General features: G+C 33.4%; 2 protein-coding genes across 2 annotated transcripts in view; both read left to right on the top strand.

The window, feature by feature from the left end:
* Positions 1–520: 520 nt before the first annotated feature.
* LOC143047147 (uncharacterized) lies at positions 521–16,202 on the top strand. Its single transcript, XM_076220100.1, has 3 exons — positions 521–558; positions 3,219–4,107; positions 12,648–16,202. The coding sequence occupies exons 2-3, from the start codon at positions 3,245–3,247 to the stop codon at positions 14,068–14,070; spliced, it is 2,286 nt and encodes a 761-aa protein (XP_076076215.1). The 5' UTR covers positions 521–558; positions 3,219–3,244; the 3' UTR covers positions 14,071–16,202.
* Positions 16,203–50,338: 34,136 nt separating this feature from the next.
* LOC143047148 (recQ-mediated genome instability protein 1-like) overlaps positions 50,339–72,089 on the top strand; it is a 26,746-nt gene continuing 4,995 nt past the window's right edge. Inside the window, exons 1-11 of the mRNA XM_076220102.1 lie at positions 50,339–50,419; positions 52,110–52,227; positions 54,923–55,069; positions 59,266–59,370; positions 61,507–61,626; positions 64,502–64,635; positions 65,074–65,231; positions 65,759–65,796; positions 67,440–68,106; positions 68,856–68,941; positions 71,003–71,116. Of these exons, the coding sequence (XP_076076217.1) occupies positions 52,120–52,227; positions 54,923–55,069; positions 59,266–59,370; positions 61,507–61,626; positions 64,502–64,635; positions 65,074–65,231; positions 65,759–65,796; positions 67,440–68,106; positions 68,856–68,941; positions 71,003–71,116 (1,677 nt within the window). The 5' untranslated portion in view covers positions 50,339–50,419; positions 52,110–52,119. The remainder of the gene's footprint in view (positions 50,420–52,109; positions 52,228–54,922; positions 55,070–59,265; positions 59,371–61,506; positions 61,627–64,501; positions 64,636–65,073; positions 65,232–65,758; positions 65,797–67,439; positions 68,107–68,855; positions 68,942–71,002; positions 71,117–72,089) is intronic.

The raw sequence follows: 72,089 nt of genomic DNA on the forward strand, positions 1-72,089 counted from the left end.
ACTAATATCAAGTGCTGTTGGAAATGTACAAAATGCGAGGATAATGAGATAATGTTGGACGAGGAAACTTGTAAAACATGCAGTAAAGGCTGGTGGCCTAACGAAGATCTGTCGGGTCAGTAGATACTTAAGGCGTTTAGAGTCAAAAGTAAAAACTTGTTAAACATGCAGTAAAGTCTGGTGGCCTAACGAAGATATGTCGGATTAGTAGATCATTAAGGCGTTTAGAGTCAAAAGTAAAAACTTGTTAAAACATGCAGCAAAGGCTCGTGGCCTAACGAAGATCTGTCGGGTCAGTAGATACTTAAGGCGTATAGAGTCAAAAGTAAAAACTTTAAAAACATACAGTAAAGGCTGGTGGCCTAACGAAGATCTGTCGGGTCAGTAGATACTTAATGCGTATAGAGTCAAAAGTTAATATTTGTTAAAACATGCAGTAAAGGCTGGTGGCCTAACGAAGATCTGTCGGGTCAGTAGATACTTGAGGCGTATAGAATCAAACGTAAAATCTTGTTAAAACATGCAGTAAAGGCTGGTGGCCTAACGAAGATCTGTCGGGTCAGTAGATCTTTATTAAGGCGTATAGAGTAAAAAGTCATTTTGTGTATATTGCCGAATGAATAATTCATTATTTATTTGCTTACTCAACTGTTAATGTCGTGGTGTGGTTTACTGTATTTCAAGCTTTTTAACAAACCTATCAATTTGCACATTTTAAAATTTGGTATTTCGTGTAATAAATTTACCGTTTTACTTTTACAAATCTAATACAATCTTAAATTTTGTGTGACTATACTTGTTCAATTATTCTTTTAACATTTTCAACGATTATGCTAAGTTAGAGATCGAAATAAGCATAAAATACTAATAAAAACCCAATTAACACCAACTAAGACGCAACGCCAGGTTAAGGAATATCCTTGTATCTGGTAAATATTTCAAAAAAATTAACAATGTTTGTGAATTTATTTCTGAATGTAAGTAGAATAAAAGACCTAAGTGTGGAATAATTCCCCGGTCTTATTATTATTTTTTTGGGGTTTTTAGTTTTTTCTAATACATATAAAATTATTATATTAACTTAATTGTTAAAACCTCTCTTTGGTTTTAGCTGAATCTTAGGACTTCTGTTTTGGGTTTCATATTTAGTTCGATTGATTGCAACAATAGTTCATTTGAATTAAAATATTTGATTTTTCTGATAGATTGAATATACAAGTATGTTCATTGATGCAGTATAATCTATCTCATAGTAACTCCAGAGAATTGAACTTATTAACATGCCACACATCTTCCCGTCATTATTTACTCTCATTTTGACATTGAATAACAAACACGTTGTTATCATTTTAAACTCCAAAGAAATAATAAAATCAACATTGAATGTCCAAAGTGAATGATTAGTATACATTCTTCACGATTAACAAATTGAAAAGAAAAGATTAAACCCTTAAATGTGAAAATAAGGAAATGCTATATATTTGCCAATGAGACAACTATCCATCAAAGACAAAAGAACAAAGATATCATAAACTGCTTGTCATCGTGCGGTCTTCAATAATGAGAATATGAATGCAACAATATATTGAAAGTTTTAAAAGGCATTTAAATAAAAAACATACAGCTTGCAATGACCGCATTTTCCCTGAGCTAGAGGTATATGCTATGATATTTTTTTCATTTCTTCTTGAGTGTGTGTGCTTATCGACATGATATTATTATTATTTCATTGATCTTAAACATCGTTTTGAATTTAGCTTTTCATAAACTACTAGTATTCTGATATAACCGATGAGTTTTATGAAGACGTAACACGCATCTGACTTACGACCGGCATCTGTGTGGAGTTTTTGAATGCCGATTTTATACTTTATTTTCTCTTAGGATATCTAACAAATATATTAATGTTGTTTGCAAAAATGTCTGCATACATTGAGATATATCAAGTAAATTATAAACATAGACACATTTTAAGCATATGATATGTACATCTGACTAACCCTCTCATTCAAAGACCCGTCTTGTCCATTATGGTCTGCCTTCGGAATCTTGCTGAGTCTTGTTGCTAGTGTTATTTTCCCGGTTTGGTTACTTGAGTTCCCCTTTAATACCACCGTTTAGTAGTCACCTGGTATATTGTGTTCATGAGTGTCATTAATCTGCTAAAACTCAGAATGTGGTCAAACATAACAGAACCGTCTGGTATCACAGACCTATACTATAAACGGGATTGCCACCATGTGCATTCATTACCTGGTAATCGCATTCCTTCTCATACCAAGTTAAAAAGCGATTACAAGCCTCTGTGATTTACTTCTCTCAACCCTTTCTACTACAAATTTTCCAAAAATACTATTTATACCTTGAACAATCAAATCTGTAAGGTCTGGTATAATGTATCTACTACTTATTTTCGATTTCTTTCAGTCTTGAAAGACATTATTTGTCCATTGTGTGGACTGCTGTTTACATTTGTTCTCATTTCTGAAAACCTGGAATATACTCCATTTGTTTTTTTTTATCATGAAATAAGACAACAAAACATAAAGTAATTGCAATTGCAAATTTTTATTATCAATAAGGTTATGTGTATGTAAATTAATACATGTGTTAAGAAAATGTCTCCATTATATAAGTTACAGTTATCTGGTTTTTTTTATAATACCAGTTTGCTTCTACGTATCATTTTTTTAACAAATAACAAATACAGTAGCATGTGTTTAATCATTTTCAGGTCGATAACATTTTAAATTAAGGAGGGATATGCAAAAAATAGTCTAAAGCCCTTAAAATCATATGGTATTGTCTGTATTGTCATATAACATAATTAGTTTGTGCCAAAAAGACCCATGACATAGCAAATAAATAATGAACACAGGGAAAAAATAATAAGACTTCTATGAAATATTTAATAATAAACGATCGATAACGGTATTGCATCACTAATATTGCGCACAAGGCAACTATTTAACGACGAAAAAAAATTTAAATAAGGCTTGACACTTCCATTTCTACTTCTATTTCTGTTTTACTAATTTAAAGATTTTTATAGTTAATTTAGATTAGATAGATATGATTCATTTTACATAATGTAAATATCTGTTATCCGAAATATTTATACATGTAGATCCAAATTGCACCAAAACATGGCGATGGTTTCACAATACAGTGACCATCCTGTTTATTTTGATTTTTTATTCTGAATTTTTAATTTTCAGCTTGTCGAAAGTTACCAATTGAGAACATGAGCTGGGCGGACAGCGAAGCTATGATTGCTTTGATAGTGGCCTCATTTGGAATCTTTGTCACATTATGGATAAGTGTTATATTTATGAGACATCACAATACTCCAGTTGTCAAAGCATCCACCAGAGAGCTCATGTACATTATTATGATCGGCATTCTTGTTGCATATTCCTGTAACTTTGTTCTTGTTGCCAAGCCTACTATTGTTACCTGTTATTTTACAAGAATATTGCCAGGATTATCATTTTCTATGATTTATGGAGCGCTTGTGACAAAAACAAACAGGATCGCTAGAATTTTAGAAGGTACGAAAAAAATTATCACCAAAAAACCACGCTTTATGAGTGCATCCTCTCAAGTTATTATTTCGTGTATCTTAGTAGGTGTCGAGTGCGCCGTTATAACTGTCATGTTAATTATAGAACCAGCAGACTGCACACTAGATTATCCAACTACTCGTCGTGTTAGACTCATCTGTAACACAACAACTCTTGGTATTGTAGTACCCCTTGGATTCGATCTTTTGCTAATATTTATGTGTACATTATATGCTGTTAAAACGAGAAATCTTCCTGAAAACTTTAATGAGGCTAAATTTATTGGATTTACCATGTATACGACTTGTGTGATTTGGTTAGGATTTTTTGCCATCTATTTCGGAAGTGACCCAAAAGTTTTTACATTATCTATAGCTATCAGTTTAAGTGCATCTGTTTCACTTGTATTACTTTTCTTTCCTAAAGTGTATGTTATTGTTTGGGCACCAGAGAAGAACACACGTAGTGCTTTTACTACATCAAAAGACGTTCGTTGTCATTTTGGATCCGTGTCCTACAACTCGGTTGATAAAACAGAAGGAGCGTAAGTAAAACGACTTTATATAAAAACATAAGTTGAAGATAGAAAACAACTATATTATTGTACATGTTTAACTACAATACACCATTTCTGCATACTACCATTGATACAACAAATGTAAAAGTATTACATATGGGCAATTTATTAAAACGTTTGTCTATCACAGTCTGAAATTGTGGTTTAACAGATTTTTAACAAAATATGGATAAAAGTAAAATATTGTTCATCGTTACTGTATGCATAACCGTTGTGCAGCGTTACTGTATATATTGCCGGTGTTCAGTGTTACTGTATATATTACCGGTGTTCAGCGTTACTGTATATATTACCGGTGTTCAGCGTTACTGTATATATTACCGGTGTGCAGCGTTACTGTATATATTACCGGTGTGCAGCGTTACTGTATATATTACCGGTGTGCAGCGTTACTGTATATATTGCCGGTGTTCAGCGTTACTGTATATATTACCGGTGTTCAGCGTTACTGTATATATTACCGGTGTTCAGCGTTACTGTATGTATTTCCATTGTTCATCGTCTCTGTTTACATTTTTACGAGAATTTCTCGTTGCATTGAAGACCTGTTGGTGACCTTCTGCTGTTGTCTGCTCTATGGTCGGGTTGTTGTCTCTTTGGCACATTCCCCATTTCCATTCTCAATTTTATTGTCTTTTTTCAGCGTAACTGTATACATAATTGTTGTTCAACTTCTCTTGATATGTATACATATATATATATACTAGCGGCAATTAATGAAATTATGCATACAGTTTAAATCCTAGGCAATAGGCTTACACTTAGGCAATCAGTTATTGCCTGCTATTTCCATGCATTAAACTTATTTGCTTAAATCGGATGATGATTATTCAACCTATTGCCAAACATCATTTCAGACAATATGCTAAACTAGTAAATTTTGTTTCATACTAAAAATACATGCACATTCGTTAAAATATTCTATTAAAACTCATATTTCAAAAATTGATATACATTTATTTAAAAGATCTTTAATTTGTTTGTATTCAAAGCAGGACTTATTCGTTTTTATCTTTTGGTATTGCAAAAGTAGTTGTTTTAAACTAGTAGATGTGTCTCATAGAAAAAGAGGGGAATTGATAATCTATCTGAAAGTTATTTCAAGAAAAGGGTCATAAATAGACTATAAAAATACATCTTTGCCAGTCACATTATCTTATCATCAGTTTTGTTGAATTTATTAATTTTCTTAAATGCCCATTAAGTTTTTTTTCAATTCTTAATTTGGATTATTATTATTTAAGTGATAAAAAAATTCTTGAAACTTTGCGGAATATAAATTTGAATACGTGAAAGCAAATAGCATATACCCAAGGCAAAAGAAGAGTGATCATTTGGCAAATATTAAACTTCTGTGCCAGAAAAGAAGGCTAGACTATTACAACTAAAAATAGTTTGACATTTTTACCATTATAGTTTTGAAAGACTGGTTATTATAGATACTTAAGTAATCAAGAATGACGAGGAAGATTCTAAAGTTGATGTTTTTTTCTAAAGGAAGTGTATGGTATTTTGGTTAAACACATAACACAAATATTTTATAGTGGCCTATAATCATTGTAGATCGTATAATAAAGAAAACAATTAATAACGACTTTGCAAACCATTCTATGATTCCATTCTACTATTTCTTCCTTTTTGTAACATGTTAAAAAGCGCAGTAGTCAAGCCTATTTTAATCTCAAGAGTAATATAAAGAGGATGGGTTGATTTAATGGATTTTGAATCAAAGTGCGAAGGAGACTGTTTTGTTTTATGGTGAACTAAGATCACACACAAAATTTTATGTTGCTAGAGCTCTTACATCAAAAATACTTTTCAAATGTGGCTTCTAATATAATTGTTGTTTTCACAATTTGTGGTATACAAAAAAAAAGCATTTTTATGTTGCATTTGGTTATATCCGAATTTGTACAGAATGCGTTTTCACTTTGGAGACATTTCATTTTATTTACTCTCATTTTCATTTAAGGCATAAACATTCAGGATTTAAGTTTAAATCCTATGATTTAAGACTTATGCTTAACATAATTTTCCCAATTGGCTTACTGCCTAGGCCCTAGCTTATTGCCTAGGCCCTAGCTTATTGCCTAGGATTTAAGCTTGCCTGATTTGACTTATTGCCGCTTACATATACGTTGTTTAGCGTTCCTGTATACATTGCCGTTGTTCAGCGCTCCTGTATACATTGCCGTTGTTCAGTGTTACTATATACATTGCCGTTGTTCAGTGTTTCTGTATATATTGCCGTTGTTCAACGTTACTGTATATATTTTGTTGGAAACCATTTATTAAGGTATTAAAAATTGTACATGTATTTGTAAAGCTTTGCAGATACTCTGTCAGAAGGACATAATTATATTTTGTTAAAAATCCTCTAAAATTGCCATTTTAAAGTATTTACAATTGTTTTCATTTTGGAAATACGGTATAATGTCCTTTTCACCACATAGAACACTAATGAGGCTGTTTCCTAAGAATGATTTGAATCGATCTGGACACTCAGAGAATAATCATAAGTCTCCTATCCTTTATATTGCTTTGATATGCGTTTGTTTAACTAGGTCTATTTGTATGCTTATTTTATATCCATCCTCGCATGGTAGTAAATCATTATTGATCAAGATAATCGCATACTAAAAATGACAGTTTCGTTTATAAAGAGAAATGGTTGTATCTCCGCTAATATCAAATAAAGGCAAAAAGTTCATGAGCTAAATAAGCTAGAAACAATATAAATTGTCTAAGGAACTAATTTACTATAACTACTTTATTGACAAACTATAGACTTTGTATATTGTCGGAGATATTGTAACCTGAAACTTTGTGGTGCTGTATAAATTGTGTAGGTATGGTTTGTTTTGTCGATGACTTGGTAATTGTGATATGAAAATCATAGATCATTTATATTGTATTTCATTTTGTATAATATCTTTTCGTGTTTCCCAACATGTGGCCTTTACTGCAAAACTATCAGATAGTGCATCTATTTCCTTTAAATTGTTTAGTCAGTCGCTTCTAGAGTATGATAGTTCTACGTCAATGCAAAACTTTACGACACTATTCGTATTACGACACTCAGCGACTGTTGTGAGTTTCCATTTTTATTACAAAGCTATTAGAGCGGGTTACTAGTATTACGACACCAAGCAATTGCAGTGGGTTCTGTAGTATTATGACAACCAGCGATTGTATTCGATTCTAGTATTTCGACACCCAGCGATTCGCGTAGGTTCAATTTTTCATTACGACGCCTAGCGATAAGTGCGGAATCCTTGTATTACGATACCCAACAATTGGAATGGGTTCCTAGTATTATGAAACCCAAGAAATGAAGTGGGTTCCTAGTATTACGAAACCCAACAATTGCAGTGGGTTCCTATGATTACGAAAACCAGCGATTGGATAGGGTTCTAGTATTTTGACACTCAGCGATTCGCGTGGGTTTAATTTTTCATTATTACGCGAAATGCGTGGGTAACGCAACACATCAATTTAAGTAGGTTCCTAGTATAACAAAAACCAATGATTGTAGTGGTTTCCTAGTTTTACGACACCCAGCGATTGGTGTGGGTTCCTAGTAATACATCATTCAACAATTGGAGTGGGTTCCTAGCACTTCACCACTAGCGATTTGCGTGGGTTCCTAGTAAAACGGCACCAAATTGAAGTGAGTTCTTAGTATTATGTCACCCAGCGATTGACGTGGGTTCCTAGTATTATGCCACCCAGCAATTGACGTGGGTTCCTAGTATTACGACTCCCAGTGATTTGGTGTGGGTTTCTAGTATAACGACACCCGACGATTGAAATGAATTTCTTATATTATAACACCCAGCGATTGACGTTGGTTCGTAGTATTAAGACACTCAACGATTGAAGTGGGTTCCATGTATTACGACACCAAGCGATTGGCGTGGGTTCTTAGTATTACGACAAACAACGATTAGTGTGGGTTCCTAGTATAACGACAACCAACGATTAGTGTGAGTTCCTAGTATAACGACAACCAACGATTAGTGGGGTTGCCTATTATTACAACACCCAGCGATCGGTGTGTGTTCTTAGTATAATGAAACCCAACGATTAGCGTGGGTTCCTAGTATTACGACATCAAGGATTAGTGTGGGTTCCAAGTGTTACGAAAACCAACGATTCGAGTGAGTTCATATTAATACGACACCCAGCGATTGGTGTGGGTTTCTAGTGTTATTATACTCAGGGATTAGTGTAAATTCTTAATATAACAACAACCAATGATTAATGTGGATTTTTTGTATAACGACAACTAACGATTAATACTGGTTCCTATTATTACGACAGCCAACGATAAGCATTGGTTCCTATTGTTACGACACCAAACGTTTGGAGTGGGTTCCTATTATTACGACACCCAACGATAAGTATTGGGTCCTATTATTACGAAAACAGACGATTAGTATGGGTTCCTATTATTACGACACCCAACGATAAGTATTGGTTCCTTTTATTATGACACCCAACGATAAGTATTGGTTCCTATTATTACGAAAACAGACGATTAGTATGGGTTCCTATTATTACGACACCCAACGATAAGTATTGGTTCCTATTATTACGGCACCAAACGATTATTGTGGGTTCCTATTTTTACGACACCCTACGATAAGTATTGGTTCCTTTTATTACGACACCCAACGATAAGTATTGGTTCCTATTATTACGACACCCAACGATAATTATTGGTTCCTATTATTACGACGCCAAACGATAAGTATTGGTTCCTACTATTACGGCACCCAACGATAAGTATTGGTTCCTATTATTACGGCAGCACACGATAAGTTTTGGTTTCTATTAATACGACACCCAACGATAAGTATTAGTTCCTATTATTACGACACCAAACAATTAGTGTGGGTTCCTATTATTACGACACCCAACGATAAGTATTGGTTCATTTTATTACGACACCCAACGATAAGTATTGGTTTCTATTATGTCGACATCCAACGATAAGTATTGGTTCCTATCATTACGACACCCAACGATAAGTATTGGTTCCTATTATTACGACACCCAACGATAAGTATTGGTTCCTATTATTACGACACCCAACGATAAGTATTGGTTCCTTTTATTACGACACCCAACGATAAGTATTGGTTCCTATTATTACGACACCCAACGATAAGTATTGGTTCCTATTATTTCGACACCCAACGATAAGTATTGGTTTCTATTATTACGACACCAAACGATAAGTGTGGGTTAATTTTATTTCGATACCAAACGATAATTATTGGTTCCTATTATTACGACACCCAACGATAAGTATTGGTTCCTATTATTACGATACCCAACGATAAGTATTGGTTCCTTTTATTACGACACCCAACGATAAGTATTGGTTCCTTTTATTACGACATCCAACGATAAGTATTGGTTCCTATCATTACGACACCTAACGATAAGTATTGGTTCCTATTATTACGACACCCAACGATAAGCATTGGTTCCTATTATTACGACACCCAACGATAAGTATTGGTTCCTTTTATTACGACACCCAACGATAAGTATTGGTTCCTATTATTACGACACCCAACGATAAGTATTGGTTCCTATTATTTCGACACCCAACGATAAGTATTGGTTTCTATTATTACGACACCAAACGATAAGTGTGGGTTAATTTTATTTCGATACCAAACGATAATTATTGGTTCCTATTATTACGACACCCAACGATAAGTATTGGTTCCTATTATTACGATACCCAACGATAAGTATTGGTTCATATTATTACGACACCCAACGATAAGTATTGGTGCATATTATTACGACACCAAACGTTTAGTGTGGGTTCCTTTTATTACGACATTCAGCATTTGAAGTGGGAAGTTTTATGTTGTTTTGATACAACATATATTCTATGATAAGTTTATTTACTTTGAACTCAAGCTCTACAGCTAGCAAATCGTGTTAAACTTTATATGTTGTACCTACTCTTCACTTAGATATTATAACTTGCACACAAAAAAAAATTCAACTTCTTATTTGAAAAGAAACTTTCTTACACTTTTTTCGTTATTATTAGTGGAAACTAAAAATAGTAAACCACGTTTTTTCAGGTTTGATGCTGTTTTGGAAATAACAATTTTTACTCTTGTGCATGAGAAGTGACTTTTATTTCTGAACTTTCATTTATATATTAAGTGAATGAAAAAAGGAAGTATTTTTTTGGAGAAAAGATTTTCGAAATAACGATTTTTACTCTTGTTCATTAGAAGTGACTTTTATTTTTGAACTGTCATTAATATTTCAAGTGAATGAAAAAAAGAATTAATTTTTTTCACAATCAAAATATGGAACATAACCCTATTTGATTACTTATTAACAATTGACAATTGTCAATTTGATACGCATAAGACGACGATAAACTGGTCATGAGCTTTTAACGTAAAATAAATCCTCATGAAATATTTTTTTCTTCCCAGCAAGTCAAGAGAACATCGGACGCCCACTAAAACATCTGGCGAATGTCCTCGTAGAACCATGCCAGTTCGTTTAGTACTAGATGTAAAGTATTTTAGATATATACGGTTAGCCACTATTAGTATTTAAAATCCCAAAGTATCTTGTTGTCTTTAAGGTGACCACAAGTGTTCAATATATTGTACATTTAAGATATAGATTTCATGATAAGTTGATTAATATGATCTTTGAAAATCTGATTTACCAACTTTTACTGGTATAATCTAGAAAAATGCATTTGAATAGAGGACACTTAATTCCTTTTAAGAAATTTCGTGAATGCTATTTTGGTATACTTCAACCCAAATGTAGTTTATCAAAACAATTAGCCTGTCACAACACTAATTAAGGAAAACCAATGGAAAAAGGAAAGTCTATTAAATGTTGGAATTCATTGATTCTATCTATTAAAGAAGCAAAGCTGTCTTAGATACTGACAGCTTGAAATGTGAACAAACTGACAAGTCATAAATCAACGATTTAACGACTAGTGAATGTCTCGTTAAATATTGACTACTTCTGTTGTTTCTGACGTAAGATAAAATTCACGATCATCATCGATTCAAATTAAATACCAAAGCGCAAAATTTCTGTTACTGAGTAGACACTTAAAATGAAATTAAATGTAATACATGATCGGAAGTCAATGTAACAAAAAATAACAGTCTGATATAAAAAGAACTGTAAAAAAATAAAAACAAAGTTAAATTGTATTGCAGAATGTCCACGTGTCCCCATGATATCACCAAATATATCATTGCTTTATTTTTGAAATGACACTTTTGAATTATTTCTGGTCTACTAACCAATTATATAGCAATATAAATCAAACAGTTAAGAGGATAAAAAGAAGGTAGGGCAAATTTGTCCTGGTATTATTTCAATCCATGTAATGATATGTATGTTTGGTTATATATGTTGATGCATTGTTGATTTACTGTTACAGGCTAATTTGTTTTTTTATGTTTTGACACGGCGTTCGTCTGCTCATTTTGTAATTTAGATACAAAAAACAAACTCCAATTATTTATTTTTTAATATGTTATATTTGCAATATTGTACCAAAAATTGTCTCCGACATCAATACCTTACATATTAAATAACCTTAAAATATATAATTTGCAGTTATGGATATGATTAAAATCATTCAGATATCTTTGAAATGTAGCATAATATGTGGTCTTGTTATAATTTTGAAATTGCGAATGAATACCCTACTGAAGTTAGAATTCAGGAAATGATTACTGCTTTTTACACAAAATGTCAATATTTTTTTTTCTTTTTACTAAGGGTATGCATAGCTTTTTAAAAGCTAATGTGTTGGCATATTTAATATTATTTTAATTTGTTAATGCTTTCCTCAATCAAACACATCCAAATGCATGCCGTATATAACCTTCTCATTGGATTGTGTATAGATATAGGAAGATGTGGTATGAGGGCCAATGAGACAACTCTCCATTCAAGTAACAATTTTTAAAAGTGAAGCATTATAGGTCAAGATACGGCCTTTTACACGGAGCCTTGGCTCACATCGAACAGCAAGCTATAACAGGCTCCAAAAAATACTAGTGTAAAACCATTCCATCGGGAAAAACGGCAAACGAGAAACACTTATGAACCACACAAACAGACGACAACCACTGAACATTAGCTGGATCAGCCTCATTTAGTTTGTCTTCAAACAATTCATGAAGCAATGCCTGCAATCAACTGTGAGAGCCAATGTTCTTGTCATAGAAACTAGTTTTAAAATGTCAGATATTTGAAACAATATTTGTTTTACATAAATTGCACCATCATCAGTTTACATGAATCAACACCGAAAAAACTATTTGAAACAAATGTTGTCGTCAATGAGTATGTGAATCAAATATTGCTGAATATCAGAAACACAGCTTGCTGAAAATAAATACATAAAACAAAAAGTTAAAGTAGGTGTATGTTTCATAAAATTGAAATATTTATTTGTAATTGTATATATTTTACAGAGACAAAAAATTGTTTGATAAAACTGGAAACACGGTATTCAGGAAAAGGTCTATTTTTGGAAAGCTGAAGCCCCATCCACATGAACGAGAACAGACTGCAACTCTTCCACCAAATTTTAAACTTAGTCGTCATGATTCGACACATGTATACGTAACAAATGAAAAAAAGAAATTTCCATGGAGTCGAAACGAAAATTCAAAGTCCGAAGACGATGATGGTAGACTTAGTACAATCAGTTCAAAAGACGGCTCTCGTCAGAGTAGTGAAAAACGTAAAAATGGAATTAGTGGAAATCATCGTCAAGATTCCGAATCTCAAACTGATCAAGATCTTTTCCATGCTTATGTTTCTTCTGATGGGATACGTCATCGAAAGTTATCTAATCAACAGTTAGAAAATCTAAGACATGGCAGACATGACTCTGAAAGTTCTATTAACAGCGATGAGATATTTTTATCACATCCTCCTTCTAGTGCACAAGAAAGACGACAAATGTGCAGTAAGACTTCTCAAAGTGACGATACAAGTCCACTCCTTACCAACGAAGAAGAAAGTTGTAAACTAATGTATAACGATTGTCCAAACAATTATCAGTCAGCAAATAACAAGGGGAAACATTCTAATGGAGAACATTTACTTTTATATGCACCACCGGAAGTCTCTAGTAATGAAAAGACAGAACTGTATCTACATCATATGAACAAAGTAAAAGATGCCAATCAAGGGTTTTTCCTTGATCAGAAGAAAAAGAAGTCGCAATCAACTAAAGAACATTTGCCGGTAAATTACAATTCAGGAAAACAAGAAACAGATGAGTGTGTCTCATTTTTGCTTCAACCAACGTCTAGTGCATTATATGCAAGACGAATAAAAGACACTGATACAAAGCTAAGAGACCACCAACACACCAATTCAAACAATGTCATGTCCGGGGCATATCAACCGGATGTGAGTTCACACGACTCTTTTAGTCCTTGTACTTCAAAAATAATCAAAACCAACCAACGACAGTCTCCTAAATCACATACATACCAGAACAACGAATCCATTGCAGAAAATGAAAATTTTCAAATCGCACAACATTCATCTTTAATGCACGGTAGCAGTTCGTCGCCTGTATATTATTCAAATGAGTTAGCAAGTTCTTTGGGTTTTGAATCGCAGTCGCTGACTCCTTCTGAAAGCCAGTCTTCAACTTTAAAAAGACATAATATTGACAATGGTACAGACACATCGAAAGAAGGACATTTACTAAGTGATTGTGAAGACAGTTATAACGTGCAAGCGTTTTTAGGGAAAGATAGAACTCCGTCTGAAACAAAGAGTGATACAGACAATGCTTCTATGTTATCTTTCAAAACATACATGAAAAAACGCGGCATAGAACTCGACATATCATCAATCAAATCCAGTCAAGTATGAACCTAATTTGTTAATTACGTCATTCATTATTTTATCTTATATTCTTAAAGCTATGTTTTTTTCTCTCGTAACATTGTAGGTATATGAAAGCATAATTTTTATTTTTTCCGTCTATAACGACTTTTTAGTATTCTTAATTTTCTTTGACCTTTTTTTACAGGTTGGACTGGGGCGTAGATATTTGTTGAAATAGTTTTCACACTTATTAAACTCCGAATCCAAAATTTAGAAGAAAAAAAACATACATTACTAACAAATACTAGAGGCTTCTGACTTGGGACAGGCTATAAAATACGACTGGGTTAAACAAGTTTTATGAGATTTCAAGCCTCCCCCGTCACCTCTAACTAATGTAGAATAAACAAATACACCACGATACGCACTGCAAAACTCAATTAAAACGGAATCCGAGTCTGATGTTAAAATGGGCAAAAGAAGAAAATAAAAAAAATGAGAATGATACGTAATTGTCGTCTGTAAATCATGTACATTTTAAACCATAATACATAAACTGTGAGATTTGGTAATCCAAATCAACCAGTATCAGATGGAAAACACAATATGAATAATAAAGGCAACAATAGTATATCGCTGTTCGAAATTCATAAGAAAAAAAGCAACTCCGGGTTACAAACTGAGGGAACACATCATTCAAAATTAGGCTAAAACAGTTTGAAATTTGATTTTTTTTAATTACATTTTGTAATGAACTTTATACATTAATAAGTAATAACGAAGACACTGTTTAAACAAAACAATAATGTTTATATAATGAAAACGTACATACATGATAATAGAGAGGCATATGATCACATATAAGACAACATTCCTAAATGTGTTACACTAAATTTATTATCTTAAAAGCGTATAACTTAGCCATTCTTCTTTAGTCAATATGCAAAATTAGTAATTTACAAACTAAAATAGAACTTGAAAGATCGTGATGGTCCTGCTTTGTTCGTAAAAAGAATGGCAAAAATAGAAAATACATATATTATTTTAGGAAGAGATAAATTGTACTTCGAAAAATTCTCTCTGATTCAAGTAAAAAAAAATCCGTTAAACTAACATTATCAAGATGCGTAATTTCGTGAGTGACAACATTTTTGTTACGTTTATAAGGACGTCTTTTTCAACAAACAGTCGGCAGTGTGGTCCTCTCCTTTCCGATGTATAAATGATGTGCTCTCACGAAAGAATTCAAAGATAGATGAATATGTTGAACGCCTCTATACATATCCCAACAAACTTCAGAAAGAAGATATAATAATCACAGTCGAGTTTGGCAGCCTCATATCCTGACTAACATCTCGAAATTGACAATGAGGGTTAGTAGAAAACAAAACTTTATCACAAAAGAGATGATTCTAGCTTCACAATTGTGAACTCTCCATTTCTATGTAGCAACATTCTAGCAGCGCCTGCATACGGACCATAAATCTCCGAGGTGACACATTATTCCAGGGCTTGCATTTCTTTTTATGATTTCCTTGATAGAGGGTCGCTGCTCACAAGGAAGCTATCAAACCAAGAGTTCCAAGATTTAAGGTTTAAATCACCCCTACGAGTTGGTTTGTACCTACATGAGCAACACAACGAGTACCACATGTGGAGTAGGATCTGATTATCCTCCTGGGGTAACTGACATCATCCCCTGGTTTTGGTAAGGTCAGTGTTGCTTGGTCTTTTAATTACTATGTTGTGTTTGTATACTGTTGTATGTCTTTTGGTCTGTTTCATTCTTACCATGGCGTTGTCAGTTGTTTTTCGACTGAGGTATCGTTCGCCTCTCTTTTGACCAACGAAACACTTAGTATTTACGAAACACATGTTGATAGAATAATCAAGAGGTCTGAAAAAGGATATATATCGCATAAGAATTATAGAAAATGTTGTACTCACAATACACTGCGGATCGCAAAAATTTATCAATGCCTTAACGCAAATAATAATATCACTCAAGTATAGTTTGTCAGGTCCTTTCAGTGAAGACGCACATAATTTTAACATGAACATTAACTCACATTTCCATTCAATGAAATAAAAGCTTCTTGCATAAAAAATATAGAATTTAATTTTTTAATGATTTATATATTACATCAAAAATTTCTATTTGAAGATTGATATATGTTCCGAGGTAAAATCATTATACTAAGTAATATAGTGATACAAATATTAGAGTTTTTCTATGTATCAAACTCATTTTTTTTCTTCTTTACAAAATACTAGAATACATATTCGTACGGTATGAAAAGTTTCATCTTGCGATATTTTCTCAAAAGTACCTCGGACTTAGTCATATTACGGTTGACTTAACATTAATGTAATTCTTATTCCATTTAAACATGTTATGCTGATATATACCCCAACCACTTTATTTCATTTTGTTTATGTTGTTTTTTTTTTTTGGGGGGGGGGGGACATCCTGGAAAAATAATTAACATACTTTGACCGATTTTATTGATAAGAGAATTTAGAAGAGGGTCCTTTATTTATTTATTCTTTAATTTTGTACAGTATTTGTTCTCTATTCTTCATTTATTTTGCCCTTTTTCTATGTTATTCATATATCAACCCCAGATTATTCTCTAATGTTTAACTTTTTGCCCGTAATGATGTCTCTATTCTGTAAAGCCAATCCATACCTTTTTATAATCAGTTGTTGGAAAGTCTTTATTTATCCAGAATCCTACATGAAACATATTAGATGTTTTTATTATTATAATAGACATTCTAATGAAGAGAAATGTGGTTCCTTTAGATTTTAATTTTGTCTCTATTGCGTGCTGGTGTTTTTTGTAATGAAAAAATGCACTATAGGTTGCACTTTGTAAATACAGCTGTTTCTCAAACAACGCCTCTTTTGGGGGGATTTAGAATATTCATAGAAAATTAAATTTGTTTACATACTGGTTCCCAGTTATGATCTCTGTCTTCCATCTCATAGAAACATAACTTGGGAATGTTACCAGTAAACATACATGTTCAATTTGTTTATATTGAAATCTGTGGTAACCTTTTATTCGAGGTAGGGGTAGTTAAGAAAATGAGTGTTAGTTTAAACTGTGAGAAGTTCAGGGTACATAAACGTTGAAAATATGCCGCACAGCCCTATATTTTGACCTTTGAAAAAAATTGTTGTGCATATGAACTTTCAATTCTAGGATAAGATTTTATTCAAAAATTCATAGTAAAAGTGGTACAGTTTTAGCCGTAAAAGGAGTTCCTATGGGAAATTGCATTGTCAATATTTACAGAAATGCAACCTATATTCTCTTTGTGTCTTTTAAACTTGATAGCATTAAAATTTAAATAAATAACCTATGTAATATAACAAGGTAAGTTCTATTACATTGTTTAAAGAGATTTTTTGAGCCATCAACGTAAAATATTAAGTCTTGTTAAAAGCGATTTCTGATCTCTGAAACCATATTCTTATACTTGAAACCAAAGAATTCTGTCAAAACATAAAACCACATAATCAACTTGATTAAACAAATGGGAAATATTCTAAAGAAAGATTGCATTGTAATCTAATTTTAATACGCATTGTGAGAAAGTTAACTGTCATTTTGAATCGAATTGTTTTTGGTTTTGAGTTTAAAATGTTTTATAAAAGATAAAAGATAATTACCTGCCAATCCGATTTCATGCATGAAGTCACGGAAATTAAAAAATAATTCACATCTTGTTTCTTTTATATTGCTGTATGCTGTTCCATTTATTGAAATCTATTCTCTTTAAATACCGAAGTAGTCAATCAAGCAAATGGATGGAATCAATGCATTGATGTGTTAAAACTATTATCAGTATCAAACACTGCAAAAAACAAATTCCGCATAAACCAAAATTCATTTATGCAAATAATCCTCCCCTTAATCTTGGCCAGTGGAGAAACAACATGAATTTTTTTTAGTTGAAACCTCGACTATCGATGATAGAAAGCACTAACAAAAACTAAAACACTTAGTACAGATGTAAATGTAACTGAGTCAATTATTGAAATGCTGTCATTGAAGAAGGGATTCGAATCTTAATGAGTAAAAGAACAAAAGTTTGTTAGCTCAAATGTTCTAACATTGTTGGTCTATTCTTATTTCAGACGAAGTATATAAATCAATTATAGTGTAAGCCTTGAATAACCATATGTTATCTGATGGAGAACATCTCTTTTATTTGTCACACATATTTTGACGTTTATACCCCCCCCCCAAAAAAAAAACAACAACAACAAGCAAACCATTCATTTGCGTTCTCATTTCGATATCACACACTTCAATCAATTGTTAAAAGAATTCAAAATAAATATAGTTGTTTTTTTTTTTCATTTTCTGATGAATAATATATAACTAAGAAGATGTGGTACGATTGCCAATGCAGATAGCAAATGATGTAGATGTAAGTAGCTGCAAGTCACTATACGACCTTCGACAATAAGCAAAAGATTGACAGTCTGGTCTGGTCACGCATTGTTCTAAAGATCAAATAACGATTAACCTGATCTTTCACGATCAACTGTGATTAAAAATTAACATAAATCTTCTTTTCAAATATTAAGCTGAAAATATTCAAGTAAGCAGCGATTCAATTTTAATGAACAGTCTGATTTATTAGATTTCGGTTCAAATTATCATGCTATATTGAAATGTAACCATTATAAATCAAACACTTTTTATTTATAAATTTATTATTCACATAGGGTTATATCTCGAAACTGATGTTTTCTAAAAATATTCTGCATTTTACTTTTATCGATAGTATTATTGATGCAGTTACTGAGCGATGTTGACAGACATGCTTCTTTTTCTGATTATTTCCACCTTTTGATAATCAAAAAGATTTATCACAGATTTTGAAGTAAATGTGAATGACAGCCGATCCCTATGGATCAAATCATCCTCTTACAGTCATAATACCTCACCCTCTTCTAAGCATAACACCTCACCTCTTACAATCACAACAGCTCATTCTCTTACAATCAATACAATCACAACACCTCATCCTTTTACAATTACAACACCTCACCCTCTTACAATCACAACACCTCATCCTGTTACAATCACAATACCTCATCCTCTTACAATTACAACACCTCACCCTCTTACAATCACAACACCTCGTCCTCTTACAATCACAACACCTCATACTCTAACAATCACAACACCTCATCCTCTTACAATCACAACACCTCATCCTTTTACAATCATAACACCTTATCGTCTTACAAACACAACAGCTCATCCTCTTACAATCATTACAATCACAACACCTCATCCTGTTACAATCACAACACATCATCCTGTTACAATCACAACACCTTATCCTGTTCCAATCACAACACCTCATCCTGTTACAATCACAACACCTCATCCGCTTACAATTACAACACCTCACCTTCTTACAATTACAACACCTCATCCTCTTTCAATCACAACACCTCATCCTCTTACAATCGCAACACCTTATCATTTGCAATCACAACACCTCATCCTCTTACAATCACAACACCTCATCCGCTTACAATCACAACACCTCACCCTCTTACAATTACAACACCTTATCCTCTTTCAATCACAACACCTCATCCTCTTACAATCACAACACCTTATCCTTTACAATCACAACACCTCATCCTGTTACAAACACAACACATCACCCTCTTATAATCACAACACCTCATCCTCTTACAATCACAACACCTCATACTCTTACAATCACAACACCGCATCCTGTAACAATCAAAACACCGTATCCTGTTACAATAACAACACCTCATCCTCTTACAATCACAACACCTCATCCTCTTACAATCATAACACCGCATCCTCTTACAATCATAACACCTCATCCTCTTACAATCACAACACCTCATCCTCTTACAATTACAACACCGCATCATCCTACAATCACAACACCTCATCCTCTTACAATCACAACACTACATTCTCTTACAATCACAACATCCTTGTCATTTTAGAATCGCCGTCTCCATATGTTCTCATTCCAGGCATAGATTACCTTATCAGAATTTGGCACAACATTTTGGAATTTTTGGTCCTCAATACTCTTCAACTTTGTACTTGTTTAGCTTTATAACTATTTAGATTTGAGTGTCACTGCTGAGTCTTGTGTAGACGAACCGCGCGTCTGGCGTATTAAATTGTAAGCCTGGTACCTTTGATAACTATTACAATATTACTGAAAAATAACCACACACTTAGAAAATTGAAGATGTCAGAAAAATTCAACTTGCATGGTGTTAGTTATATGGGAATAGTTTGACAACCTATGATATGCAAAAGGATCAGAACAAGCCAAAGCAAACAGAAATCAAGTACAAGTTTCAAAGTTGAAAGTAAACCTGATATTTTTCGCAAGCGTTCTAATATTTCAATTACAGAAAACGTATACATACTTGACCCTTGGTAAACATCTTTTATTGGTCAATTCGGCGCATTCTGTGCAGTTATTTTCAATCACTTGAAAGACATAGGCAACAATGTATCAGACGATGTTATTGTTTGAAACGACAAAACTTGCATCATGCCTATCCCAGTCCCTATTATCATTGGTTACGATTTGTGTTGTGTAGATATATATTTTCCTTCTATTGTACAATACAATACAAGGGGAACAAAAATATATTATACACCTATTTGTTTTCAAACCTTCGGAAGAAACTTTAACAAAAATGATTTTAAAATGTTATTTTTCTTAAACACAAAATGCATTTAACCTTTTTTTCTATCTATCTGAAGCTAACCTTTAATCTTTTTCTTCTGCACCAGATTGTCTGTGCTCGTAGTGTAACTTTCTATTTATTAAAACAACCCATGTTATCAATTGGTTAAGATGAACCTTAAATGCAATTTAATGATAAAAATGAAATGTGATTCCTGATATTGTCCTTTGTTTTTCTTTCTTTTCTCTTGTAAGCTTTTAAAAAAGAGGGGCGAAAGATACAAGAGAATATTTTTTCATGTCCTATAATAGAATAGTAATAGCATTGATTTTATGCATATCAGCCCTGCGTTGGTTTATTCACTCCAGTGTTATGTTGTAACGTTGTTTTCCTCTGACAGTTTATGTGTTTCCCATTCAGAGTATTTGCTTCTAATGTTTTTCTCTCGTTCTGTCTGAGATATATCCATGTGTAACTCTCATTTTCTTTTCAACAATTACTGTTTTCTGGTGCCTACTTTTCATAAATGTTTGTATCCTTTCCGTATCTGGCAATTTTACATTGATGGAACGTGTTTGCTCTATCAATGGTCGGTGGTTTTCTCCGGGCACTCCGGCTTTCTCCACCTATAAAAACTGACCGCTACGTAATAACCTAAAGTCGGTGCTTAAAAGTGGCGTCAAAACACAAAAAATCAAAAAATCAAATCTACACCGTGTATGATAATATTGCCTCCCTCATTACACTATCTCTGATTTTAAATACTTTACTACTTGAAGATTTCTCATATTGTCACAAAGTTATTTAGAATTTGTCTCTATCTTCAGGACTAACCTTCAATAGATATAGGAAGATGTGGTCTGAGTGCCAATAAGACAACTCTCCATCCAAATAACAATTTATAAAAGTAAACCATTATAGGTCAAGGTACGGCCTACAACACGGAGCCTTGGCTCACACTGAACAGCAAGTTATAAAGGGCCCCCAAAATTACTAATGTAAAACCATTCAAACGGGAAAACCAACGGTCTAATCTATATTAAAACGAGAAACGAGAAACACGTATGAACTACATAAACAGACGACAACTACTGTACATCAGATTCCTGACTTAGGACAGGTGCAAACATTTGCAGCGGGATTAAACGTTTTAATGGTACTAAACCTTCTCCCTTTTCTGAAACAATTGTATAACACACTATAGAAAACATAGAAATACACACTATAGAATATCAATTAGAAGGCTTAACTCAATCAAAAAACGCAAATTCACACACAATGAACGAATAAATTTGATCTTCGATACCTGAATGCAAATCATAAGTTTACTCAAAAAGTGATTTATTTGGTTCTTATACTATTTAAAAATGTCGCTAAACTACTTTTATACACTAATATTCGTTAAAAACCTATTTACTTCTCTTTTCCTTACTCTCCCGCAGCTTACTTAAAAAGTGTCCGCCAAACAGGTACTGGAACATATGCTTTTACACACTAATGCTCATTAAATCATAACGATTTCTCTAATTCTAATCCTCCTGCAGCTTTCTTAAAACGTGTCCGCCAAACAGGTACTGGAACATATGCTTTTACACACTAATGCTCATTAAATCATAACGATTTCTCTAATTCTTACCCTCCTGCAGCTTTCTTAAAACGTGTCCACCAAACAGGTACTGTATCATATGCTTATATTTCAAAGTAAAACAATCACCTTATCAATATCCTTGTCACTGTTTCGGTTCGTACAAATCCTCGGCTTTAAAATTTACAATTTATAAAAGTAGCCTATTAAACATATTTTTAAAGGTTCAAAAGAAATACTTTCTAAATTTCTAAAATATTGAAGATTTCGCTTAAAAAAATGAAAAATATAGAAAAGGGTTTCCTTATCGAACACCAATCAGACATCAGATTACAATTTTTTAACCATCCGTTACAATGCATTTCTTTCTAAAAGTCTTATTGAATTTAAAAAAAACTACACCGGTTTAAACATCAAATAAATTGTATTGCATTGCTTATGTTGTTTTTCTAATAAGTTCTGCTTGAACCAGCACAACCCATCGCTGCTTTCTCTTTTGAGAATCTCAAAAAATGCCATTGTTAGAAGTAGGATCTTGAATAAAATGAATAAAAACTGAAGCTAAATTCAAACCTACTTTCACCTTAGCTAATTCATTACTTTCATTTTCAACAATAAATTTGTTTCCCACATTTTTCCATTTATATGCAACTTATACGACCACTGAAATGGTTACTTATTCAAAGAAACAAAAATTAAGAAGATGTGGTAAATTTTTCAATGAGACAAATCTACACCAGGGACCCATTGATTTATAAATTTCAACTATTTGTCACCGTTCTGCCTTCAACATTAAGCAAAACCCATAATGCATAAAATCAGCTTAAAAATACCCAAAAATGACAAATATAAAACAATTCATTTAAAGGCAACAGTAGTATACCGCTGTTCGAAAGTCATAAATCGATATACCTGACTTTCATGAAATTAATAGTTATCAAAGGTACCAAAATGATAATTTAATATGCCAGACGCGCGCTTTGCCTACATATAACTCATCAATGACCCTCAGATCAAAATAGTTATAAAGCCAAACAAGTACAAAGAAGATATGTACTATTTTCCTATACCTTCTTTTGTCAGCAGGTCCTAGTTCTGACTGGTTCTATACCTTCTGCTAGTCCAGTTAAGCGCATACTAAAAGAATTTACACACAAACCTTGTTGGGAAATTAGCACAGACATCCATGCACGCTCCGTGTAAATCTTTCTAATATTTTGGAGACAAATTCAAATAAATGAAAACTAAATGAAGAGAAAAATTAAAGAAGAAAAAACACTCCTTCTTTATTGATTTTGTGTTTTGTTAACATAAACAATAATCAGGCCCTTTTTTTAAAAGATTGCGTGGCTCTAAAAAGAACAGTTTTCAATGTTCAATTTTCTTTGTTCTGTAACAATCTGTCTAGGTATAATCACTTTCTTCGGCAGTGTCAACAGCTGGGCCTGCCTCATACACTGCAGTGTAGACCGTGTTTCTCCTCGTTTCCGTCAAAGCGGTGTTACACATATGTACCTATTTACAAAACATTGAAAATATTATCTTATTTTAAAGCTGATGTTTATCATTTAAAAAATCTATTTCACGGCTTCCCCTTTTTTCTAAAAGCATTAGCAAAACACAAAACAATGGAAAAAAACAAAAGCAAAACACACAAAAAAATATTTCCATACATAATACGAAACAAAACAAGCTACTTCTTTCAGAGCTTAGCATACGATGTAAAGGATTTGAAATTCTTATATAGTACACAATTTGCTAAGTTTCTTCAGAGAAGGTATTGAAAAAATTAGAATCGTTTACAAAAAACGTATTTACGTATTGTATACGTTTCAGTAGGCCCGAGAACACAGTTATTTCGTAGTGCATTTCTTTTATACCATTAATTCAAATTTAAAAAATTGCACCTGCTCTTTCTCAAAAAGATTTTTACAGTGTAGTTTACTACCAGTGAGACAAATAATATCAAAATTATAGAAACTTCTACCAGCTCTAACTCAAAATATTGACAATTCTGTGTTAAGGGGTGTAAAATTCAGTTTGACAGCTTCAGACGTGATAAAATTTGACCTTTTTGAACTGGACCAAATCACTACTTAACATAAAGATTCAGCACCCAAATTTTTTTAACATGTAATTACATCCCCCTTCTTAATATTTCATGCATTTGATATCAAGAAATAAATTGGGAAAGTGTATTCAATAAAACATGCAAGTTATACACTGTTTACACTAGGGAGTATATTCGTCAACTAAAGGACGATAACTGTGTCCAGTAAGGTTTTTTTTTACCTTTTCCGTATTTTTTTAATTTGTGATCTGCAAAGATTACAATTAGAAGTACCAAAAAATGTTAAACAACGACTCAATCATAAAATGAGTCTTTATCGTGGGTTTTTTTTTTTTTGATATCGAACACAAAGTTTGCAAAACTTTAAATATGTTCGTATTACCTTTTTCAGCGAATAAATAATTATATATAAGTTTCCAAAGCAATATTTTTAAGCTAACCTAACATTCATTGATATCTATATCCGTTTCAATCCAATAGAGTCACGTCTCAGTCATTACAGCTGAACGGACGTGCTGGGCCAGCTCTCCTTTACCCGCTATCTTCGATGAGGGTTTACAGTTAGATGATCAACGACTTACTACTTAAGATGACAGAAACCAATCCAAGCCGTACAGATAGACGTAGTAGTTGGCGTAATCGCGTTAACATGCACTCCAAAACCATTGTATCATGGGGAGTGTTATGCTGATTAACGTCCGAGGGCTGTATCCTAGGTATTTGGTGATACGACCTTCATTTCACTGCCTCACGGCTTTGGTCCTGATAACGCTTCCTGTCATCTTTAGAACTACGTCCACGATTCATCTACCAGTACTCCATCATCGAGGTTAGCGGGCTGCCAAGCTGACCAAACTGGCCCTGAAAGCAGCCGTTGTGAAGTAAAGAAAAACAACAAAATAGTCAACAAAAGAAAAATCAACTCACCAAAACCAAGATGGCGGCCTACATATGGCGTCCTCCACTACTTGCTCCTGACCCACGGCATCAAAATATGTTAAAGCTCACCAAACGCCTTCGGGCACCGAGCCGACCGTGCGAGGGCTGAAAATCCAGTCAAGGTCGTTAAACACTTCCATATATATATTAATCTAACCTGCAGTTTATTTAAATCAGACTGCTTCTGTTGGGAATGTACCTCCCGACGGTACTGAGTGAAACTCGTACGTACATTGAGTCGACGGGAAAAGTGGCATATTTAATCTTATATGCCACATTTCCTGTAATATGTCTTCTACAAGGACCCGCAGTCCTTCACCTTTCATTTGATACCTTTATAACTAAAAGATATTCTACATGGTTCTATATTTACACCTATCCGTAGGAACTATTTTGTTTTAAATATGTACTACTTTCTTATACGTTCTTTTGTCAGTAGGTCCGAATTCTGAGTGTTCTATACCTTCTGCTAGTCCAGTTAAGCGCATGCTTAAGGAATTTACACACAAATCTTATACTATATACCAATAATATTTAGTTTGGCTTTTATACATTGATTAACAAAATCAATATTGATACCAATTAAAACGATATAAAAAAAATTATACTGTGATGAATTGATAGGCTTTAGAGTAGTTTATCCCGGTCGTATTTAAGTTTACTGGCTCAGTTAACAACATCTCCGTTAAAAATATGATAAGCTATCCCGTTTGAAAGTAAGTTAGTTTGGTACAGGTACAGGTACAGCCATACATCCAAACCTATTATCTGTTGTTGGGTATCCTTTTCTAAACATGCTTTCTTTTCGTTGTGACGAATGCCTTAGACCCTGTTCACACTAACATTTTTTTTTATCGATCTAATTTGAATCGATCTAAATAAAACCAGTTAGCGTTCACATTATCTTTATCATATCGATCTCTATCGGTCTAATATGAACCACTGCGTTCACACTACAATTAAAAACGCAATTGATCTAACCTTTTTGCCCGTAAAACTGTAAACACTGTGTATAAATAGAACTGATTTATCAAATTCATGTGCTGATACACTGATACACACACTTGGAAAAAAAAATTGGAAAAAGTTATAGTTTCTCTTGAATCACAATTTAAAGTTTTGATACTGGTGTTATTGCAGTTTTCTTTAATTTTGAAAAAAAATAACTGTAGCAACGAAGTTACAACACGACGCCGGTTCCTGCAAAGAAAAAAATCAACATAAGAAAAGAAGACACAGATTTCGCAAATCTATGCTATGGCGAAGACAACATGCTTACAGTTTGTTTTAAAGGTCTTTTAACAGAGAAATATGGGTTAAATAACGAACCTCTGAGATAGTTTTGCCGCTATTCATGCGCATACGTTATTTTCGATTCAATCGTACTAGTTTAAACCGATGTCTGCGTTCACATCTAAAGTAAGATCGGTTTACCTTAGATCGATTCAAACTAAACTACCTCTTTTGGTGTTTTAGTTTAGACCGATTGAAGATCGCTTCAATGCGTTCACATTAGCCCTTAAACCGATCTAAAGTGAACCGGTCTAGTTTAAATCGATAAAAATGTCCTAGTGTGAACGGGGTCTAGATGAAGATACGGAATCAGCCGAGTTGAGACGAATGCCTTAGATGAAGGTACGGAATCGGCCGAGTTGTGACGAATGTGTCAGTGCTAACCTCGGGTGAATCCGCTTCTCTCCTTCTATACTTAGATGAAGGTACGGAATCGACCGAGTTGTGGCGAATGGATTTCATCTGAAACAAGAATATTATTCATCTGAAACAAGAATATTATTCATCTGAAACAAGAATATTGTTCATCGCGTCGCATTCTAATTCTGTAATGATCCCATCAACAATATCATCATAGATTTGCAGTATGCAAATCTTCTTCTGTTTCATTTTAATTCATAAAATATTCGTTAAACGTATCAATATAGATAGACAGGGATTCTTTATAAGTGGTAGACACTTCCAATATATTTCAAATAATATTGCTGTCAGGTTAAATTAATTTAAAAAAAATTATAGGCATTATTGCATTGTTAATGTTAACTGAACGGGTTGAACTACAATTTATCACGCAACTTAAAATAAAAATATTACAAGACATTTAAAACTTGATTAATGTTTTATTCTGATAATATCACTATTTTGTCAAACTTTAAAGAAAATAAAAGTAAATATTTAATCTACTGTTCAAATGAAAAGTAATTTCTTCAAAACAAATACTATTGGCATGCCTTTGTATGGCTGCCTCGAAACATGTAAGTATGTATGCAGTATCTGTTATTCCGCGGGGTCTTCAGGTGGTGTTAGTTTCTTTGTGTTTTGTCATGCGGTGATCCACCAATTAAAGGATCAGCTTACATATTATTTATTTAAGAAGTACTAGGGAATAGTTACTGTTAAACAGTCATAATAAATCTTTATGTATTAAAGGATTATTCTCTGTGAGACATTTAATACATATATTGTTTCTTGTTCCTTGACAAATTACTCATTGTTACGTTCACCTCATAATGAAGGATCACTACTTTCAATTGTAAATATTCTCCAATTTCATTCTAGCTCTCTGGGAGATCAACCCCGTTAGACTGTGATACGGAGATATCACCTATGAACCCCCTCGAACAGTCCAGGAGATATTTACACTAAAGCAGATAATATTCCAAGGTATAAATATTGACCAACGCATTTTATTTTTCATTTTAACGAAAGAAATTATCAGGCAACATAGAACTTCGAAGATGGCAAATTTAATGGTTGTCCTTAATGTTCCACCTAAGGGGAAATCTCTGGATATAGAATACGCAGAAAAATGCAACAAAGGAGCAAATAATCGGATGAAATCTCATTTAACAGACATTGAAAAAATGCAGCAGAGAAAAGAGTTACAATTGCGAAAGGAAAAACAAAATTTAAAACAAGAACTGGCAGACATCCGTAAAAGAAATCCTTTGGTAAAAGAACTAAAAACTCCGGAATTTCTTAAACAAGAGAAATCGAGAATCCGACAAACTGCAGGATATGTGAGACGGATCGACTATAGATCTGACGGTAATTCTTCAGATGAATGTATTAGTGAACTTTCTTTTGACGGCAGTGAAGATTCTTCTGACGCAGAAACGAAATACAGACGAAGGAAAGTTGCAACACTTGAGGAGAGATGTCGAGAAAAGACTATGTCTAATTTACACAGAAGATACTCTGCTCAACTTAAAACAAATATCAAAAGTTGAAACTGGAAAACAAGAGATTTATGGGTGCTTTGAAATTGCGGTACTACTGTGTCTTATATTCTGTGATAGTTTTATAGGATTGACAACAGAAAAGTTACGAATCAAGTGAGAAAATCAGCCGTTTGGATGTTCTGTTTCAGTGGGGAAAAACATTCATTTGCATGAATTTGAGAATTCATAGATCACTGACATTTACGAGTAAGAAATGGTGCTTTTTGTGCAATTGCTATTTTGTGTAAAGTTATAAAATCACAATTAACTTTTAAAATTGTCTTTTATTATTTATCGAATATGCAAAGATTAAAGCTAAAAAGTCATATAAAACCTTTTAAGTTTTATTATTTATCTTGTCATCTCCGATTGTGACATCACTGTCGGATATGTTCCTTAGGTCGTAACTACAATCCCCTTCCCTTTTTACGAATGTGAATACCGAATTAGACTATTAACTGACTTTGTAACAACAAAAGCAACACGACGGGTGCCACATTTTGAGCAGGATCTGCTTCCCCTTCCGTAGCACCTGAAATCATCCCTAGTTTTTGGTGGGGTCCGTGTTGTTTACCCCTATTTGTGCCATTTTGTTCATGCATCATTGTCAATATAATGGAATTTATGCGACTGTCGTACAAGTGATAGGTTTAGCGCTATAAAACCAGGTTCAATCCACCATTTTCTACATTTGAAAATTCCTGTACCAAGTCAAGAATATGATAGTTGTTGTCCATTCTTTTGATGCGTTTTATTATTTGATTTTGCCATTTGATTAGGGACTTTCCGTTTTGAATTTTCCTCGGAGTTCAGTATTTTTGCTTTCTACTTATCACATGTGTTTAAATTGCAATTAGCCACAAGTAAAGCAGGAACTGCTTACCCTTTCGGAACATCTATGTTCATCCATATTTAATTTTTTAAGGGCTCGCGAACAAATTTTGCTTTATTTGTTCAGTGTTTTAGTTTGCCGTATTTTATTTTTCAATGTTTTTTGTTTCCCATACCAATAACATTCTTGTTATATTGTTCAGGTTTAATTTCAAGTTATAGAAATAGACAGGATGCATATATATTTGCCGACATGTGTATTTTGTAATTTCTTAAGATTAGAAAAGAAGCATGCATCAATCTGCTACATATGTGTGTGTGATTTATAAATGGCTTTTACATGCATGAGTTTAAACATTAGCAACTTGCACGACAGGTGTCACTAGAAGAGCAGGAACAGTTACATGTACGACCCTTCCGAATTACCTGGTGAGAAAGATATGGTGTATCAAATTGTGATCTAATATCACTTCTCATTTTATGGGTTTTTTGATGGGCATCAAATTTGAAGACACGATTGCCAATAAGACATTTCCTCACCAGAGGCCAAATGACATCGAAGTTTACAACTATAGATCACCATATGGCCTTAAAAAATGACTATGCGATAAAGGCTTTGCTCATTGTAGAAGGCCTTACGGTGACCTATATATATGGTTGTTAATTTCTGTGTCATTTAGTCTCTTGTGGAGAGTTGTCTTATTGGCAATCATACCACATCTTCTTTTTTAAATAAACTCATACCGCATAGTAAGTTATATGAGGCCCCAAAATGACAAAAACAAAACAATTCGAACTAGAAAAATAACGGCTTGATTTATGTATAAACAATATACGAAAAACAATCATTGAATAACAGGCTCCTGACTTTAGGGTTCAACATATTTTAAGGCGATAAACCTCTTCATAACTTAGGACAATAGTGTTACAACACAACCGTGACAAGAACAAACAATGCAAAACGAAAAGAAATGTGAGAAACAGCAATAAACGAACACTTAATCACAGTCTCCTGATTTAAGACATGCCCATATGGAATATGGCGGGGTTAAACCCTCCCCTTACCTGAAAATGTGGTGTAATAGTACAGCAAAAGAACAAACTATGTTGAAAATCAGTTGAAAAACTCATCAGACCAATACAAAGCAAATACAGTCCTTAATAAAAACACAAACAAGGGTAGGTCTGCGAGTAGTCGCAATTACTGAAAGCCAGTTCAAAGTCAATAACAACTAATAACAAATCATGTGTCTAAGAGTAAGAGTCCAGTTTTCTGAATATCTTTTTTTCTGCGTAGTGGTTGTGATTCGTCTTTTAATTTACTATGCTGTTTTCTGGGGTCTTTTTTTCGTTGACTTATGGTTTTGATTATCTCTTTGTTATATTGTCCCTCCTTTTCATTCAATTCCAGCGAAACCTGTTTAGTACAACTTTGATGTGACTTAAAATATGCTGTCTGTCTGTCTGTCTGTTTGGCTGTCTGTCTGTCTGGCTGGCTGGTTGGCTGGCTGGCTGGCTGGCTGGCTGGCTGGCATACACTATTAAGTTGACAGTATTTCACTATCACAGGGATCAAAGGTCAAAGTCAAAATCAGAGTGATCTGACTTAAATATTTGACACAATATCTGAGAAAAAATCAAAAACAATTCAGCAAACATCTTCAATCACTTGTTAATAATTAAGTATTTGCTTGTGTTAGATAATCAGTTGAATGAATGAATGATCTTTATTCTCATAAACCAAATACATAGTTACAGAGAAGATATTACAATGATATATATTACATATATAAGATATAGCATGTGTGAAATACAAATAAATATGATAAATATTTACACAAATGAAAAATAAACATATAGTTGTATTAACCAGGAGGATAGACTTTCACAGAAATAGATTTAATAAATCTACAAAGTTTCTCAAGCTCAACAATATTTTGGGTTGAACATACTTGTTTGAATTTGATAACATTTATATTTATATTACAATATTGTGGTAAGTATTTGCATCTTTCATCTTTGAAATAATTACATGACATGATATAATGGTATTCATCACCAATGTCAGCTGAGGCGCAAAGGTGACACAATCTTTCAGATCTTGGGATGTTGCGCCACCTTCCCGTCTAAATGGGCAAACGGTTGTTCCCACATCTAAATTTACATAAGGTTATTAATAAATTAAATGGTAGTACTGATAAATAGTGTTCAAATTTAAAAACATTTTTGTACAATCTATAACACAGCCCCTTAGGCGAATTGTTCATTTCTGTTGACCATTCATGAATGAACTGATCTCTTAATCATGTTAATCTTTGCTGAACACTCAATACAACCCAACGTTTCTCAAATAAGTTGTGACTTTGCCATATATTTGACATTCCACAGTCATCAAAAATTTTCTTTATATATATTATCCATTTACTATCATAACCATAGTTATTGAGATTTACATATAACAGCTTATATAATAAACATTCCCTTCTTGTAAACGACACCAGACATTAATCATACGTGACTTGACGGTAACTGAAATCGGGTATCTTCCCAATTCCCCATAGACCATAAAATTGGGGGTTGAATTTTTAAACCTCAATATATGTTTACAAAAACGCAAATGAACTCTCTCAAGAATATCTAAATTTTCAAATCCCCATATCTCACACCCATAAGTTAGTATAGGAACAATAGCCTTATCAAACATGTCGAGTTGGCACTCGATCGACAAGTTATTTAATCTGGATTTTTTTATTACAGCATACATTGCTTTAATCGCCTGGTCACGTAGATATTTTCTGGTGGAAAGAAATGAGCCACTTCTAGAAAAAATAATACCAAGATATTTATAGCTACTGACTATCTCAATTTCATTTCCATCTATATTAAATAACAAGTTTCTAGGTATTCTACCTTTTGAAAATATCATAATTTTCGTTTTATTTATATTTATTTTCAATTTCCATTGTTTACAATATTCTGAAAATTTGTCCAACATACATTGTAAATCATGTATCATCAGCATACAATAACAGAAAAAATTTAAAATATACAAAAAGTTCATTTTCAATATCTTTTGTTATAAACTGAATTCCTTCAAAATCAGAATTTTCTAAAAATTCTTGTAAATCATTTAGATACAAGGAGAAAAGTAAAGGAGAAAGGTTTTCCCCTTGTCTAACTCCTGTTTCACAAGCAAAGATATCAGAAACTTCTGAATTATGAACAATTCTAGATTTGACATCATCATACATATTTTTAAGAATTCTTAGAAATTTTCCGTTCACATGGTTTAATATCAGTTTAAAAAATAATGAGTTTCGATGAATAAAATCAAAAGCTTTTTCGAAGTCGACAAATACACAAAATAATTTCTTCTTTTTCACCAGTAATAATTCAAATAAAGCATATAATGAAAAAACATGATCCGTTGGGGAATAACCTTGCCGGAAACCTGCTTGGTTTTCATTTAAGATGTTATAATTTTCAACAAAATCCCCAAGTCTGTCGTTAAGAATTGATGTGAAAACTTTCCCTAGACATGACAAAAGTGTAATCGGCCTATAATTTTTTGCGTCTAATTTACTCCTCTTGTTTTTGAAAATAGGTATTACATTTCCAATAAGCCAAGCCTCGGGCAGGATTCCCGTATCAAATACAATATTAAATAAATGTACATAAATATCAACCATACAATCAAGAGAAGAGGCAATATATTCATTAATAACTTGGTCTTCTATAACAGGGGATATAATTTTTTGTGATTTGCTAGCTTCTTTCTGTTTTTATAATGAAAAATAAAATTATCACAATCTATTTCGTCTACATCATCTAGTTTCGTTTCTGTTAAACAAACAATGTCATATTCATCTAATAATGACTTAAATTCCGGATACAGAAGTTTCGTTTTAATACCACATACATTTAATGAAAGGATTTCAATAGTTTTATTGTGAACATCAATATCTTTATTTACAGGTAATGAACACGAGTGAAGGTCGATAGTTTGTTTACACTGGTCATTTCTAACGGTACTGTTTAATCATCCACGGTATACCTAGTGCGGGCCTTTTCGGGGTCCTCTACGGGGTTGTGAATTTTTCGGCTGGTTGAATTCTTTTGGTCGAGCACCTTGGTCTTTTTGTGGATGGCGTGAATGCGTCTGTCTATCGTCTGTATCCATAACGTGTGTGTTGATTTTCGGTAAAAACTCATTCCCGTCAATGAATAGTAGAGAGCTTTTTTCTTTTGTCGGCGTGCCTCTTGAAAGTGGGGCCACAGAGCCTTCCTGCGCTCGTTTATCTCCTTTGGGAACTGTTCGTTTATGCCGTATTTCGTATCTTTAAGTTCACGAGCGGCTTTTCGTACTAGTTCTCTCTGTTTGTAATTCACAAATCTACACACTATAGGTTTAGTAATAAACTTAATTGACCCGTCAGGATGTTTTTCGGTGTACTCCTTTCCAAAACGATGAGCCCTATGAAACTCTGGTAAGGTTGACATTTTCAATTCAGTTGTCATAAAATTTTGAATGATTTTTTCAGTGTCATCTGACAGTTCATTTTTGTCGTGCATTGGGATACCTGTAAAAACCAAATTTTCCCGCATCGCCCTAGTTTGTAGATCTAGTTGTTTTTCGTTGAGGTCGTCGAAATCTTTTTGTAGTTTAGCAATAGTTTCGCTTGCTTCATCGTTTTCAGAGCGTATCGCAGTCAGGTTTTTTTTTACTTCTCGGACATCCTTTTTGTTATTTTCAAATTCTGTATTAATAAAGTTCAAACCTTTTTCAACCTCGTCGACTCGGTTATTGATACTCTCGACACTTTTGACCATACTGTTCACCGTTTTATCAAATTTATTTAGTTTTTCGGTTAGTTTGTCAATATTTGATATTTTCTCACATATCATGTCTACTTTTTGGGTTAGCATATCAAGTTTCCCTCCGTTATCTACAACAGTTGGATTCATAGTCGAGTGCATCATTGGCTGCATGTAAGTATTGTGAGGGGTACCAGTAAAAAAGCCTAGGGTTGATGATGTTGGTGAGGCTTGTAAGAAGTTTTGATTCTGTATGTTAGGGAATTGCTGATATTGTCTATTTTGTTCAACCATTGGAAATTCGTAAACAGGAGTACTTGGTATCGACATGTTTGAAACAGATTTAATTTGATTGTCAGTAGATTTAAGACTCTTACTTTTGTTTTTGTTTACACTTTTGGTTACACTAATTACTATCAGTGTGAGTACTGTTCGATTTCCGTTTATTTGAATTCTCACCACTTGTGTTCTGCCCATTTGATTTCTGCCTTTTCCTTTTTGGTTTATCACTTTTCTTTGGATTCATAAAGACTGTCTATTAAATTTCCACTGGAATGAACTTAAAAGTTTTTGTCAAAACCACACATAAACACATCATAATCCATTTTGAAATTCAAATTTTTAAGAGCGAAAAAATAGTCAACATTTTATTTCACACATGCGCATATAGTTCACCCTATATAACTCTGCTATCATTATATTTGTCCACATCCAATTATCCAAACATGATTGATAATATACGAATGAAGATATGTGTTTCAAGTGGTTACCAAAAACCATTGACAACTGGATTTACCTTAAGCTAAGTTACAATAAATGACACTTCTGTAGATCCATCTCTTCGAAATCTTGCTTTCCTATCCTATGTTTGTTATGGTCAAAGTCTTTTATTGGAACTAGAGAACTCCGTAATTCACAATTATAATGAATCAGGTCAAATTGAACGTTTGCCAAGTTTTCGTCATACATAGCTATATTTACTAAATTGTGTTTATTTATAAAATTTATGTATGATTCAGGGTAGATCCTGATCGAATCACATATGATCTCTGAGACATATATTTCATTAGTGGTCGAAGCTGATTCCTGTTATTGTTGACAACTATGATGATCAAAATACATGACTCGTTATCTAGAAACATTATCAATCCGAGATTATAACGAACTGGGAATCGAGACACGGATTAGTAATCCGAGATCAAGGATCATGGATCCTGGAACACGGATTAGGAATCCGAAATAACGGACATTTTATTCTCATGTGTCCCTTTATAGCTTCCGTAATGAGCAAACGGCGAACTTTTAAACTTTCAATAGATGAACGGTTTTTAAAGAAACTGGTTTTATCTTATGTAAGGTTAATTAAAACTTGTTTGTATGACATTCAGTTCAAGAGTACAGTTACAACATATCTGCGAAATAAATTTAAACAAACATGATGTTCAGATATTCAAAAAACCCGAAAACATTGAATTGTTGTCTTTTAGGTTTTTCTTTTTAACTCTAAAAGTACTCTGATTTATCTGAACATCGGTTTATTACAACCTGTCTCCATTTACAATATTAGAACATTAGATTGAACTGAAAGTAAAAGGGTGTATTATATTATAGGGTTATTGCATGAATATTGGGGAATATTGTCCCGAGTAGAATTCTATATTGCACGAGCTTGCGAGTGCAATATATGTTCTACGAGGGACAATATTCCCCAATATTCATGCAATAACCCTTTTATTGTATAGCAATATAATATTTGAAAGTAAAAATTGGTTTAAGGTGGTACCTAACACTACAGGGAGATAACTCTGTAAAATCAGTAGAACGTTTTAATGACGTTGTGTTGTTAAGGGAATATCAAGCTTCTTAATGATCAAAATAAGTTTTTGTCAAACTGCTATAGTTGGCACGGTAGTATTTGCATTCCAGAATTTAGGTTGCTCTTTTGTGTACCCTACTTAGGTAAATGTATCTAAACAGTGTAATTGGACAAAAAACACAGTATCAACTGAACATACTTTCCCAAACTGAGGGATGAATCAGGTGTAGAAAAATATGAAATAATTTTACATACAGATGAAAATGAATTTTTGAGAATTTTTTTTAATTTTGTATTCACTGCACCATAAAAGACCTAAAAGTACTAGTGGCCTTAGGTTTTTGAAAATAGCAAAAAAGGTAAACGGTCATGATACATATTTAAATTCATTTCTGAATAGTAAAATGAAAGTACTTCAGTTAACTGTGAATGTAGAATTTTTTGCAGTGTTAGAAAGTGGTGAAAATTCTAAAAAGGCTATCATTATCCCTTATGGGCCAGGAAATACTACCGTGCCACCTATATAACCAGTGAAATTTTTCTGCTTAAACGGTTGGTTCAAAGTTTTTGAAATTTTTATATTTTTGTCAAAGGGTCAAACTAAATACTTTGTCAAAATTTAAAGAAAATTAAACGAGCCAAATTAATAGACAACTTTCGAGTTCGATGCATTTCCGTCAAAAACTCTGGTTTTAGTGAACGTCATTTGTGCGTTTAGGGGCGTCGTCACCAGGGGCGGATGCAGGAATTTTCGAAAGGGGGGGTGCTAACCCAGGGCAAAGGGGGGGGGGGGGTGCAGGGGGGGGGTGCAAAACATATGTCCCGATACAAATGCATTGATCGGCAAAAATAAAGGGGGGGTGCGCACCCCCGGAACCCCCCCCCCCCCCTTGGATCCGCCACTGGTCACTTCCATTCCAATGTTGAGCGAGTGGTTGGAAAACTATAATTCTATATTGTACGAATTATTATCAAAATTGACAATCAGCAATGATGTCATTAGGGAATTGTCATTAAGTACCTACAGAACAACCGTTATTTCTAGTTTATCCTGCACAATGACGATCACCAAGACGCTTGATGAACGTAAATAGTGCAGGGATACAGGCGACCCCCTCTATCTGGTAAATGACGTCATAAAGGCGCGTATAATTGACGAGTTTTTTCCGGTGACGGATGAACTCGAAAGTGGTCTATTTTAGTTCAGGTGTTAGGTACCACCTTAAACTAAGATTTTGTCGTTGAGGACGTCATGAATGTTTAAGATTTATTGCACTAGTGCAATATTGGAATTTATTGCACGCTAACTTTTGGTTACTTTCTGTGGGAAATATTATATTGCTATACAATAAATGTAATTATATTTTGTACAAATTTATATATTTATGCTGATTTACACATGTCTCTATAATAAACAATTTACTTACTTACTTACTTACTTACTTTTACAACTGAGTAATCGCCAATAGAGAGGGGGCTAATTAATTCATGAGTGTGTTCTCCTGGCTAAATTACATTTATAAGGCTTATTAATTAACGAGTGTGTTCTGGCTAAATTACATTTATAAGGCTTATTAATCCAGGAGTATGTTCTCCTGGGTGAATTATATTTATAAGTCTTATTAATTCACGAGTGTGTTCTCCTGGCTGAATAACATTAATAAGGCATATTATAAGTTCACGAGTGTGTTCTCCTGGCTGAATTACATTAAAAGGGCTTATTAATTCACGAGTGTGTTCTCCTAGCTGAATTACATTTATAAGGCTTATCAAATTAATTCAAGAGTGTGTTCTCTCGGCTGAATTATATTTATGAGGCAATTGTAATCTTCATGATATTATTTTTTTTAGATATACCGAATAAATGTATGTGCTACTTAGAATGATTTAGTAATCTATAAGAAATAAATGAGACATTTCATGATGCAATGTTTCCATTCAAACAAAGACATGCATCAAATATCTTGACAATATAATTACTTCTTATTAAAAACTCATTTTTTTTTCAGATTTAATTTGAGATATTTAATAGTTTGTTAATGATTAAACATGTTTGTAGCAAATATGTTTTGTTCTTACACTATAACTTATCCATTGTGTGCGAGTTGCTTATAAACATTACTTCTTATTAAATTCCTTAAAAAAAAAATAAAACTTTTGTACCGTTAGATATTTGTTTAAAACGTGATGAAATGATAATTTATCCACAAAAGCAAAATTTGATAACACTGGTTTTTTTTTTGCCTTTTGTGTCAACTTTAATTTCATAATCAGATAAATTTAGGTGTGACATTTTTTGCACTCGTGATACAATAGGTTTTTAATAGATTAACAAATGTAAGTCATCTAGTATGTTTATTACACCAGGGTTTTCGATATCACAAACTAGTCAAAACCTTTACTAAATTTTACCATCGGTATACATGTAAGGACATCATTCGTAAATATAGCTCAACATGCAGACTTCTTATACGTTCAGGTATTTCACGTCCAATTTTTATGGAAATGTTCTTTATAAAGCACAAAAATGTCAGTATTCACCTCAGAGGCTAACAAAACCTTTAAATAGACTTATTTTAAAGAAGGGATATAGTTACGATACTGTTGTCAGGTCATTAAAGATTGCATATTTTGGCGTTAATATTGATTCACTTATATGGACTTTGCATCGGAACTAAACACATTCATTTAAAAACCAGTTGCTGGCATGACACGGGTTATGTTCTTCTCATATATGCCAAGTTATGATGGTATGATACTAAACCCCTAGCGGGAAGGATTGTGCCTGATATTCATATGATGAAGACATAATCTTTCAATCAGTTTAATTGAAGTCTAGAGCTGGCATGTCAGTTAACTGCTAGTAGTCTGTTGTTATTTATGTATTATTGTCATTTTGTTTATTTTCTTTGGTTACATCTTCTGACATCAGACTTGGACTTCTCTTGAACTGAATTTTAATGTGCGTATTGTTATGCGTTTACTTTTTTTCATTGGGTAGATTTATAGGGGGAGGGTTGAGATCTCATAAACATGTTTAACCACGCCGCATTTTTGCGCCAGTCCAAAGTCAGGAGCCTCTGGTCTTTGTTAGTCTTGTTTTATTTTTAATTTTAGTTTCTTGTGTACACTTTTGAGTTTAGTATGGCGTTCATTATCACTGAACTAGTATATATTTGTTTAGGGGCCAGCTGAAGGACGCCTCCGGGTGCGGGAATTTCTCGCTGCATTGAAGACCTGTTGGTGACCTTCTGTTGTTGTCTTTTCTATGGTCGCGTTGTTGTCTCTTTGACACATTCCCCATTTCCATTCTCAATTTTATTAAAACCTTACAATGGCATACACAGATTATTTACATCCAATTTTTAAACAAACCATAAAAACCGAACAAAACGGATTTTCTTTATATGTCTATCAAAGTCTATTATATCGGATTTCCCGTACATCTGCAATTGATGTGCTATTTCTGTCATGAAAAGAGCTCGTACACGTCAATATTTTTTAGAATTTACTGCATGGAAGGGACGGAGACAACGTTTAAGTGCCAAAATCATAGAAGTTATCGCTGATTCAGCCCATACAGTCAGCATGGGCCTTTAATATTTCGATAGTTTAAATTTTATAATGTTGCCTTTTTTTGTTAGTAAGCTTCCTTCATGGTATAACCCGCGGTGTACAAATAGTTGCTGGGAGAGGTATTATTTGTGACCTTCTGCTGTTGTCTGTTCTATGGTCGGGTTGTTGTCTCTTTGACACATTCCCCATTTTCATTCTCAATTTTATTAAAACCTTACAATGGCATACACAGATTATTTACATGCATTTTTTAAACAAACTATAAAAACCGAACAAAACGGATTTTCTTTATATGCCTATCAAAGTCTAATATATCGGATTTCCCGTACATCTGCAATTGATGTGCTATTTCTGTCAAGAAAAGAGCTCGTACACGTCAATATTTTTTAGAATTTACTGCATGGAAGGGACGGAGACAACGTTTAAGTGCCAAAATCATAGAAGTTATCGCTGATTCAGCCCGTACAGTCAGCATGGGCCTTTTAATATTTCGATAGTTTAAATTTTATAATGTTGCCTTTTTTTGTTAGTAAGCTTCCTTCATGGTATAACCCTCGGTGTACAAATAGTTGCTGGGAGAGGTATTATTTGTGACCTTCTGCTGTTGTCTGTTCTATGGTCTGGTTGTTGTCTCTTTGACACATTCCCCATTTCCATTCTCAATTGTATTCCTAAATATTTACCCCTGGTGTTCTTAATTTTTGGTTGAATGTTCGGTATATGAATTACCCTTGATTCAGGAAAAAACGTCTTTCTGTGCGGTTTGGTTTTCTTGAGAAAATACGGATATTCGAAAATAACTCACAAGGCTTAGCATGATAATCTTTTTATCGAAATCATCATAAAAGAATAGGCATATATATATATATATTAATCCAATCGCAATCTTTACACATTAATGGCGAGTCGAGTTAAAGAGCGACACAAACTTCGATCTTAAAAGTTCGTCTGATTTGTAGGTTACCCAATCCGTCTTGGGAGAGAATGTTTTATTTGGAAACAATGTGGTATGTGTATATTAAAGTACAGATTAAAATAAAGTGTTCTTCATACTTGGATTCTTTCGAGTTGTTTTGTATAAAGAAACACATTCGTCTATGCACATTCACGCTAATTTAACAACATTCTTTACTAAATATTAACAATGGACACACTTACATATTATAAAAGTTTGAAGTTTTAGTATTGTCAAGAAAGTTTTAATTCATGTATCTAGTTAATGATAACGATGGGAACTTTATGTCATTCAATCTGAAATAGTGTAAGATCAGATTTATATTTTTATTCAGTTTTGTAAACTTTTAAAAAAAAATACACAAAGAACATTTATGTCTTTACAAATGGAATATTGACCTTTATACAACTGAAGCAGCAGAGAATATGAATATTACAAGTTTTAAATTTCCGAAAAGGAAAGCACCATCGTCGACTTCCATGAAGATGTTGAAAAATCCAGTTGTAGATCGTAAAAACAAAGTGGCCGAAAACAAGCTTAGTGAAAACATTCACGAACTTGAAATGGAATATCAAAAATTTGGTGCAAATTACAGTCGGGAAAGGGTTTCTTTGAAACATAAACTACGTGGCATGAGAGAGGAGTTAGAACGACCAACCCACGAATATTTAGAAATGCCTGACTCAAACGAAAGGTTAATGTCACCTGCTCCATTTAGGTCTCCGAGACCAACATCAAGAGCCTCTGAAATCTTTCATAAAAAAACTGGTATACCGGAAGTAACTATTGAAGAAGCAGAGGAAGAAAAGGAAAGTGAGGATGTTCGTCCAAAAAGTCGATCGCATTTACCAGGGTCATCTAAAGAGCACAGGTCAACTGAGCAGAGAATGAACAATATGCATAAACGATATTCCCTACATGCTGGCTCCAAATCCACTATACAGGATATTGAAAGACGACATTTATCTGCTAAGAACAAAAGACATTCAACATCTTCTTGAACGAGCGATTTCTTGTGGTCTTTCAAGTTATGTAACTGTAGTCAGAGATAAACGTTCATTTAAACAGTTTGTGAATGACAGTTTCTGTAGTATGCGAGGTATAAAAAAAAACTAAAACAATTATACATAGTGATTGAAGTAAAGTATAATTATTGAACAAAATGAGTGTTAAGGATATCAATACTTGTAATTTGACATTGACTTTTCTCCTGTTTTTCTTAACTTAAGTTTTTACAATATATCCAAACTACCTTTTTCAAATAGGTGGTGTATTTATTTCTACAACTTTCAGCCTATTAAACGTCACTAAACATGGTCACTTCGTTGCTTGTTTTAAAAAAAGTTAAAACTTCGTCCAATTTTATCAGATTACTATTAAGGAACTGTTATTATATCTTAGTAAGGAGATTTTGTTATGAATTTTGTTGTTCGAAATAAAGTGGTTACATTTAAGAACAGTTTGTAACAATAAAATTGATAATGGAAATGGGGAATGTGCCAAAGAGACAACAACCCGACCATAGAAAAAAAACAACAGCAGAAGGTCACCAACAGGTCTTCAATGTAGTAATGCCTATTTTCGTAAGATTTTTATTTATCTCTATTAGAAAAAATGCCAATTATCTATTTGTTTTATAAACCATGTTGATATAAAGCTAATGAGATGTGATATGAATGCCAATGATACATCTATCCATCCGAGACCAAAGAACAATCTCGAAGATGTAAACAACTGTTGGTCACCTTATTGCCTTCAACTAGTATTGGTTGATTGGTCGGTGTTTAACACCATTCTCTCGAGTTTCTTATTGACAACATTTTCGTTGAACTTCGATGTAGACTTTTTTGAATTATCAGCAGTTCTATGGGAAAAACTGTGTGCCTCTCCTTGCCGACCTCTTCTTATTTTCATAAGTGCGGAAGTTCCTTCAGACACTTGTTAAAAGCAAGTAGATTAAAGACGCCAAATAATTAAATTTCACATTCAGATATATTGATGATGTTGTTTCCATTTACAATCCAAACTTTTCTGATTTGGTTCCCTTAATATAATTATCATCCAGAACTAAAAATAAAAGAAACAACAGACACATCTTCCTCTGCCTCATTTTTAGACTTATAACTCGAATTGGATACAAGAAATCTTCTCAATACCAGAATTTATGAACAACAAGACGATTTTAATTTTGAAACTATCAAATTCTCCCACCTTAGTAGCAATATACCAAGCTATACCTTGAACATGTTGAAGTATAGATGCTAGGTTGACTATCGTTGTTTATCATCTTTATTACGTGGTATCGTGTTCTTTTATTTGTTTTTTGTAAATTATTACTTTTACTGTTTACTCTAGTTTTTGGTAACATCCATGTGACGTGACTCGGTACTTTTACATACCGTCATTGTGTTAATTATTGAGCTTTGGTATTTTTTTTGTATTCTTGTCTCTTGTTTTTGCTATTGGCTTTGTCTTCCATAGTATGCCTTTTTTTGTTTTCTTTTTTTGTCAAATACTGTCATATTTGTTTGCTTTTATAGTGATTAAGATAAAAACACTATATTGACTTATGCAAGTAGTATAGTGCGAGCAGTATGAGCCCAAACCTCGGACACGGGACGCGAGCTGCGCGCATGCGCTGACGCTATATTTGGGCCTTAGCGTGGACGCCGTAGTTGACTCTGAAATCTAAGGGTATGACTCACAGGCCGACGCCATATTTGGGCCTTCGCGCGGACGCGAGCGCTATAGTTGGACCTGCGCGCGGACGCAAACACTATATTTGGGCCTTCACGCGGACATCGGGACACCCACTCCATATTTGGACCTGAAATCGGGACGCGAGACGTTATAGTTAGACCTGCGCGCGTACACTCACGCTATATTTGGGCCTCAGCACGGACATCAGAGTTGGACTCGACATGGGGATGCATACCTAAGGATATGACTCACACGAACACCTTATTTGGGTGCAGAGGCTATAGTTGGGCTTAGGCGCGGGCGCTATACCTAAATATTGGACCAAGCTACCCTCCAAGGTGGACGTTACGTCACACCCTTAAAAGTGGACGGTATACCCTCCAAAACGGACGCGCAATTTTTCTTTGATAAACGCTTACCCAACACCTAGATAATAAGTCTGTGATAATTCTCTAAAGAATATTCTACCTCTTAAAATAGTTACTGCTTATACATGCTTATAACAACTGTAAGAATTCTCCAAGATATCCTATTTATATTAATCAGATAAAATGTCACTCAATCCAGTAGGCGGTACTATAAGTAGATGCACGTGTAAAGATAATTGGATTCAAATGTTTGATATCAATACATAAAATATTTATTTTCTTATTTCTAGTTTTTGGATTACTTATCTTATTAACATGACAATCGTGAAACATTCAGAAGTATTACTTTTCTATTTCTTTCAACCACTTAATTAATATCATATGGCCCTGATTAAAATGACACCTCAAATAATTAGATGAAGAGATAAAGCACATCTGGTGATTAAAAATCAGTAACTATCTTTATACACTTTCTTTCAATAACATGTTTACAGGTGTACAGTGTTTTGTCTGGTTTTAATTAACGGACAACAACTATAAAAATATCGTCTGTGACATCAAATAATTATTTTTAGTTTTTAGATTACTTATCTATATAAACCGTAAATATTCGGTAGTATTGCTTTCCAAATCATTTGAACCACTTATAATTAATATCATATGATTAAAATTTCACCCCAAATGATTAACTAAAATCCACATCTGGTCATTCAAAATTGTTTCTCATTTATATCTTATCTATATTTGAAAAGTCAACGGCCGTCATTGATTTTTATCTTCAAAAATACACGGATAATGTATATTTATATACTAGGTTTTAATGGAGTTTATAATAATGGGCATGAATAAATAAAGAATATAAATAAAAAAAAATAGAGAATAATGGACAAACAAATAAAGAAATAAAGAATAAAGAAAGATTAAAAAAAATATTAAGAATAAATGTTGTCTGCTAATCTGTATGGAATAGAGAAATATACGGCTGCTAAACTATAAGGAATAAAGAACTATGGGCTGTAAAATTATATAAAAAAGAAAACAAACAAATATGAATAGTATGCTGTAAGATTTCTCTTTACTTATCCTTTTAGTTGTTGTGCACGTGAAGGAATTATGTCTGTGCAGAGAAACCAGAACCGGTTTGAACCGGTTTAAATGAGACGGTACTGGCTCTGTAGTTGGGCGGCTCTTAGCATACGGTCCACTTAAACAATTTCTATGTCTATATATTCCTCTACATAAAACTGTGTTGAAGATAACAAAATGTTAAGGAAGAGAGATAGGTCAGGACGAGTACAGAAACCATAAAAGTTGTATTTATAATTTTTTTCAATCGTATAGAAGCTAAATTCGTCTACTGTACTAATATATTTATCCACAACGCGATTTAGCCTGTTAAGAAAACGTTTGTCTCTATCCAATGTTTCCTCATTTTCCGGTAGTCCAAATTTCCCTCGCTTTATCACAAGACCTATACCTATTGTATTTATTGTTAAATTGCATGAACTATTTGCCACTGGACGTTCAGCAACCAACTACTTTTTACGTTTATTTCTTAACTACGGGGTTGGGTTTAATAAAGCTATAAGAGAAAGACTAAAGGTTAAACTGAAATGAACATTATGGACCAGTTTTGTTTATTTATTAATAGCGAAGACTCGCTTTCAACGTTTGCAAACAATGTAGGTGGCAATTTCAAAGTGCGGCTGCCCAAACGCTATACGTTAGACGGATCGTGGGAATGTGCATTATTGGAGGTGTCGTTCATACCGGAATTAGAAGCCTCAACGAGACGTATGTATTTCTGTTCCGATTTCGTGCACCAGTCGTACGTGAGGGAAACGGCTCTCCCTATTCTCCAGTCGATACGGTTATTGAATGAAGATATCACGGACGTGACGTTTGAGAAACCAATCTATTTTCCGGTCACCAGGAATGAATTGTATCACATCGAATTTGTGTTGAGAGACGATCATTTGCAAATATGTCGTCTAAAAGATGACCACGTATTTCTCTTGCTACATTTTCGTAGGAAGAATCTATAAGAGGAAACTACACATTCATATTTAGGACATTACGAATATGTTTAATTGCAATATTTGCCGTAAAGTATATGTGTGGCCGCACGATCTTCAGTTACAGACATATGAGAAGTAAGCATTCTTCCGATGAGTCACTATACCAGCCAGATGTTACCAAGCAGCAGCAGCAGCAAAAGCAGCAGCAGCAGCAACAGCAGCAACAGCAGCAACAGCAACAGCAGCAAAAGCAGCAGCAGCAGGAGGCTTTCGTGTTTAGACACCCTTTTATCATGATCGTGTCCGGTTCCACCTCCTGCGGAAAAACTCATTTTATGAAAGATGTGCTTCAACACATAAAAAGACTGTGTAGTTCCAGTCCAGACAGAATTGTTTGGTTGTATAAAAGGTGGCAACCTCTTTACGAGGAAATACAACGAACAGTGCTTCCACGTGTTGAATTCATTCGTGGAATTCCTTTTGATCTCGAAAGGGACGATTTTTTCGATCCCAACATTCGAAACATGATCCTATTAGATGATCTCATGTCGACCTCGGCCAAAGACTCCAGAATAAATAATTTGTTTACGGAAGGGAGTCACCATAGAAATTTATCGGTCGTCGTTTTGAATCAGAATTTATACTTTGGCAAAGACCCCACCCAGAGACAAAACTGTCATTATCTCGTTCTCTGGGCCGACAGATGTATCCTTCTCGAGGGGACTTCTTTCTCCGGAAATTCGAAGAGGCAACGAGCACACCTTTCGGGTACCTTCTGGTTGACCTAAAAGCTAGAACCCCGGAAGCCTCCAGATTACGCACAGAGGTCTTGCAGATCGGTCAAGGAGAGTCACATGATGAAAAGAAGGAGGACACTCGTCTCTCCGAAGACGAAAGTTCGGTCTCGTCAGACGAAGACATGGCCGACGAGACAACAGACCTATCGTCAGACGATGCTGAAAGACGAGAAGATCTCATCGCCTGTCGGGATTGTGGAGTAGTGTTTGCTCACCTTCGCGGATTGGAAGCCCATAGTCAGCAAGGGTGTGGGAAGAAAAACGGCATTGTTCTCCCGATGACCGGGAAAGATGTAGAGGATACTTTGAGCGGATTGCCCGTGACCGTGTGCTGTGCAGAAGACTTGCCTAGCTATGTGAGCGACAGACCTAGAACGTTTGTGGTCAATACGGACAACTGTGACCAAAAGGGGAGTCATTGGGTGGCTTTTCATTTTCCCGCATCGGGTCCACCCGAATTTTTCGACTCCTTAGGACGATACCCGGAAACGTACCAACGCTATTTTAGAAATGTACTCATCGTGAATGGACCGGAATACTGTGTGGTTGGCAATCAAATTCAACCCGATGATTCAAATACATGTGGCTTGTATTGTATTTATTACGTCAAATTGAGAAGTTGAGGACTGGAGATGAAGGACATTATCAGCACCTTTTCATCCACTGACTTGATTAAGAATGACAGCAAACTCGTAGCCGTATTTGGTTAAAAAAAAAAAAAAAAAAAAAAAAAAATGATACAAAAAAATAAAGAAAGAAATAAACAGATAATAAAACAGGAAAAGAAAAGAAAAGAAAAGAAAAGAAAAGAATCTTAAACCACCTACATGAATATGTAGCAGGTCTCAAGTCCTGAACCAGATCTAGTATCTGGAAGTGTGAGAGAGATTTATCCGAACACCACTTTCTAGAGTGTGACGTAACGTCCACCTTGGAGGGTAGCTTGGTCCAATATTTAGGTATAGCGCCCTCGCCTAAGCCCAACTATAGCCTCTGCACCCAAATAAGGTGTTCGTGTGAGTCATATCCTTAGGTATGCATCCCCATGTCGAGTCCAACTCTGATGTCCGTGCTGAGGCCCAAATATAGCGTGAGTGTACGCGCGCAGGTCTAACTATAACGTCTCGCGTCCCGATTTCAGGTCCAAATATGGAGTGGGTGTCCCGATGTCCGCGTGAAGGCCCAAATATAGTGTTTGCGTCCGCGCGCAGGTCCAACTATAGCGCTCGCGTCCGCGCGAAGGCCCAAATATGGCGTCGGCCTGTGAGTCATACCCTTAGATTTCAGAGTCAACTACGGCGTCCACGCTAAGGCCCAAATATAGCGTCAGCGCATGCGCGCAGCTCGCGTCCCGTGTCCGAGGTTTGGGGCTCATACTGCTCGCACTATACTACTTATGCACCTTTTTTGGGACATTTCTAGCTATTATGTATATCTGTTTTGTTCACGCATAGTTGTCAATATAATGGAATTTTATGCGACTGTCATACAAGTGAGAGGTTTATATAATTAGCTAGCTATAATACCAGGTTTATGCCACCACATTCTACATAAGAAAATGCATGTACCAAGTCAGAATTATGACAGTTGTTATCCATTCATTTTATGAAGTTTACCATTTTGTTGGTGACCTGCCGTTGTGAATTTTCCACGGAGTTCCGTAACTTTGTTATTTAGATTGAACGCTGTTGTGTTTTTCGTGGCGGTATGTTTTTATTGGTGGAGTGAGCCAGGGAGTCACCTGAGAGAAGGAAAACGGACAATTTTAGATAGATGTAGGAAGATGTGGTATGAGTGCCAATGAGACAACTCTCCATCCAAGTCACAATTTATAAAAGTAAACCATTATAGGTCAATGTACGGTCTTCAACACGGAGCCTAGGCTCACACCAAACAGCAAGTTATAAATGGCCCCAAAAATTACTACTATAAAACCATTCAGAATCAATTAAGATTGGAGCACCTGTTACTGTGACGTGAGGGATTCGAAGTCCCAACCTCAACGTTGATAGGCTACTCGCGGTCATCGAGGCCCATCCTTTAACTACGAAGAAACCCCATATACTTTATAATTTTTTTTTTTTTAAATCTCGACATGACAAAACGTGGAACACCTCAGGAAAGAGAAAACCGACAGCCTTAATTATTAATGGTTAACACAACATATAAAACAAATATAAGGCAGCAACCATTTGATTTTCTGGGGGGGGGGGGGCTATGGTTTTTTTTTGGAAAAAAAAGTTTGTTTCCAGTTTTTGGAGAAAAAATAATTTGTTTTTGATTCTGAGAAAAAAAAAATTGTTTGTTTCACCCTCAGCTGCCACTATATGTAATGCTAAAATTGAAAGAAAAAAATTGTTTTCCGACTTCGCCGCAGGTTAAAAAAAAAGTTTGTACAGAAAAAAATACCATAGCCCCCCCTCCCCCCCCCCAATGGTTGCTGCCTAATAGACAGAAACCAACCACTACGAAATTTCCACATCCTGTCTTGCTACAGACACATAAATAATGTGGTGGGGTTCAAACAAATTTGTGAGCGCTCAGCAATCCTCTTACATTGGACAGTGACCTTTGGAGTAGCGTACATGCACCATCAGAAAGAACAAACTTAATCACTGAAGTACTGAACATCGGGTGACAGCAATTTCTTGTGGATGGTCACAAGCACTTGTCTCAGAAAAAATCACATCTCTATACCTGAAAGTGAGCCCAAGTTAAGGTACATAGATAATTTAAAAAAAAATTTAAGTGGCAGGCGAGTCATGGAAGACACTACTTTAAAAAGTATTTTATAACCTTATTTCCACGGGACAATCATTTGCAGTTGTTTTCGTATTTTTTTCTGGGGTAAGGAGAAGATTGTTTATGTGTATACAGAACAGAACAGAACAGAACGGAACGGAACGGAACGGAACGGAACGGAACAGAACAGAACAGAACAGAACAGAACAGAACAGAACAAAACAGAACAAAACAAAACAAAACAAAACAAAACAAAACAAAACAAAACAAAACAAAACAAAACAGAACAGAACAGAACACTTCAATTTTTTTCTTATGTAACTTGATATTATAAATATCTTGAGGTGCTTTAATTAGGCGTTTTGTTGTACTTTATTTGATACCTAATTTTCTATGTAGGGTCCATTAAAAGTATATGATAATTGTGTTTATGATTATCATATTTGAGTTATCCTGTCATGTAAGGGAGCTACCATTTGATTTTTATGGGGGGGGCTAGGATGAAATTTGAAAAAAATAGGCAGGACAGGAGTTTTGAGTAAAAGAAAAAGGCAGGATGAGAGAATTGCCAAAAAAAAAAGTCAGGACGACAATTTAGGTAAAAAAAAGTCGGGATAAACTAAAAAAAAAAAAGGCAGGACCGAATAGAGTGAAAAATAAAAAGGCAGGACAGAGATTACAGCTAAAAAAAATGCAGGACAAAATTTTTCATCCTAGCCCCCCCCCCCCCCCCCCCCACCCCCCCCCCCCCCCCCCCCCATAAAAATCAAATGGTAGCTCCCTAAGCGGATCGGAGCTGGAACTGCCGGGGTGTTTAATTGGTACTAATATATTATAGTACGAAATCAATTGAAATCGTCTCTACCAGAGACTTTTACGTCTCTGTCTCTACGAGCCTCTATTAAAAATTTAAATTTCATGATATTGCCACCGAACTAGTTCATATTTTACGCCGACACGGTACATATGTCTATACACAACACTATTGATATTATTTTTTTTAGATGATAGATGACTACCTACGTGAATTTTATATTTTAAACATTAAGATATACATATAGTTTTAATCTGGTGGTGGAATACTGATTGAGGTGCTCCTTTATTGGAGGAAGATATATGGAATAGGTTACAAGTATACTAATTTGTCGTTCCTCTCCCTTTCTCAAATGTGATTTCAGACGACAAGAAAGCGCCACAATTTATTTATTTATAACTTTGCAGGTGAATGAAAATTGACATAAGAACAGTATTCTTCCATCGATTGTGTAGACCTTTTACAAGAATCCTCATTTTAATCAACGCTCCACAAGAGACCAAATGACACAGAAATTAACAACTATAGTTCAACGATACAGCGGTCAGCGTTCAACGATGAGCAAAACCAGAGACATATATACACTGTATATATATGTCTCTGGCAAAACCCATAAAATTTCCTCATAGTCGGCTTTAAAAGACCTCGAAATGACAAATGCAAAACGATACATAGGAGTAAACAAACGGCCTCATTTATGTACAAAAAAATGAATATAAAACAAATATATGTAACACATCAATAAACGACAACCAGTTTTTCCACTGGCACTGCATAATTTACAGGCTCCTGACTTGGTACAGACATGTACATTTACATTCAGAATGTGACAAGGTTAAACATGTTAGTGGGGGGGGGTCAAAATTAGCACTAATCGGACCGTCCAAGACAAGTAGAATTTGCATTGGACCCGTAGATTCTGTCAGCTGGTGGTCCGGCAGCCCAGTAGAAATTTCTCAGTAAAAGTAACTGATTGTATCATGATTTAGAAAAGTCTATACAAAAATTTACCTGCTACATGAGGGTGGTAATGCCCTTTAACCAGTAAAAGTAACTGATTCAGTGATTGCATCATGATTTAGGAAAGTCTATACACAAATTTACCTGCTAGATGACGGTGGTAATGCCCTTTAACGTTAGGCGTCAAACAGTCATTTCGGCTACTGTTAGCATCAAATTGGTTAAAATTTTATAGTAATTTGTCAAAATATCCTTATTGTGATTTGTAAAAGTCAGTCAATGTTTTTAACGTCTATAAGAAATTTTACATTTTATCGTCATGCATACATCAAAAATTAACGTAAACATCATTTGGCAAGAATTTTTACCGTTATTTGTCATGAAGTACCCCCATTACAACCCTACTTAATCAATTACACAGTACTGTGGGTACGAAGTATTACAATGATCAAGTTAATTAATATCAGGGGTGAGTGTCCTTCACAACAACACAAAATATGGAAATTTTTTGAAATAGCTAAAATCACTGAAAAAAGACAGCTTGAATGGTTAAATTATATAATTGATCGCAATGTAATGAATTGTATAACATGTGAAAAATTTGCAGAGACAGACTTAAATAAGCAATATATATTTGTATTACTAGTAAGAGGATCTTCAAATTTTAAGTTAGATTTGCATTAGTGTTTGTCAAATGAATGTCATTTTTACAGGACCAGTAGTTTTGGAGCTGGACCAGTTTTTTTTCAGTCCACTGGTCCGGCTGGCCAGTACACAAAAAATGCTTAAATTCAACCCCTGATATATACCAACCCTCCCCCTAACCTGGGACAGTTGTGTAACAGTACAACATAAGATTAAGAACGAACTATAAAAATCCGTTGAAAAAGGCTTAACTCATTAAAAGGATACAAATAAAAATACATCTCTAACAAAAACATAGAGTGGACGTGGCTGGGTACATTGTACTTGTAAATCCCCACAATAAAAAGACACTAAGTACAGATCTGAGAGTACTCGCTATAACTTACAGCTACATTTTGTAATACAAAGCCACTATTAACAACTAATAAAAATGAATAAATTTTTAATGAAAAGCAGTTAATTAATGTAATTTTATTATTCATGTGTTATTAGATGTGAACCAATGAACAATTGCATATCAGCTGCAGCAACATGGCTGAAGTCAAAGTTTATCAATGCTCCAAATGATTGGTTGGAAGCTTGTGTGGAATGGATTGGAGAAGAGAATCAGGTATTCTGTTTTTTTATACTTCTGTTTACGGGATGTATTATGGTATACCGTTGTCTGTCAGTCTGTCAACAACATGTCCGACATTAACTCAAAAAAGCTTCAACCAATTTGCTTGATCAATTGACATGAGCTCTCTTTCGTTTTTATGCCCCACTCACAATAGTAGAGGGACATTGTGTTTTCTGGTCTGTGGGTCCATCCATCCATCAGTTCGTTCGTCGGTCCCACTTCAGGTTAAAGTTTTTGGTTAAGGTAGTTTTTGATGAAATTGAAGTCCAATCAACTTGAAACTTAGTATGCATGTTCCTTATAATGATATGATCTTTCAAATTTTAACAGTAATGCCATATTAGAGTTTTAACCCCAATTGCACTGTCCACAAAACATGGAAAATGATAGTGCGAGTAGGGCATCTGTGTACTTTTTTGGGGTTTATTCATTAAAAAAAGGGTGATTTTCCAGTTTTCGGTCAATACATGTAACTCGAAAATTCTTTCATAGCTCATGGTGAAGCTGTTTATTAAAATCTTTCAATGATCATCTAGATCTTAAAATATCTATTTTGTTTGGCCTAGTTGCCCTTTTTACTCATGTCTACTTCTAGTCTATTTTATTTAAGACTCTTTCAGCTGTCAAGTTCCAACAGCTGTTTAGCTCACCTGGCCGAAAGTGCCAAGTGAGCTTTTCTTATCACTTGGTGTCAGTCCACTGTTGTCATCTGTTAACTTTTACAAAAATCTTCTCTGAAAATACTGACACCAAATTTAAATGAATTTGGCAAAGGTATCTAGCTTTAAAAAATGTGTCCAATGTCCCTGTCTGCCTACCAAGATGGCCAACATGACTAAAAATAGAATGTAGGATAATAATGCAAGTGTTGTCTTTTTAATATTTTGAAAATCATTATAAACATGATAAATATTGAAAATCTGACAGTAGCAGAAATGTTCAGAATGTTGAGTTCTAGCAATTGTCCATATATAGGTATGTCATAACTGGCAGGTGACCTCTTAAAGAATTTCTTGCCCTTAAATGACAAATAAATTGAAATTTTACTTTATTACTATTTATAATTTTACTATTTCAGTAAAATTGTTACAGAGAAACTTTATATTTCAAAAATGATCAGAAAGATAAGATCTACACAAAAGTTTTCAAACTTGAAAACGTCAGTAAACTTCTTATTAGAGTGATATCCCTTGATCATGTTTATAACGATTTTTACCAATTTTTCTTCTTCAATTTTGTCTTTTTATCTTAAAAACTATGATAGATACATGTAGACAGAAACTTAAAAATGAAAATGATCACCATGACAAGATCTACAAGTAAGACAGTAGGAAGAATTAGTTTTAGGAACCCTTATTGGAGTTATTGTCCTTTTATCACTATACTGCACAGATTTTGCTTATTTTTGAAGGTCATGCATTGTCCTTCATTTACATCATATGGTCTCTCGATGCTTGTTGTCTCATGGGCAAGCATAACATGCATAATGCATGTCCTTAATTTTATATTTTATATTTTAAAATATATGAATTAGGGTTTTATAATGCTTTACTTTTATAAATTGTTATTTGGATGGAGAGTTGCCTCATTGGCACTCATACCACATCTTTCTATATCTATCATGAATTCTTATTTCTTTAAACTTCGAATGTAAAGTAAAATTTTTGCTCAATCATGTAGTTAATGTAAATATATGGTCTTATCAAATTGAAATTTAGTAAACAGGTTAATTACAGTTTGAACTCAGATTTCACTGTTAATTGAATATATATATACAATTAAAGTCAGGTACACAATATATTTTTATTCAATTGAAAGTGATCTAGATTTCATATTTTATGTCAAAATTGAAAATATTTTGTTGTTAAGATCATTCAATTAAAGTCAAACATTCTCTGTTTTCTTCACTTCACGTCATAAAGGTAATGCCTTATTTCTTCCTATGGATACAAACAACATGAATATATCCATATTTTTAATATTTTAAAACAGGCAGTGGTACTGACTTATAAATTTCAACATTCAGTATAAATAACTATATTCAAATTAAAACAAAGTAGACATGTAGGTTCTGACCTATAAAATTCAACATTCATTATAAATAACTATATTCAAATTAAAACAAAGTAGACATGTAGGTTCTGACCTATAAAATTCAACATTCACTATAAATAACTATATTCAAATTAAAACAAAGTAGACCTGTAGGTTCCTGGAATTAATTGATATTTATATGTAAATTTTATATTTTAGTCAAGAGTAAAATGAATAATAACTTTCTCTCATATGATATTACATGCAGGGCTATTATTGTGTATCTTACAGACACTGAATAATTTAGTATAAATCACAAATCACATGCTTGGATACTTCAGTATAATTTAGCCTTTCTTTATTTACAAAGTTGATTTATAATATGCTGTTAAAGCTAATTTACTAATGCTTGTAGAATAAAACTTTGGTTGGCTTGCTTGCTTTGTTTGTATAAACGTTTACCAAGGCTTTGTAATTAAGATTGACATCTTGAAACAGTATTTATAGTCATAGTATATATTATATTTAAATTTGATTGGAAGTTGTTCAAATTACTATTGTGCAATATACAAACAAAGCAAGCAAGCTAACCAAGGTCTTGCTCTACATGCAGTATGAAATTAGCTGTAATGATATGACATTGTCTTGACAGGGAAGTACACCATCACAACAACAGGTTAATAAGTTGGTATTTGAACAATGGTTGTTATCAGACTTACATGAACTAGGAACACAATGCCTGCCAGAACAGATCAACAATTCTGACAAGTTTCAGCTTAATGGAAAGTTTGCTTTACAGGTAAACAAATTCTTAAAATATCTTCAGTCATAAAAATATAATTTGGGCACAGAGTCTGGTGCTTTCAAACAGAATTATAGACCCCGTTAACATTGAGACTCGAGGGTACTCACTCACAATTTCAGCAAAAATTTAACCATTCTTTTTTTCATTACAAATTTTATTTATTACTTTATTAGTTGTTACTTCATTCCATCATATGGTACAAAAATCAATAAAAAAAATCAATTCAATTGGCACTAGATGACTTTTGAAATGTATATATCTTTGAAAAAGCTCCAAATTATCTTCCTTTGGTGCAAAAATGCCATTTTTAGCTCACCTGACCTAAAAGGTCAAGAGAGCTTTTCTCATCACTTGGCGTCCGTCTTCCGTCATCTGTAAACTTTTACAAAAATCTTCTCCTCTGAAACTATATATCTACCTGGCCAAATTTGACCAAACATGGCCATAATCATTATTAGGTATCTAGTTTTAAAAATGTGTCTGGCCAACCAACCAAGATGGCCACCATGGCTAAAAATAGAACATAGGGTAAAAATGTAGATTTTGGCTTATAACTCTATAAACCAAAGCATTTACAGCAAATCGGACATGAGATTAAATTGTTCATCAGGTCAAGATCTATCTGCCCTGAAATTTTCAGATGAATCGGACAACCCTTTGTTAGGTTGCTGCCCCAGAATTGGTAATTTAAATGAAATTTTGTTGTTTTTATACGACCACAAACAAAATTTGCGCTCGTATAATGGTATGATGTCGTCTGCGTCGTCGTCCAAAGACACATTTGGTGTCCGGACAATAACTGTAGTTTAAGTGAATGGATCTCTATGAAATTTTATAAAAAGGTTCAATACCTCAAAAGGAAGATTGGGATTGATTTGGGAGATGATGGTTCCTACTTTTTGGAATTAAGGGGTCCAAAACAAGCATTTTTCTACTTTCAGGATATCAACTTGTGTATAAGCATTTCAATTGCTCTGAAATTGTACCACAATGTTAAATATCACAGGTAGAAGGTTTAGATTGATTTTGGGGGTTATGGTCCCAAATGTGTAGGAATTTGGGGCCAAAAAAAGGGCCTAAATAAGCATTTTTTTTTAGTTGTCAGTCAATAACTTGTGTTTAAGTGTATAAATCTCTCTGAAATTATACCAAAAGTTTCCATACTTCAAAGGGATGGTTATGGGGGAGGGTTATGTTTCAAATCATCAAGCAATTAGGGACAAAAAAGGGGGAAAACAATTTTTTTTCTGGTGAAAGGACAATTTAAAAAATTTAAAAGCAGTAAAGGGGAGGTAATATAATTAAAATTTAAAGAACACTGTTATATATATGTTTGATTACTTGATTACCTCCCTAAAACTGTTTGAAAATTATTTATTAAGAAATGATGATTGTCTTGAGATGTGTAGCTGTTAATTTATTTTTAGAAGTTACTGTTTATTAATATAAAAGAGGGACGAAAGATACCAAAGGGACAGTCAAACTCATAAATCTAAAACAAACTGACAACGCCATGGCTAAAAATGAAAAAAACAAACAGAAAAACAATAGTACACATGACACAACATAGAAAACTAAAGAATAAACAACACGAACCCCACCAAAAACTAGGGGTGATCTCAGGTGCTCCGGAAGGGTAAGCAGATCCTGCTCCACATGTGGCACCCGTCGTGTTGCTTATGTGATTACAAATCCGGTAAATAGTCTAATTCGGTAGGTCACATTCATGAAAGGGAAGGGGATTGTAGTTACGACGTAAGGAAAATATCCGATATCATTTGTGAAAGGGTTATTCCATAACGGTCAACCAACTCGTGATGGCGTCCGTAAAATTTACGAAGGGATGATTTCAACTTCACCATTTGGAACTCTTGGTTTAATAGCTTCCTTGTGAGCAGTAACCCTCTATCAAGAAAATCATGATAGGAAATGCAAGCACGGGAATATCGTATCAATTGGGAGACATATACCCTGTATGCAGGTGCTGCTGGAATGTTGCTACTTAGAAATGGAAAGTTCACAATTGGAAAGCTGAAATCATCTCTTTTGTCGTAAAGTTTTGTTTTCAACCGACCCTCATTGTCAATTTCTAGATGTAAGTCAAGATATGAAGCCGACTTAACTGTATCTGTAGTATCCTTTATCTCCAATTCGATGGGATAGGTATAAACTTTAACCATGACTGTATGTCATTTTATATTTTAATATTTTATGATGTGTTTAAATGAGTAGTTATTGTTGCCAACTCCATTAGAAATTTGAATTGAGATTATTTTTTTTAATAAGGAAATGGGGGAGGTGAAAAAATTTTGGGAGGGGGGTGGAGGGTAGGGGTGCAAAATTTTTCTCATTTCAGATTTCAGATATTACAAAGAATTTTTCTACAAATATTTTTTTTGAGGGGACTGATATTCAACAGCATAGTGTAATGCTCAACAAAAAAAAAATTAAGTTCATTAGACCACATTCATTCTGTGTCAGAAACCTATGATGTGTCAACTACAGAATCACAATCCAAATTTAGAGCTTTATCAAGCTTGAATGTTGTGTCCATACTTGTCCCAACTTTTCAGGGTTTGACCACTGCGGTTGTATAAAGCTGCGCCCTCGGAGCATCTGGTTGGTTATTATCTTGAATACTATTAGATAGATTAAACTGTAAACAGCAATGATGTACAGCAAAGTAAGATCTACAAATAAGTCAACATGACCAAAATGGTCAGTTGACCCCTTAATGAGTTATTGCCCTTTATAGTCAATTTTTAACATTTTTTAGTAAATTTTTGTAATCTTACAAAAATCTTCTCCTCTGAAATTACTGAGAAAATTTAACCAAACATGTCCACAATCATCCAAGGTGAGCGACACAGGCTCTTTAGAGCCTCTAGAATTATTTTATTTTTCTATTAAGTATATGATAAAGTTCATTTAAAGAAAATTATATGGAAACCCTATATTAAAAAAAATAAATACTTTTGACATTTCGGAAGCTTTTGTGTGAGTCATCAGGCAGGTGAACAGGGAAAAATTTAAATAGCATAATGAGAGAATTGACTCCAAGGAAATGTTTCATTTCTAAAGTGATCATAAATCACTATTAACTGGGACTCTTTTCTCAATAACTTACTGTTAAAAAAGATTTTTCAATTCAAACTGCATATTTGTAAACTTGGAGATTCACCAAGATGGCAGTCATTGGAGCATTTTTACTGTAGTTTAAAGTTACTTTCATCATTTGAACAACAAGATTGAAAATACACTAAGGAGGTATCAAAGATCAAAAGTGTAATGAAAGATACCACATCTTGGCTAAAACTAAAAACAAAACAATAAACATAGGCGGATCCAGGGGAGGCCCTGGGGGGCCCAGGCCCCCCCTTTCGTGGGAAAAATTTGGTTGATTATATAGGGAATCATTGAAGCATGACTGGAGCGGGGGCCCCCCCTTATGTCAGTCAGCAGGCCCCCCCCCCCCCTTAGGAAAAGTTCTGGATCCGCCACTGATAAATGTACATTGTCAGAAAAAAAAATATTTGTCAAAGCTTTAAATTTAGAAACATGAAGAATGGGAAATAATCCCTTTAATCATGTTAGTGGTCAAAGGTCAAGGTTGCAGTTGAAAAAAAAATGGATTAGTTTTTTGAAAAATTGTTGCCAGTTTTACTTGCATGATTGGATTGAAACTGGTGTACAGAGTAGAAAAAGAAGCCGATATATACTTTGGGGTCAATTGGTCATAAGTCAAGAATACTTTGGCAAAAGATAGGGAAAAATGAAAAATTACTTTCTGGGTGTTAACTTGAATTTGCCTTGCTTGATTGGACTAAAACTGATACAGATCATACAGATGAATGATACAGTGGGACTTGTCTTATCCAACATACTGGGGGACCAGAAAAAAAGGTCGGATTAATTAGGGTGTCGGAATACTCAGGTTTTTTCTGCAAAGATAGGTATATTTTGGGACCATGAAAATGAGTCGGTTAAAGCAGGATATTGGGTTAGGCAGGTTACATTGTATTCATAGCAGGAAGAAGCTTATCTATTATTAGATAATAGGTCAAGGTCACTTACTTCAAATTAAAATTTTTGTTAAAATTGTCTTTTTCTCAATCCATAGAAATAAATATATCTAGAGTAAATGATGTGTAAGTTAGTTTAGTTTCAGTAAAAAAAAAATTGTTTTGTAGATTGATTCTATGGTTGACATCAGTCAGTCTTGTTATAGTCAGCTGCAGAGAGTTACAGGGACAGGTAATACAAATGTAGATGTGTCAGCTGATACACACAGACCTGTGAGTAACACTACTCAACTCTTAATTATGCTTACTAACCTGTGAGTAACACTACTCTTAATATGCTTACTTTTACATATAAACACAATCTACAATAGAAAAATATTCTATAAGCTGAAGAAAAAAATCATTACAGTTATACATACAGGTATCATATAAACTATTTACTACATAACATACTATGTACATTACTATGAAGTCTTAAAAGGGTCGGTGGGTGGGTAAAAAACAAAACTGTACTGTCAGATAGGCGAACCTTGAATGACAATTCTATACTAAAATACTATAATTTAGCGCTTAAATTCTATCATTTATTTATCATGATTGATATTACCTGTTTGTCCAATCAAATCAAACATGATTTGAACACACATGCTTAAAGTAAACACATACATGTGTTCCCTAGTAAATTGATAAATACATTTGTTGTCTATACGCATCTTCCTTAAACCTTTGAATATATTTTTGTAGATTTTATTTATTTTAAAGTCCAATCTAACATTGGAATTTGCTTTCTATTTCCAAAACAAACCCATGGCAAAAAAAAAAAATTAAGACTCCATTTTTGAATTATTTAGAAAATGATGCATGTGGTTTTTTTTTATTCCTTTCAATCTTCAATCAGCTGTCATGTCTAAAAATAGAAGAAAAGTTATTTAAAATGTGTTAATTGAGTTATATTTTGAAAATTATTATACAAGTTACAAACTGATCTGATACTTGTCAAGAAAATTACACAATATGCAAGGTGGAGGAATAGAAGATCTGTTATAAAAAAATCAATAATGCCATAAGACATGAAAGACATAAGACATTTTATTTCACTGAAGCCCCCACATGGGGTATGTAAGTACAACATTTTTTAACAAACAATAAAAGGGTGAACATATTTACATTAGAACAAAATGGTAAACAAAGGTGCAATAATAGTACATATAATTAATACTGATATGTACAAATTATAGTAACATGATTAAGCACATGTACTAAAAGTTTTCAATAACACTTTTGCAAAATTTTGCTATTCCAGTAAGTGTAAATAAATCTGATCTATTCATCAGTTCTTTAGATTTTAAAACATTTGGGTTATTATATATATTTAATATATATTTACATATATTTAAAGGTAAAAATTTAGCTCTTACATTGTTGAAAAAGGTTCATTTAAATGAGTAATGAAACTCATCACCAAGTTCATTAGCATTACAGAGATTACAATGTCTTTCAGTTCTATAGCTATCAATATTAAAATATCTGCAAGTTTCAACATTGGCATTGTTAAAGTATTCTGTAAAATTGGAGTTATCTATCTTTGTCCATAGATAATTGTAGTTGAATCAGCTGCAACCAATTTTTTTACAATACATTGTTTAATTTTACTTCCCATTGAAAAATGAAAGCAATTACTTACCCTTCAGTGATTACATGAACTTTGATTTGACTAGTTTTTAATTTTGAAATTATCATGAAGCCTCTTGTTTTTAGTTTCAACAGATATTGCATTTCTGTGCTCATTTGATTTGGGGGGGGGGGGATTATTTATTAAAAGTTTTTAATTTATGTGTCATTAAATGGTCTCTTGTGGAGAGATGTCTCATTGGCAATACCACATCTTCTTTTTTATAATTAGAATTTAAAAAAAACAACATTCAAACTTTTTCTTAAGATGATGATAAAATTCTATGAAGGTTTGACGGTAACAAACTTTTATACCCCAGACTGTAACTACTTGTTAAATGTAACTAAGTTTACTGATAAATGGGTTAATATTACACTTTAACACTGGCAGTAGTAATCTCAGACTTATTGTTAAGCGTAACCCCTTTCAACTTTTTTTTTTGAAGGATTTGAATTTGTATACAAATTAATGTTATAATTCCATTAGTGTACTGTAAATTCAGAAATTGTTGTATGCATTAATGATTTATTATTGTGTGCATTAATGATTTATTTCATTTAAGACTTAAATGCGATTTTAATTTTAAGATTTTGAGAAAAATGCTGTTAAATTCATATAAAAAATTTCAAAATGCAAGTTGAAATTATGTGTTTACAACTCTGTCGCATTTTTCACAATAATAAAAACCATGCAATAATTTCTGAATTGACAGTTTGTGTATTGTCTTTTTCTCTTAGTGGGAACCAAAAGCTAAGAGAATGCTAATGTTAAAGTTGACAGATGGTATGTGTGATGTACAAGGAATGGAGTATGAACCTATACGATGCCTGAATAATAACCTACACCCTGGTTGTAAGGTTTGTGGACTAAACTCAGTGATAATTGTTCCTGCATTTTTCTACTTTGCAATTTAATTAAATTGTTGGTGTTTGGTTAGGGACCCTTTTTGGCCAATTTTCACCAAATCAGCTTTTTGCTAGAATAGCAACTGAGTCACGATCATTATGGTTAAAAATCAAAATGTATCTCCAAGTTCAAGATATATATATGCTTTTCCTGCTAAAAACAGTAAATATTACAAAAATGACTATTCTCTTCATACTTTGTCGACATTCGATCCCACCCTAGATTTTGAAATGGAAATCAATACAAATAGGAAACAGACTATAGCTTGTTTGTTTTACCTAAAAAGAATTTCTTCTTCTGTATGCCTTTCTTCTAAATCATTACCACAACTGTAAATCTTTGTAAAACAATTAATAAAACAGACCTCAAACAAATATTGCATAGATGATTTGAGAGGACAATTTTTATTTTATACCGAAGGAGGTTCGCTACTCAGTTTCAAAATAACAAGCTTTTCATAACACTAGTATATATTGATAGGGGATTAGTAAAGGGTCCAAAAGAGCAAAAAAATATATAGGTCAATGTGCTTGTTTTCGAGATATAAGCCATTGAAATTTTTGGGGGGGAAATGTTCTCTCTTGATTTTTCATAGCTTTATCATTCACAAGTTTAAGTGCCCAAAACCTATTAAAAAATAACAAGGATTTTATAAGACTCTATCAGATGGCTTATAATTATACATGTAAAAGATTTATAAAAAGAAAAATGGGGGTCAATGGGCAAATTTTTAAGAGGGGATATACTGGTTTACCTCCGTCTGTCCATCCTTCCATCGTATGAAATGTTAGTTGCATTTTTCGGAACAACAAATCAGATCTTCCTGAAATTAAGTTTAAAACTTCAAGTATTAAAGCAACTTTAGATACTGTGGATTCATTTATTTGAGTGGGTACCAATTTTTATGGATTTAACAAAACTTACATGTTCGTGGAAAGTTGATTTGTTTGCTTTGCCGAAATCTCCATACAGTCCTATAGAAATTTAGTCATTCGCTGATCATTTAATTTTTGTGGTTAATCTTTATCCACGAAATCCACAAATATTTGTATTCAACGAATAATGATTAATGAATCCACAGTACTGTGCAATTCATCTTCATAAGCATCCCTCATCAAATTCCTTGTTACTGAATATTTCTATTCTATATACCCTCCTATTTATTATTTATTTTTAAAAGGAACTTTTAACAATGGTTTTACAAATTTGTAGTTCTTTGTTCTGACCAGGCCCAAATACTGTGAATTCATTTATTTTCGTTGGTATCAATTTTTTCGTGGATTGCTGAAAACTTGCATATTCCTGGATATTTGATTTCGTGGTTTTGTCAGTCTCTTGTATACAAATCCTATTTGAAATATGTTATTTGTTGAACATTAAAATTCATGGTTCACCTGTTTCCACGAAACCCAGGAAAAATTGGTATCCAACGAATAATAATGCATCCACAGTACTGTGCAATGCATTTTCATAAGCATCCCTCATCGAATTCCTAGTAACTGAATATTTCTATCCTATATGCCCTCCTATTCGAATTTTTAATTAATTTTCAAAAGGAACTTTTCACAATGGTTCTACAAATTTGTAGTATTTTCTTGCATGTACTTTTTTCTGACCAGGTCCAAATCAATGGTTTGAATCCTTGAATAAGTGGTCGGAGCTACCTAAGTATAATTTAAAAAAAAAAGATACAACATGAATATTCCTTATGAGGTGCATGACCAATTGTTGTTACATTGAAACCGATTATTCAAGATGGCCACCAGAGAGGGACTTAGTTTAACATAGGACCCTATGGGAAATACATAGAAGTGTTGTCTTATAGAGAACCACTAAATGGAATAAGATAAAACATGGCATGATTAATATTCCTAATAAGGTCACTGACCTAGTATTGCTGCTGAAAAAGTGTTGTTACTTTGTAGCCCAACCATCATTCAAGATGGTCGTCAGCTTTGGACATAGAATAACATGAGACCCTATAGGAAATACGTGCAAATGCTTCTTCAAGAGGAACACTGAATCAAATGAAACCAAACATGGCATAAATGTTCCTTATGAGGTGCTGATTAAGTGTTGCTACTTTGTTGCCAATTTACTGTTCAAGATGGCCACAAGGATTTTTTATTATTTTACAGGGCCAATATTAAACCAAATTTGGGCTCAATCATTATTTAAGGGTCTCAGTTATGATTTTAATCTATTTTTACATGGTTTTCAAAACGAATCATGTGCGCGACACAGGCTCTTGAGAGCCTCTAGTTGTTACTGAGCCAGCTGAAGCCTGACTCTGAGAGCTTGATTTTCTTGCTGGTTGGCCTTGGGTTGTTTCTGCTCTTTGGTAGGGTTGTTGTCTATTTGACATGTTTCCATTCTCAATTTTATATAGAACTAGGTGAGTGACACAAGCTCTTTTTACTCCTCTAGTTTAATTTTTTAGGTGTTTTACACTTTTTATACATATTCAGTTAGAAAATTTCATATAAACAATATTTTATTCAACTAAATCTTATTGGAGTGAGAAACAGATTAAGCCTACACAAAGCTTTCCTCTCCACATATATTATTTAATAAAATGTTTTAAACAATTGCAAAACAAATGGTTTTCCATTCTCAATTTTATTATAAAAAAAATTTGCATTGTAATTACATTGTATATGATAAAGAAGTGGCACAGCAATTCTGATATCAGTCCCATTATCATCCCTTGTTCTGGTACCAGAACTTATGGCTCATCAGCCTGGTTCTAATATGCAGTAGTCTTGGGATAATAAGGAAATATTTTAAGAAAAATATTTATTATTATCTATATGTATATTTTTTCAGATTCTTGTAACAGGAAAAATACTATGTCGTCATGGACTATTGATGTTGAAAGAAGAAAATGTATCTGTTTTAGGAGGGGAAGTTGATACTTTAATGGAATCTAACACACATAAAAACATCCTTCAATTGACTTTGTAAGTTAATATGTGCATAATTGTACAAACATTCTTTCAGATTTGCCTTAATAGTTATCAAAGGTAACAGGACTATAATTTAATACGCCAGACACCATTTCGTCTACATAAGACTCATCAGTGACGCTCAGATCAAACTAGTTATAAAGCCTAATGAGTATAAAGTTTAAGAGCATTGAGGACCCAAAATTCCCAAAAAGTTGTGCCAAATACGGCTAAAAAGGTAAGGTTATCTATTCCTGGGATAAGAAAATCCTTAGGTTTTTTTTAAATTTTAAGTTTTATCGACATGTTCCCTATGATGTGATCTTTCTAACTTTAATGCCAAATTAGAGTTTTTACCCCATTTTCACAGTCCACTAAACATAGAAAATGATAATGCCATGCAGTTGGGAATCCGTGTATTATGGACACATTCTTGTAATAAATATATTTCAGAGAAAACAATATTTCCAATGCTGGTAAACAATACAGACAGGAATTTGAAGGAGGACCTACAGTTAATACAAAGTCTGATAATAAGCCTGTGATTACTAGAGATAATAAATATGGAACTAGGGGTGCAGTATCAATAAGCCAAAAGAAAACCAATTCTGGTAAATATTGTTACCTATTATTTATTTAATTTGTGACTGTCACCATGGGATTAAGGTTTTTTTTGCTGATGCGGTGTAAATCAAACACCAATTGGTTACTGAAAAATGAAAGCAACTTGAGGCTAAACATAGAGCAACTCAACAATCCATAAATAAATTTGTTGCTGTGATTTTATATATCCTCTTTGTCTGCCAGTTGATTTAAACCAAGATAATCCTCAACAGGTAACAACAGCCTGTAAAGGTGACAAATCCAATGAACACTTCAAATAGTCATAGTTTTGTAGGAGGAACATGTGCTTCACAGAAAACTTAAAAATTGTCTAAGAGGAATACACTGTTAAGTTTTATGTGCTTGTGACTGACAAAACAACTTATCTTCATAATTTTTGAGTTTTTTTAATTTTTGATTTTGATCAAAGTCCAAAGTAAGGTGCAAATATGAATTCAATATAAAAATGTAATTATTATGAATTCCAGAGGCAAAATTCTTTAAATAAAAAATACCATTAATTTATATTTTTCAGAAACATTAAAACAGGAAGAAATGTCTGTCATTGATGAGGTAAGACGATTAATCAGCTGAGGGGCGTAAAGGGGAATATCTACACAGAAGAACTCGAAATGAAATTGCCATTTCATGATGAACGAACAATTAAAAATTTCTTGCACGTTGATCTTTTTACCTATTTCACGAAACACAGTGAAGAACAAACCTTTTTCATGGCTGCACGTTATATATAATTGGCAAAACATGTTGCACGAAACTAACCCTTTACCATCCTCATAATTCATTAGAATACAACATTTAGGTCTGAATTATCCATATAGAACAGTGATTTATAGGTCTGAATTATCCATCTAGAACAGTGATTTATAGGTCTGAATTATCCATATAGAACAGTGATTTATAGGTCTGAATTATCCATATAGAACAGTGATTTATAGGTCTGAATTATCCATCTAGAACAGTGATTTATAGGTCTGAATTATCCATATAGAACAGTGATTTATAGGTCTGAATTATCCATCTAGAACAGTGATTTATAGGTCTGAATTATCCATATAGAACAGTGATTTATAGGTCTGAATTATCCATCTAGAACAGTGATTTATAGGTCTGAATTATCCATATAGAACAGTGATTTATAGGTCTGAATTATCCATCTAGAACAGTGATTTATAGGTCTGAATTATCCATATAGAACAGTGATTTATAGGTCTGAATTATCCATATAGAACAGTGATTTATAGGTCTGAATTATCCATCTAAAACAGTGATTTATAGATATATTTTAGGACAGCTTATCACCTTTTCTAGGAAATTTTTCTCAAAGATACTTATAAACTAGAAATAAGAAGTGTTAATGACATGGCTTTCATTAACATTCAAGATCGATGTGTCCCTTGTCTATACTTATTGTTATTTTCTTAGATTTGGCTTTTCTCATGTAGAGTTTTAAATGCTTTGTAAAATTTATTCAGATATTCTCTATAGTTCAACTTATTTCCATGACTTGGCATCTGTTGGCAGTGTCGTGCATTCACATTTGCAAATAATCTTTCCTTTGAGTTTTACTTTGCCAATGGCAACCAGAAATACCAACAATCATCCTTAGAAGATCTAGTTAATCACTAAACACACACTTCATACTTTCAACAACACAATCATTATGCTGGTTCCGTAAAGAAAAAAGAAGACTAGTTTTCGGAACAGAATATAGCTACAAAGTGACTTAACATGTTTGTATAATACTTTTTAATTTATTCTATTACTTAAAGTTTTATTCTTACTAGATTTACCTTATTTTTATTTTTGTCAAATTTTCCATATGTACGCAACTGTGTTTTTGCGTACAGGTTACTCGTGCCTGTACTCAAAAACCAACACAGTTGCCTGTCCCAAGTCAGGAGCCTGTATTTCAGTGGTTGTCGTTTGTTTTTTGTTTAATTTTGACATAAATTAAGCTATTAGTTTTCTAGATTGAATTGTTTTACATTGTCATTTCGGGGCCCTTTATAGCTGACTATGGGGTATGAGCTTTTCTCATTGTTGAAGGCTGTACGGTGATCTATAATTGTTAATTTCTGTGTTATTTGGTCTCTTGTGGAGAGTTGTTTCATTGGCAATCATACCACATCTTCTTTTTTTACAGTTGTAATTCCAGATTGTTTAAATATACTGTACTGGTATTTTTTATATTTCAGTTTGATGAAGACTTGCCACTGGATGTTTTTTTAGATGATGATATGGATGATTTTACAGACGCTGTAGGTTTGAATTGTAGTAATTCAACAGCTACAACCTTACCTCTACAATCACAGAATGGCAGCTGTGTGAACACTCATCCTCCAAAAGTCACTAAAGTATCAATTGTCAATCGTAATAATATCACATCTTTAAATTCAAACATAAACAATCAATTTCCTCATCAAGACAAATATGTACAAATGAGTTCACTAAGACAAAGCTTACCAAGAGCTTCAGTTCAACAAGAGGATGTCACAAACATGAATTTTGTGGAGGAAGACTTTGATGACGACTTTGACATGTCAGATTTCACTAATTCAAGGACTAAATTAGATACAAATGAAAAATTACAAGTTGGTGTCACAAAGAAGAGGCAATTAATATCACCAGTAGACAATCAAAATTGCAAAAGAAGGTCATATGTGTCAAATTCTGATGTAGGAGAGTATATAAGACCTGATGTATCAGCTGCAGATCAGTGGAAAGGACCTGTCCTGAATATGAAATTAGAAGGTGGCATTGTCAGTGGTAGATCTGATGTAGATATTGATATTAATATTGAAGTAGCTCCTTCACCTGAAAACAATACCAACAAAGAAGGCTGGAAGTGTTTATTACAGGAAGGTAAAGTCAGTCAAGTATTATCTCTATATATAATTAATGTGTCATACAATGTATTGGATTGTTTAAATGAAATACTAACTGTAAGAAAGTCTTGTCAGATGACAACTTGGGTTCTTTTTGGAGTAGTTCTTTATCAATATGCAATATTACTACTAAACTGTAAGAGTAAGTAAGATTTTTTCTGTAACTGGTGAAAACTCCACTTGACCAGCACACATACATCATATGTAATAGTGTTTGTAGTAATGTTGAAATGTTTTTTCAAAGAGTTATATCACTGCGAATATTTAGAATTATTTAAAAATTTGCATTGTAAGTTATTCTCAATCCTGCATTTTTTTTTATTTGGCTCATAAAATTTATGCCAAAGCAATCTCTAAGGTTGGTTAGAAAATCAGCATGACTCAATAATTTTACTAGAGGTAAGCCTTCTTTAAATGTATAAATTTGCACTCTGACATCTACATTCCTTGTGGAATTTCAATTTTTGTAAAGTAAGCCAGGCCAGGTGAACAAAATATACCATATCACTCTACATTGGTGTCTTGAACAGTGACTTATGCCTCTATTTTACTAAAAGCCGAAATGGTCATTTATAAACAGACATTTAAAACCTCTTTAAATGGGATGAGCCTATCCATATTACATACTAGTATATTATTTATAGATAAATAAAGATAACTTGAGATAATGTTATGTTGTTAATAATACGCCAGTTTTGGCCATCATGTATTGAGATTTTTTTACAGTAAATTTGAGCTATGATCCATGGTCATACCTGAGTGTTGTCAAGAAATATTTACAAACACAGCAACTTATCAGTTTCAAGGTCAAGGTAAGATCAGAATTTTATAATTGAAGGAATAAGTAATAACTTAACAAAGAAAGAAGGGGGGAAAAATACAAATTTATGCCAATGCAATACCACTTCAATTGCATATAATAGCATGCTAATTGTGGGAAATTAAGAAGTACCTAAACAGGTTCTTCAGATCTGAGAAAACAAGCAAAATGTACCCTGCTTTTTAAATTTCATTCATTTTTATGCCCCCGATGTAGCAGAGAGGGCATTGAGTTTTACCCTTGTCCATCTGTATGTATGTCCCAAAATTGGTTTTGTTCTCTAACATGAGTTTGACTAAACCAAATCTTATGAAACTTATACACAATGCTTATTACCACAAAAAACAGATCAACACTTTGAATTTCCGCGGCTTCACTTTAACCGTTCTAGAGTTTTGCCCCTTTATAAATGGAAAAGTTTCAAAATTTTTAGTTTCCGTTCTCTAATTTAGTTGGCCTCATCAAAATGTTATAAAACTTATACACAATAGATATAGGAAGATCTGGTGTGAGTGCCAATGAGACAACTCTCCATCCAAATAACAATGCTTATTTCCACAAAATAAAGATCAAGTTCAAACTTATTAAGATTAAATCTGCACTCACTCAATTTTTTTATACTTGGTCGCTGAACAGTGCGAAGATTTCATTTTAATTAGATTGGATCAAGTTTGAATTTTGGTAGCGTTACTTTAACTATTTTAGAGTTATGCCCCTTTATAAATGAAAAAATTGCAAATTTTTCGCTTCTGTTCTCTAAAATAAGTTTGCCTCAACCAAATATTATGAAACTTATACACACAATGCTTATTACCACAAAATAAAGATCAAGTTTGAATTTTGGTTGCGTCATTCTAACTGTTCTAGAGTTTGCCCCTTTATAAATGGAAAAAAATGCAAAATTTTTAGTTTCCTTTCTGTAACTTAAGTTTGCCCCAACCAAACATTTTGAAACCTATACACAATACTTATACCATAAAACTCAGATCAATTACAAATTTTGGTAGCGTCACTTTTATCGTTCTTGAGTTATGTCCCTTTATAATGTTGCATGCAAGCAGGGGCACCATCTGTGTCCATTGGAACACATTCTCAATTTATTTTATTTTATTATTCAAATAATCAGTCAAAATGTGTTCTTCAAAAATCACCAGTCATTTAGCTTTCATTTGATAACAAAATTATCAAATTGTTCTTCAAATTTTGAAATAAACACCTATACATAAAAAGTTCTTTTTTTTTAATCTACTACCATCTGGTATGTTCTTTCTGACCAGACCTGAATTAGTGGTTTTTAATCTTCATTATGAATTTTTAATTGAATTTGTAATTATTTAAACAATAAATCTTTTTGAAATTGTACAAAAACCAAATTTTAGGAAATGTTATATTTACATATATTTAAATGTGAAATGTTTTGTAGATATGTATCTCATAAGCCAATCTTATGGCTTGGTACTGATTGTTTTAATGTATATTTTTATTATGTCATTGTATAATGTTCAATCAGTATGTGACACAATAATAAAATAAAATTTATATTAATTATTATATTATCTTCAACAATGGGCAGAACCTGTGCTGCATTGCAAACTATTTTTAAATCATCAAAAGGAGGGCTTTTATCATGGCTAAATATTGGATTTCCTTATAAAGTTCCCTGAAGAGAAAACAAAATGATAACAAGCAATAGATATGTTGTATGGTTTGCATAAGAATCTGTTTAACTAATTTTCAAGCAGATGAATCGGTATGCACAATTCTGTATTTTCAGGTAATTAGCAAGAGTAACATTTTTGTATATAATATTTTGTGTGGAGGGTTTTTAAAAGTAGACAGTCACACTTAGCTTGTTCATACATATGGGTTTCATACATATGTTGTTGTTTTTAGGGGCTGCAAATTAAAATCTGTATTATATATCTATATTAGGAGAACCATCTGCTTCTAAATGTATATGTTATCACATAATTTTCTGCTTTTACTAATTAGTTTACTTTATACATGTATATACTATAAAATACTGTACATTCTTTAAATTACATATTCATAGGCTTATATATCAACACTAATTGGAAAACTTGAATGTCCAGATTCTAAAAGATGGTGTTTACCGGTCAAGATAAATGATGGAACTGCCAGCATGGATGTTGATCTTTCTAACAAGGTTAGTATATAACTTATCATTATTATGAATGTTTTTACATAACAGAACTTTACTAGAGGGGTAGCTTGGTTCCACAGGAACGACATTCAAAATCAGCTGGCAGGGGGTTAAGGGCAGCACAATAGTAGAGTTACAAGGGGTAAAGTTCTTTCACTTTCTCAACAGGTCCACTGTTATGTCTTATTTTCTTTTCATTAGAATTGTTTGTAACGACAGTATTAGTATTAGTATGATGCTGCATGATTTTGTTTATGATATTCCGTATCAGAGCTCTATGTTTTGTCTTTTATTATAAATATATATGCCGACTTCAAATAAAATTTACTTACAGGGTCTATTGATACCTCAATAGAAGTTTAAGAATACTGAATGATTCATTCTCAACATTTTTTCAATAAACCAGTACTAAGTAGTATGACACGTGGTAATTGGCCTCTTTAGTATACAAGATAACCCAACAGAGACAACTCAAGTTTTAGAGGCTGATCCAAACATAAAAAAAAACATTTAATAGAAGGCTGTAACATAATCAATTAATTGGTTAAACAGGGCAATAACTTTAGTCCTAATCTTTTTAATATCTTTATTAATGATTTACAAAAAATATATGCAGACTGTATACCATAACGTTAAACAACTTCATTTCATTGATTAATGTATGCAGACAACATTATTTTACTGTCAAATTCTCTAAAGTCTTAAAGGACTTCAAAAGAAACTTTTACTTAATCAATATTTTGATGATTAGTGTCTTAACCTTGTAAATACATTTGTACCAACAACATTTTTTTTTCATTTTAAACAAGGCAGGTAGACATATCCAAGATTAAAAATATGTTGTGTGAATGTGTAAATTGATACAAATAATAACTTTTGTGCATCAAAATCTTTCCCTTTTGCACAAGAAGAACTCTTTAGAAAAGCCTCATAAGCATACTTCAAATTATCAAAAGATTTATTTTCACTGAATGCT

The sequence above is a fragment of the Mytilus galloprovincialis genome, chromosome 10, assembly GCF_965363235.1.
Source record: "Mytilus galloprovincialis chromosome 10, xbMytGall1.hap1.1, whole genome shotgun sequence".
In the NCBI taxonomy this organism is placed as follows: Eukaryota; Metazoa; Mollusca; class Bivalvia; order Mytilida; family Mytilidae; genus Mytilus; species Mytilus galloprovincialis.

Excerpts from the sequence above, each read along its gene's own strand:
- LOC143047147 (XM_076220100.1), top strand. The coding sequence starts at position 3,245 with ATGAGCTGGGCGGACAGCGAAGCTATGATTGCTTTGATAGTGGCCTCA. Across the intron at positions 4,108-12,647 it reads GTTGATAAAACAGAAGGAGC|AGACAAAAAATTGTTTGATA; the intron begins GTAAGTAAAACG and ends TATATTTTACAG.